Source organism: Carassius auratus, chromosome 19, assembly GCF_003368295.1.
Source record: "Carassius auratus strain Wakin chromosome 19, ASM336829v1, whole genome shotgun sequence".
Classification (NCBI taxonomy): Eukaryota; Metazoa; Chordata; class Actinopteri; order Cypriniformes; family Cyprinidae; genus Carassius; species Carassius auratus.
In genome coordinates, this window is record NC_039261.1 from 3,794,670 (window position 1) to 3,866,758 (window position 72,089).

The window sequence follows — 72,089 nt, forward strand, 5'->3', positions numbered from 1 at the left end:
CTGATGTTTGTGAAGATTCTTGAGGAGCTTTTTCACATGATGGTGATGGTCAGCCAGGTTCCGGGAGTATGTGTATATCATTGATGTAGACGATTACAAAGTCATCGTGGAATTCCCAGAACACCTTGTTCATAAATCCCTAGAAGACAGAAAGGCGATTGAAAAGGCCATATGGCATAACAAAGTATTTGTAGTGGCCAAATGGGGTAATGAAGGCTGTCTTCCATTCATTGCCTTCCCGGATTCGAACAAAGTTAAGGTTCGAACGTGCTCCGTAGGTCCAGGTTGGAGAAGATGCATGCCCCATGGAGTTCCTCAAGAGTAGCTATCACCAGGGGAAGTGGATAAGGATGCTTCACAGTCTGGGAGTTTAGCACACGGTGTATAATACATGGCCTTAAGCCCCCATCCTTTTTACCCATGTAGAAGCAACTGGGAGCGGTAGGTGATGTGGAAGGACAAATGAAACCCTGAGAAAGAGCCTCCTGGATGTATTACTCCATAGTCTTGTGTTCTGGGATGGACAGGGGGTCCACTCGACCCTTGGGGAGTTTAGCTCCAGGCAGCAGGGCGATATCGCAGTCCCATGGCCAATGAGGGGGTAGGTGAGTGGCAGCTTGGTTACTGAAAACCTCCCGGAACACCACATAATCAGAAGGAACGATGGGTGTTTCCAGTGGCTCGGGACTTTCGGTGCGAGTGGAGGCTCTTTGAGCCATGCAAGGAGTTTGGGAAGGCTTGGGAAGGGCTGAGATACACTGCTGGAGTGTGTTACCTCACACAAGTCCCATCTGATTTCTGGAGAATGAGCCAGGGGCATCCCAGGATGATATCCATCGAGGGTCCCTCCAGTACCAGAAAAGCGATTCCACCTCATGAAAGTTGCTCTAGCCTCAGTGGTGGAGCTTTGAATTTAACCCGACCATGCCCTAGTGGTTATTTCTGGATGATTTTAACTTTGAGGTCCTGGGCTTGGCGTGTACAGGGCAAGTGAAGACATTTGGAGATTTCAGGTTCAAACTGAAGAGTACTCAACGCTGGACGTGGGGGTCGCACAGGGCAGGCTCCGATATAATCCGACATAGCAAATGTCTTCTGGCCCAGATCCAGGCCACGCAATCACTTTTCCCTCAGCCCAAGTACCGCAAAGTAAGTTAATCACCCTTAGCTGGCCCTGAACTGGGCCAAAACAGGTTTATTATTGGTGCCAATGCTCAGCCTTAAGTAAACCAGAATCCCTGAGCCACACATGAGCCTTATAGCCCAGACACAACCCAGACAGCAAGCAGTTTCAGCCAGATCTGGGCCGGCACTGGTTGTTGTCTGGGATAAAGTACATTAAACTGAATAGGAAATCAGACTTAAAACCCAACATTTTGTAACGTGCAAAAAAAAAAAAAAAAACATACCGCATTGGTTTCTCTATTTATTTGTATAAATAACAAATCAACCAATAAAGAGTGAGTGTATAAAGTATACAGTCAATAAGAGAAACGTAACAGATAGACACGTGTAACCTAATCATAATAATTTATTGCAGATGTTTCAAAGAGCTGAACCACAGTAATCCAAATGCTGATATATTGCAGTTGCAGTCCGCTCTGGCAGAATATAATAGAATCGTGAGGAGCAGGGAATATTTAAATTGTTAAATGCAGAAAATACTATCCTGATCCACTCCGTCAAGGCATGCGTTTCTCATTCAAGAGACGCATCACCGGAAACACGGCATGTCGCAATCTCTGACAAAACCAATGAGCGTTTGATATCGCTGCCGTAAAACTTGTTGTGAAACTTCTTAACGGCACATTTTTAAATAGTTACTATAGCTACAGAGGAAGGAGAAACATATCGCCGATGAATGCGGTTTGAATTTGGATCTGTTCCTCACACCAAGCATCACATGGATACAGAGGATTTAAATAAAAATTAAATACTTTCATGATCATTTTATTTAATGCTTGTGCATGACAGCATACAAATAAAAATGCTAATACTATGCCCCATAGTAAACCAAATAAATATTACATGATAACGGTTCAATGATCCCTCTATCTCTCTCTTTTAATGTAAGGATTGTAAGATTATTTGTACCAAGAATAATAATATAACATTTAATAAAATGATAATTAAGTGCAGTTTAATGCACTTGACTGATTTGCCTAATTTTGAAATTATAATGTTTCATTCTGTTTTGACTTGCCATTCCAAAGACTACATTTTAACAATACTACAGTTCATTAAAATGTATGTGATCATTTAACCATCTTTAATCTTGTTTATCATGGGTCACATAATATGCTGCCAGATCTTAGCCTGATTTGGGCCACATATCACTGGACTGTTCTGGGCCACACTCCTCCCATCAACAATCGGCCCTCATGTTGTTTGACGGATCACCGTCGTGCCGTCATTTCCACACATGGCCCAGCTCTGGCCGAAAGGGGACATGCCATTGCCGATAGGAAGCCAGCAGTGCCAGCTTGAGTCCACATTTTAAGTCCGTTTGCTATGTGGGATGGTCTGTGGCCATGCAGTAGAGGCAGAGTCCTGCTACGAGGCGAAGAGCACGATCAAAGGGAAAGAGCCATGAGGAGTCCACCTGCATGGGCTCTGGTACTGGGGGACTGGCTGCGGGTTCAGGAGTGTGGCAGGCTGACAAGCATTGAGCAATACGAAGTTATCCAATCCAACATTGTCATTATAAATTGCCATCTGAGTGCGGATTCAGGGATCCAATCCCTGCCGATAAGCGCTGAGAAGAGCTGCCACATGCCATCCACTGGACGCAGTGTTTAATCGTGGATGGGAGTGGTGATAAGGATCTGAAGACTGGAGAAGTTATGCTGAAAATTCAAAGGAATAAACTACATTTTAACATCAAATAGAAAATGGTTATTTTAAATTGTAATAATATTTCACATTATTACTATTTTTACTGTATTTTTCATCAAATAAAACCAGACTTATCGACTCCAGACTTTTGAACAGTAGTGTGTCATTTGTGTTTTATTTTATTTTATCTTAGTTTATTTTATTTTATTTTTTGCTGTTGGTTTTAATTGCATGTCCACACCAACACCGAGAAAAAAAAAGTCCAAATGTAAAATTAGCTTAATTTTAGTTTTAGAAGATCATATAAAGCTTTTAAAGTCTGAGTACCTCTTTAAAATGAATAATTCAGGGAAATCTGTGCACATTATCTGGAATCACCATCATTAAGAGTAGATGTCTTCAGTGTCAAATACAGTGTCAATTTTCTATTGTCAAACTGAACAAGCATGTAATCTGATGCTATGATGATCCTCCAGAGCGGTTCCTCTAGGATCTGTCTGTTGTCTGTCTGTGTGTGTGTTTCTTCAGCTCTCACCTCACTGTGTCCTACAGGATGAAGTTCATCACAGGCTTCTGAAGCAAAGCCATCTTCTCTCCCTCACTCATTAGCATCCAAAAGGCCTGGAGGGGGTCGAGAGCGAGGGAGAGGGGAACAATTACTCTCCCTCCAGCCTTATTTTATCCTTTTCAAAGGCCAGGGTGATTAGGAGAGGAAAGTTTAGATTTCCTGAACTTGAAGTGGAAACGCAGCAGTGACAGACGCATCTCAGGACTCAATCCACATCTGTCTGAGAGCGGGGGAGCGAGCCTGACACACACACACACACACACACACACACACTGCTGAAAACACACTTACAATACAGTCACTACTGTGCTACTGAAACCAAACCTAGCTAGTTTATAACTGACTGGAATACACTTGTAAAATAAATAAACCAACCAGATAATTGTATCTTGAAATGTATTTTAATTGCTTTTTATTTTATAATTTATAATTATTATTATTATTATTTGTTTATTATTTTTTTATTTATCATATTTTATTTATTTATAAACTTAAATTAAAGCTAAAACCATAAAAAGCAATTTTCATAAACTAAATCAATAAAAAAGAAAGAAATATATAAAATTAACAAAAACTACTAAAAATGACAATAGCAAATGTAACTAATCGTAACAGAAATGACCAGTTAGTAGTTATTAGTTAATAGTTATTTTGGAGCAGACAAAATTATATAATAACATGACAGACAGATACACAATATTAATAATAATAATAATAATACAAATAAAATAATAGTAACACAAAAAGGAAACAAAGTAAAAAGTAGTCTTTATTATATTAACTATAAAATTGCATGTATGCTTTACACTATAAAATAAATTAATACTTTTATTAAGCAAAGATATAGTAAACTGAATCAAAAGGTGACAGTAAAGGGATTTGTAATGTTTTTGAATAATTATAAAGATTTGTATTTCAGATAAATAAATACATTTTTAAACTATCAGTTTATCAAAGAATAAAAAAATAGCATTATTCATCACATTAAAAATATAACAGCCAATTTTGGACTTTGACTGTCTCCACAGATGTTAAGAAAACAGCTGAATACTTATTTTGGTTACAGTGTGTGTTTGTGTGTGTGTCTTGTCTCTTTTATTTTCCAGGCCCTGACTCATCTGCCTGCTCTGTTTACTGATTTAGGTCGGAGAGGAGAAGTGTGGAAAATATGCATCTTCTCTTATAAGTGTCCTTTTGTGGAGCACCAGGCCTCTGTAATATTTCTCACTGAGGTGAGAGGATCCTAATGCCAGAGAGAGACAGCATCGCCTCTTAACCCCTCCAGCACCGAACACACACACACACACACACACCACAGTCAGCACACATACAAACACAGAGAAAAAACACTGGACACTGCAAATAATGTGCATTTCAGCTAAATAAAAAGATCTGGATGAACTATTCAAGTGTATCAATGGAAGGAGATTGTACAGTTCAACAAGTACACACAAAATTTTTAACTTGATACAAATTTGTGAAACCTGACACTCAAACAGCAGAAGCACACTCCGAATCTTCAAAAGTTCATATGTAATATCTTAGTTAATCTTTCTAAGCCCAAACATATTAGTAACAAGTTGTGAATATCAAAGGCTGAGTGAGCTGATCGTTTTCTCACGTATATCGGAGAAGTATAGTGTGTGCGAGTGTGTGTGTGTGTGTGTGTGTGTGTGTGAGAGAGAGAGAAACAGAAGCTCAGGAGTGTGAGTTGATGTGTCTGATGACAGGCTGTTTGTTGCTCTGTAAATCCACTCAATCTGAGCTGAAAGGTGTGAGGGCCCTTCACATTTACGGCCCCTGAGAAGTGCAGACTACATCCACATCCTCTATCATCATCTCCAAGTGCAGTGCTGTTTAAAACACTTGATCTTAAACGACCATCACAGTTCTCCCTAAAAATTATATAATTATATAATTTTCAACATTTTAGATGTCTTTTTTTATTGCAGTTCACTGTAATGGTCATGTGGCATTCCATATTATTTATTTTTTTAAGTACCTCAATTAATATACTGTCTAGTTATAAGCATAACTCTTATCCCATATCATTTATTTTAATAAATACATATGGATGTTTTATAATAGGTTTAAGTTTAAGTATAATATATCACTGCAGGTGACACTTCCTTCTATCATTGTCTTATAAACTTCTAATTTCAAGTAACCTAATATAAACAAAATTATATTTATTGACCGTGAAATTCAGCACTTTAAATTAGAATCAGTAAGAATAAATATATATATTTTAAAAATTGATAAATATTTAACATTTCTACAATTGCTTGCAAAAAAAAAAAAAAAAAAAAAGGTAATTATTATTATTTATTTTTTTATAATTGAGTCGTAAACAGCTATAGGCTGTGTTTATTAATTCAGACATGGCTGCTGCTGGCTGGAGTCCTGCTGGATTAAGAAAGGTCACACATATCAGCTCCGGGCCATCATCCACACTTCAGTCGATGGCCGCGTCCTAATGGGCGTCCCAGTAAACACCAGCTTTCTCACATCAGTATCTGGGACAACAAAAGATTAGCATTATTCGCAAATATACAACTGAGTTCAAAGGCAGACGCTGTCTCTCTTCCTTCTTTTGTTTCAAAGACGGGTTCCCCAACAGAAAACAAGTCTGGATGAGGCTGCTCTCCTGCCACGTGTCCATGTGAAATCATGCTAATAATATCACATTAGCCTATATTAAAAATAATGATAAGAAGAAGAAATGGGCTATATTTAAACAATTTAATATTACGCCCAATTAAATCAGAACAAATACAAGTGCAAAATGTGTAAAAGTTGCTAAATGATATTAATAATACAATACATTAAGAAGTTGCTATATTCAAAAACAGTAGCTTAAATGAATGAATTGTTTCAGGTCAGTTATCTGAAGTTGTGCTTATATTTTGCTCCTCATGTCATTTTATATTATTTTTTGGTAACACTTTATTTTAAGGTGTCTTTGTTACTCATGTTACATGTGTGTGCTTTTATAATAACAATGTATTATCCATAATTAACCCTAAACTAAACCCTGATTCTAAACCTAACCATATAGGCCTAGTGAGTAGGCTACATGTAGTTAATTATTATTAATATCAAATAATATGTCACCTTAAATAAAGTGTAACTTATTTTACATAAAAGGCCTGTATCTTAAACTCTTTTCATTGAGTGTGCTCTGTCAACACTTCAGCGCTTTGTAATGGGCCTCTATTTATGTCAGGAATATACTTTCCGTTTTGTGGGGACATATTATCGGGCGCGAGGGGCGTGGTCTGGCGCAGTGGGCCACGCCCCGAAACAGCGGGCGCTCCGTATATCGGCTCTTTAAAAAGACTCCGGCGCGTTAAAAGGCAGATCGAGACGCGCTGTCAAGGCATCGCAACCCAACGGGATTTAGTGAATTCGGACTTCTATTGATTTGATCGGAAATATGTCTTCCTCGAGTCCCGACCAGCGCCTGGATCACCTCCTGAGCGCCGTGAAGAGCGAGTTTCAGGAGGGCAGCGAGAAGGGCGACGCGTCGGAGCGCGATATTAAACTCTCGCTAGAAGACGCGGAGCTCTGGAGCAAGTTCAAAGAGCTCACTAATGAAATGATTGTCACTAAAACTGGACGGTACGTTGAGATTTGACGAGATGCAAAAAAAAAAAAAAAAAGGTGTTTTTGAAGTTTTTTTTTCATGAATGTTATTAAAAAAAATAATAATACCAACTAAAAAAACGTTTATTTATTTTTATGTTATTGTATTATTTTTTTTAATCACGAACGCACTCGCTGTAATTTCGCGCCGGTCATGCTTGAGGACATTTTTGTAGCGGTCTAAATTTTTCTCGTTTAGTTGGAGATCTGTTAAAATGTTTTTGACCGGTCTTTGTCTCCTCTTCTAGGCGGATGTTTCCCGTGCTCAGGGCCAGTGTCACCGGTCTGGACCCCAACGCTATGTACTCGGTCCTGCTGGACTTCGTGGCAGCCGATAATAATCGGTGGAAATATGTGAACGGTGAATGGGTGCCGGGAGGGAAACCTGAACCGCAGAGCCCGAGCTGCGTCTACATCCACCCAGACTCACCCAACTTCGGCGCGCACTGGATGAAAGCACCCATCTCCTTCAGCAAAGTCAAACTCTCCAATAAACTCAATGGAGGAGGACAGGTAACGACACTCAGGCACAAATACAAAAATAACAATGCAACAAGTGCAATCATATAAAATCATATAGAGTTATATTACACTCAGTATGAACTTTCACAACCGTTATTTTTTTAGATTATGTTGAACTCTTTGCACAAATACGAGCCCAGGATTCACATAGTGAAGGTCGGAGGGATCCAGAAAATGATCAGCAGTCAGTCTTTTCCTGACACTCAGTTTATAGCGGTCACAGCTTATCAGAATGAAGAGGTGAGAGTTTGTTAAACAATGCTTGAGATGCGTCCTCAACCTTAAAGAACATTTTCCTCTTCATTAATGCGCTCTAATTCATTTTCAGATCACAGCTCTGAAGATCAAGCACAACCCATTTGCCAAAGCCTTCCTGGATGCCAAAGAAAGGTATGCAATTACTTGATGATGAGATTGATTTAGATTTTGTTATGTACTTATTAATGGCAATTTATTTGTTGTCACATCAACAGAAGTGACCACAAGGACGTCCCAGACCACAGCACTGACAACCAGCAATCTGGATACTCGCAACGTGAGTAAACTATTAAAAATCCCCTCAAACGGTCTCTTATTGCATATTTACCACACGTGTCTTCCTCCAACAGTCGGTGGCTGGTTCCTGCCCAGTAACGGCCCTATGGGCCCCAGCAGCAGCCCTCCTCAGTTCAACGGGGGCCCGGTTCACTCCTCCGGCTCGTACTGCGAGAGATACTCCAGCCTGAGGAACCACAGAGCTGCTCCGTACCCCAGCCATTACCCCCACCGCACCTCCACCAGCAGTAAGAGCCCATTATACACCCCTAAAATAAAGCATCGACTGTTCCACAAAGAACTTCAAACATCCGTGGAATCTTTCCATTCCACAAAAGCTTCTTTAGATTTTTAGAATGTTCAGTACACCAAGGGAAAAAGTTCCTTAGAGTTTTAGAATGTTCGTCACACTAAAAAAAGGGTTTCCTGGAAGAAACATTTGTTCTTCTGTGACATCACTGTGAAAACGCCCTTTTGGGACCTGATTTTTAAGAGTGTTGTTTCTTCGATCAGAAAGGTTTTTATTGTATGTTTCGGTCCATGTGTTAATTGCTTGTGTTGTGCTTGTAGATAACTACATGGACAGCTCTTCAGGAAGTCTGGCTTCTCACGACAGCTGGTCGGCGCTGCAGATACCCAACTCCAGTGGCATGGGTTCCCTGTCCCACAGCACCAACACCACCTCCAACACCAGGTCAGTGCTTCTGCATCTGAACACAGATCTGTTTTATAGTGGATTCGCTGGCTAACTGTGCGGTTCCTGTGTTACAGCCAGTACCCAAGCTTGTGGTCGGTGGCGGGGACGACCCTCACCCCCTCTGGCTCAGCATCGGGGTCCATCTCGGGCGGCCTGACGTCTCAGTTCCTGCGCGGCTCCTCGGTGTCGTACTCGGGGCTGAGCTCCTCTCTGCCCGTGTCCTCTCCCTCCTCTATGTATGACCCGGGCCTGAGCGAGGTGGGTGTGGGAGACGCTCAGTTCGAGAGCTCCATCGCCAGACTCACCGCGTCCTGGACGCCCGTGGCACAGAGCTACTGAGAGCCATCAGACTGCGACTCTCTGGACTCCATCCTACAGACGCTGGGCAGAAGAGCGTCTCGTCGGTTCGACTATCAGAAGGCCTGTGCGAAAGGAAACGGGTTGATTTTCTCTACTGATATCTGTATGGTATTGTGGCATAAAGTAATGACGAGAGACAATCACTTAATCATAGAGGATCTATATTTGCAAAAACCTTTTGGGGCCAACTATGGTGTTTTTTGTTCTTAATAATATTATCTAAAAGATTAATAAGACCAAATCATGCTGTTAATGACTGATTAAAATGTATATGTGTGTAAATAAATAGAAATGGAGGGCCATTTTCATGGTTTTATGGGATGTAACAGTAAGGTGTTTTCTGTAGAGCGGGAGAAAGACAGACTTTACTGTTTAGATTGAAAAGGTGAAAACGGTTCGAGCTTCGTCTGCAATCCATCCATCCTATAAAGAAATCATTTGTACATATCTATCTATTTGTATTTGTTGAATTCTTTGTGAGTTTTATTTATGTCCACTTAATAATAAATTAAACATTTCTTTCTGTCAAACATTTGTCAGTAGTCTACTTTCCTTGTATGTTTCTTAATGCACGTGTTTACTTTCGGTTTGTTACATAAAACCAGATATAATTATTGTACATCAATTAATAATTTTTTACAACTTTAAAAATGTACTTTTTTGCACTGACCTTTAACCTCTCTAAACGGTTTAGAGTTCAAAGCTTGAGGTCAACGTTGTTTAGCATTTTTTTTTTAAGAAATCAATACAGATTGAGCAAGGATGAATTGATTTGATTAAAAGTGACTAAGCTTATACTGTTTTAAAATATGTCTGTTTCAAGTAAATTTTAATTTATGTTAATAATTAATTACATTCCATTTTTTATTTTTTTTTTTCCCGTCAAACACAGCCTCGTATTTTATTAAATATATTATTTACATTCGACTTGTTCTAAATTTTCCATTTGTAAATCTTGACATTGTAAAGAACTTTTTAACTAAAATGTCTTAATTATTAATTGGTTAAATGGTTGTTTGCTATGAAACGGCAGGTTTTTAATATTTGCGTGTTCAAAATACATTTTAGCATTTATTTCTAAATTACCCATCAACCATTAATAATATGAAAACAAACAAGTTATTATTTTTTTCAGGTCTTTCACTACACAAATATGTCTAGCCACTTGAAGTCTTCTTACAGTTCTGTTATTTCGTGTTTATTGTCATCTTTTTGAGATATTAATTTGAGTGGTGTATAATCCGTAGACTGGTCAGGTGGATGAATGAGTTTGTGTGTGGTGAGCAGCAGCAGGTGTGTGTTAAGTGAACACTGTAATAGAGATTCACAGCATGTGATGAGCTTCAGTCTCTCGCAGCGCTTCGTTACAATCTGCAGATCTGTGTGACACATGCTCAACGCATCGCAAAAAAAGAGAGAAAAAATCAATAACAATACGCAACTGATCCTAACTTCAGTGAGAAATTACAAATAATAAAACTTAAGAAAATAATACTAATGTCGTATTCTAAATAGAAAGTGACACATTCACAAACATAATAGAAAAGTTGCACACAATTGCATTAAACAGCTTTTTTTCATATTTGTCATACTTCTTTTATGTAGTTTATTATTATTATTATTATTATTATTATCGGTTTCAATAATACTACTAGTAACAATAAAACATTACTAATATACTGCTCTACCACTATTACTAATATTTATTATTGTATTAGTAATAATATATTACACAATATATTGTTTTATTATTTTAGTTTTATTAACAATTTTTGCTATTAATAAAATCAATATTAATAATATTTAATACTACTACTATTAATGCTTCTACTACTACTTATAATTTTAATATAGATTAATATAACAATAGAAAATAATAAACAGCTTCAAAACACTTCTAGTAATAACAAAAACAATGCTAAGGCTACTAATACTAATAAATAGTAGGATATTAAATAATGTATTGTTGCTATCATTTGTATATTTAATAATAATAATAATAATTATTATTATTGTCATTAAACAATATCATTGTAAAACACGACTATTAATGATACTACTATTAAATAATACAATAATAATTTATGTTATTATTAGTAAGTACTACTACAGCCAATTATTATTATTAAACACTATAATAATACAGTATATTAAAAACACTTCTAAATAATATAAACTATACACACACACACACACACACACACAGACACACAGACAGACACAGACATTCACACAAACACACACACATACACACACACACACACACACAGACACACACATACACACACACGCAGACACACACACACTCAGAGACAGACACACACACACACACACACACACACTCACACACACACACACACACACACACACTCACACACACACTCACACTCACACTCACACACACACACACACACACTCAGAGACACAGACACACCCACCCACACACACACACACACACTCAGAGACACAGACACACACACTCACACTCACACACACACACACACACACACTCAGAGACACAGACACACACACTCACACTCACACACACACACACACACACACACACACACACACACACACACACACACACACACACACACACACACACATACACACACTCAGAGACACACACACACACACACACACTCAGAGACACAGACTCACACACTCACACTCACACACACACACACACACACACACACTCAGAGACACAGACACACACACTCACACTCACACACACACACACACTCACACACACACACACACACACACACACACACACACACACACACACACACACACACACACACACATACACACACTCAGAGACACACACACACACACACACACTCAGAGACACAGACTCACACACTCACACTCACACACACACACACACACACACACACACACACTCAGAGACACACACACACACACACACACACACACACACACACACACACGTCTCACTGACGGTGCTGGAGATCTGTGCTCTGAGGCTGTGATTGAGCACTCAGCACCTGAGCGTAAATGAAGACTGAGGGTCACAGGGCCACAGGCAAACAATAATGAAGGAGCAATGTGACAGCCAGCTGTGTGTGTGTGTGTGTGTTTCCAGGGTAAAGAGCACAACCCATGAAAGTTAGTCTTTCTAAACAGATCTCTGTTGACCCGTGGATGATCTGAACTCTCACAGCATGAATCCTGAAAAGCTCTTTGTAAACCATATGAGACACAGACTGCTGTATGAGTACTTCTTTATAATACACAGGGTTTTATGGAGACACAATCTTGTAATAAAAGAATAACAACTTAGACAAGAACAACCTACGTGCTGGCGCTGTCAGGAGAAACAGAGCTGAAAGTGCACTGCATGCTTTCACTTGCACTGAATATACAGCGTTCATAAGTTTAGGGCATTATGCTTCTTGATTGACACTTTTATTCAACAATGATGCATTAAATCAGCCCAAAGTGACAGTAAATACATTTATAATGTTACAAAAGATTAGATAAATGCAGCCTTGGTGAGCAAACTTTTTTTTTTTTTAAACATTAAAAAAAAAGTTTTGAATGTTCAGCAGAAAACTTTTCAAATGATAATAATACAAAATAAAATCCTAAACCTGTAAAAATGAAATGATGTGTTTCCAAACAATACGGACACTTATAAATGTCTGGATGTCATTGCATTACAAAACAAAGTGTCAAACCAGTATCACCTGCTTTTAGATGCATCTATCATCTCATAACTGACTTTACAATTTCAATGCATTTTTGCAATAACTTGTAATCAACACTGTTTTTCTGGTGTTTGGTGGATGCATGAAGTCACTTCTCCTCATATACACACAGGAGTCCTAGATCAACCGCAGGTGTAGAGCATCACACAAAATATCAGCATCATCCACTGCTGTATGAAAAAGTGTGTTTTACTGCCACCTGCCCTGATCACTGATGAGTCTGAGAGCATGAATGAGCTCTTTGTGTGCGAGATGTGGATCTGCAAACTCTTAATAGCACACACACGCACACACACACACACACACACGTTTGTTTCAGTGAATTGTGGGAACTTTCCATAGACTTCTATTGTTTTTTGAACATGTGGCAGTCTGTCTGTGTGGATGCCTGTTCATAATAGCTTCATTGGGTCTTTACCTCTGTCTTCCTGGCAAGTGTGTCTTCTAAATACGCTCTAGAAAGTGTGTTTGGCACACAGGTGAGGAGAGGAAGGCCTGCAGGACCCTCGCTGTGAGGACAGTTCTCTGAAGTGTGCTGTTTGGTCATATAGAGCTCAACCGTCCACAGTCTGCGGGTTAACACTGCTAACATCGCATGTGACTGAGAAGATGCTGTGTGTTTATGATACATTAGTCCTTCTCTGACTGAGACTGATTATGTGCTCTGTATTCATGCAGTTATTATTTCTATGTAGTTGTTTCAATCAGTTTGTAACATTGCCGTGTTATAGTACATTTTAGCATGTTTTTACAGAAATAATATACTTCAAATAACTGAATATGTATCTAATTTTTTTTTAGTTAGCATTTCTTGCACTTAAATGTATTGAAATATTAAGTGCACTGACAAGCCTTTATGTTAAAATAACATACTTTAATGTCGTTTCTAATGAGACCTTTATGCTATCTAGTTATTTGTAATTACACATTTGTAATGATGAAGTTGCAGTTCAATAAACAGTAGACAACATTTGAAGTGGATCAAAGAAGAACGCATTTTGGTTTTAGGTTTAAGGACAACTTTTGATGAAAGGTATTGATCCACTTCAAATGTTGTGTACTATATTTAAAATATATCATCTTTAAGACACACTACAGTTACATTTTTGATCAGGTACATTATATGTGCTTTAATTTATTCAATACATCGAAATAAACACAAAAAAATTAATAATGCATAATGATTTATGTACACTTTAAGCATCCAAAATAAACGTTTTTGATTACATAATATATGTGTGTGGGTACTTTTTATTATTATTTATAAATAAATACACACACATGCATGTATATATTTCAGAAAAAATTATGTCTCTATATTAAATATAATACTATATAATATAAATGATATGAATATAAATATATACATGTAAATATTTTCAAAATATATACTGTATGTGTGTGTACTTATATAGAAATAATAAATATACACAGTACACACACATATATTATGTAAACAAAAACTTTTATTTTGGATGCGATTAATCGTGTTTAATCATTTGACAGAACTAGTACTTTTATTTAATTAACTTTATATTATCTACATGTATACAGTTTATGAAACATATATTTTTAAGATTCGAAGTTCACTACAAGTGCACATTCGATACAATTAAGTGCACTTCTTTTTCAGAAGGTCAGAATTAGATATTTATATCCTAACATGAACCTAATTTGATAGCATTTTTTTTAAGCTTCAGATCGATGTTGTGATTTTGCTCTGTTGGGTCGATGGTGATTTAACAGTTCTCCTGTCACTTTAAAAGACTAAACTTGAACTAATACTTTAAATTTGGCAAAACAGTGCCAATGCTCCTTAACGTTATGAAGTGAAGAGTTTATTATTTTTTTATTTTTTTTGGAGAATGGACTTATTAATGATGGATCTGTTTCTTACAAACATAGATTTTCACTTCTCAAGATGTTAAATGATAGACTGGAGTGGTGTGGATGATTGTGATGTTTTTATCAGCTGTTTGGACTCTCATTCCGACGGCACCCATTCTGATCAATTACTGAGCAAGTGACGTAATATTATATTTCTCCAGATCTGTTCAGATGAAGAAACAAACTCATCTACATCTTGGATGGGTGAGGTGAACTATTTCTTTAAAACATACTCCTTCAGCGGTCAGTGTCAGCCCATGTTTTATGATTTTCCCGAGGCGCAGAATAGCAGCACATGACAGTGAATGTTCTAGATGCCTCGTTTCCATCAACAATTCCAAAGCGTCTTCATTTCCCGGTATCGGTGCAGTCAGTGCAGATGAGTGCATGACTGGGTAAACACTTGGGTTATAATGGCAAGTCTGAATGCGAGGGCCTGTGGATGAGTTATGGGTCCCTGCTGCCAAAAACAAGTCGTCAAGTCTGGAGCGGCCCGTCCTGGAGCTGTGTTTGCCCATCATCTCTCTTGCCTTTCACCCCCACACAAACCCACCTCACCCTCTGATGTCTGTGTGCCTTCGTTAATGAAGAAATTCTCGTACCTGGGTGAGACATAGCTGTCAGCTGAGCTACTCCAGCTCTCTATCCCTGGCTGAGCAACATACACCCACCCACAGCAGTCTCGAAAAAAACACATTACAGATGACCAGCTTTACCACGTCTCTCAGAATAACTGATGAAACATCACAAAGCAGATCTCTTTAATATCTCTATAGCTTCTAGACAGCATTGAGATTAAATCGAGAGCAAATGGAGACCTCTGAAAGTCTCTAACTCTTTTTGCTTGATGCTATGTCCTGTGGTGTGCCACAAGGCTCTGTTCTACGCCCTCTGTTCTTTAGTCTGTATATGCTTTATCTTGGCAAGATTATTAACGGTTTTAATATAATATCTTATCATTGCTATGCCGATGACATTCAGTTCATATATATATTTTATTCATATATATTTTGAGTAGTCCTGATAGTCTGGATAAACTGTCTGAGCTACATGTTTTAACAGTCATGTCTGAAGTCTGTAGTTCGTTCATGTTTTTTTCCCATCTCAGGAACATTGCTCAGAGTAGATCCCTGGTCTCAAAAAAAGAGATGGAAATGCTTGTTCATGCCTTTATCTCATCACGATTGGATTAAGGCAATGTTCTGTATACATGTTTGAACAAATCTTCTATGGAGCGGCTACAAGTTAGACAGAATGCAGCTACAAGACAAGGTCCCACATTACTCCTGTATCTAAATACCTTCATTGGCTTCCTTATGCTTTTAGAGTGCAGTTTAAATTGTAGTTATTAATTATAGAGCCTTGCATGGTCAGGCACCCTCCTATATTCAGGATTTATTACTTGCACACTCTCCCGGTCAGTCCTCAAGCTCTTCTGACCTGGTCCTTTAACTATTCCTAGAACACATGCTTTCTGTGCTGTGGCTCCGAGGCTCTGGGACTCTCTACTCTAACACTGACCACTTTGGGGGTCTTAAAGATACAACTCTTTGGACAAGCTTTTAATTAACAGTTAGGTTGCTATTAAATATCTGGGATATTTGTTATCTACTTTGTTTTGATTTTATGTTTTATTATATATTTGACTGCATGTGTGTTTGACTTGTTTTACTGATATCACTGTAAAGCACTTTGTGACTCTTTTCTATGAATGGTGCTGTATAAATACATGTAACTTATTTACTTACTTGAGAAACTTCCATCACACTTTCGTTTGAGGACCAGTTCTCACTATTAACTATGACTCTTGCCTCAGTAAAATCATAATTTGCTGCTTATTAATAGTTGTTAAGGTAGATGTTAAGTTTAGATGTGTTGTAGGATTAAGGGATCTAAAATATGGTCACACAGAACAAGGCATTAATATGTGACTTTATAAATACTAATAAACAGACAATATGCTATAAAATGCTGTAAGCAACTTAATAGTGAGAACTGGTCTCTAAACTAAAGTGATACAACAAATTCATATAGAGACAGATTTGCCAATGTCTGCAATAAAAAGATCTCAACCGAAACTCAAACACTTCTTGCCAAATTATACAAATAGACATTGTTATCAATAAGCACACTTTTAAAAAGAGTATTTATTAATGAAATAATATACTTTAAAATACATACAATCTGAAAGTATTGCTTTCAGACACTTAAATGCATGATAATATTTTAGGTATTAAATGTATATTAAATACATTATCTCAACATTGCAATGCTTTTTCGACCAACTTAAAATTTCATATATTTATTTATTTATTACTTTTGTACTGCTGAATGTACTGATTAGCATTTATGGGTATCTAAAATATACGTTAATGTAATTTCTATTGAAACTTGAATGTCAAGTATTTGTGAACCTGGACCATAAAAAGGGTATACTGCATAAATAAGCTTCTCGTTGATAGATGTATGGTTTATAAGGATCAGACAATATTTGGTGAGAGATACAACTATTTGAAAATCTGGAACCTAAGAGTGCAAAAAGAAAATTGCCTTTAAAGTTGTTTAAATGGAGTTCTTAGCATAAAAGTAAAATGGATCATTTTGACCCAACCCATACAATGTATTGTTGGCTATTGCTACAAATATACCTGAGCTACTGACATCTGCTTTTCTGCTCCGGGGTCACATTTTAATATATCTGAAGAGTTCAGATGCAAAAGCCTTTAAATTACATCTGAAATTTTCTTCTAAATTGAAAAAAAATGTTCCATGCAGGCTCTTAAGTTCATGTTCAGCTATTTTACTTTAATGGAAATTATTTATACATTTAAATATTAACAGTAAAGTGAAAAGACCAAACCGAAACATCTGACTCTAATAAAAATGCTAATTTTAAAAGAACATTTCAAAGGACACTTGGAGGCTTCTGCATCTGAACTCTTCATATGTAATTACAAATTTGTTTTGATGAAGTTACAATTTAGTGCATATAAAATATATTGACTTTAAATGTGTCATTAATAACACACTAGTTAAAATTATAATGAAGTACTTTATACTTTAGTATGTTAGTCAACACATTAAAATAAACACACTTCCTTAAACACAATAACATAATATTAATAGCCAAGTTGTATTAACATAAGTTAATGTATTAACAACAAACACAATTTAACAATGCAATTTATAATTTTAACTTATTTAATTCTTTACAAATGTTGCTCATGTCAGCGTTAGTGAAGATATTTTATGAACGGTCCTTTCGATGAAAACATTAATAACAGCTCACTTCAATTCAACACACTTAATTAATCAGGCTTTTCTAAAGAACAATTAATATGAATATCCTAATTATTCTATGAATAACGTTAGAAAAATCTTATGAAAACTTCTGTACAAGGTCACAAATGTGAGTGAATTGGTGAAAAATTTAATTTTTCATGTCAAATAAAGCATTAATATCTGACTGGGTTTGAATCCATAAAGTCCAAAAGAGTCTCTTAGGTCTTAAAAAAGGTTTCATGTAGGCTGTTTTTCTCCTGTGTAATTCTATCATCACTACAGTAAAACTGTGCTAATTTAGTGTTAGTCGCCAATCTCAAACTGTGTATTTTAAATGTAATTATTCATTTGCTTTATTTGATAACAGAGACAACATCTCGTTTATTTTACTGTAGTAACTATTGTAAGTAACAACCGTAGCGAGCATACTATTTTGTCAAATCATTGTGTAAGGTGTTCAAGGGCGCCACCTGATGGCTGGGAGAGGAACAACAGTTTCCGGTTTTCACAGAAACAGCATTTAAAAGCACTGTCTCAATAATCATTTGCCAACACTGCCCTCTTGGGGTGCTTGAGACAGCCATTTGACATACTGTTGACATTATATAGATTTAAACTGGTCAAGTTCAACTAGTATTAAAGCACCTGCTAAATACATAAATGTTAAAGCAATAAGAGCTTTCATCATAATAATGCCATCAAGCTTTGAGTAGTGTTCAGTCAAATCTATAATACACCTACCAGAGTAAGTAATTACACAGTCTTACCCCAAAGTGTGTCACTCTAGCCAGCGACTGCCAACACACCACTGACACAAACAGGGAGGGTTTGAAATGATTTATTTTAAAAAAATCAACACCAAGACATGCTGTATTATAACACTTCCATCACAACAATGGTGAAACTGTTAGACAAACAGTCGTAGAACCGAAAACAAACTCCTGTAAGTGAGGTAAGACGAGACTCGGGTCACATGTCACGTGACGCGGCTCTCAGCTGAACTTGGCTTTGGAGAAGTCCATCTCTGGATGCTGAGCCATGAACCTGCAGACACAGCAAACACAAGAACAACATCAGAGCAGACCTCGAACTAAAACACACAGGTCTGCACAGACCCAGGGCATTTCTACACAATACCACTGGAAAGTTAGTGGTCATTATGATTGTTTGATGTTTGTGAAAGACGTCTGCTGTACGGTGCCCAGGAGGGGACATGCTCGGTTCACTTAGTTTTGTCGCGACGTCTCAAGATCTTATGTTGAGAGAATTACATATTTTTTTTCACGTAGGCAGGAGTCTAAAGCGTAAACACACATGTGTGACCAAAACATGGCATTATCAGAGAACATTTTTATCCATGCCACAATTTTTTAATCCTCTTTTTATTCAATATTTGTATATTATTATTATATAACTGTAACGTAATAATAATAATATATGAACTGGCTAGGGCTATATTTTTGTATTTGTTGTTATAGTTGCTTATTTTCTCTTTCGTGTATCGCGATACCTCATTAAGGTTCTGTATAATTACACTATTATTATTATTAAGCTTTATTGGCATGTTGAGCATTTACAGTAAGATATTTATTACAGAAGCATTCAGAACGTTAAGTAAAGAGATAAAAAAAATCAAATACATTATGGATATAAAAATAACCAATAATAATAAAATACAAATATTATAAAATAAATAAAGAAAAGGACGATGAACTTGCAAGACTGTGGGATGGATAAAAAAAAAAGTTTTCTTGTAGGAATATTTTATTTTTTGCACTTTATGTAACATTTATTCGTGATAAACTTAAATCACATGCAATACAGTCTGGTAGCCTAGGCCTATGGTTAATATAATAACTTAATAATGAAATTATTTTTATAATTTCTTTATTCAGAATAAATTATTAAATCAGTCTCTGATAAGAAAGACCTTGAGAAACTGATGTGATCTGGTGGCCACGACATATGAACACGTCTCTTCCTGGTCACCATACTGCTGCACTTACTGATTTATGTGAATATCAGTCATATTGTGAAATAATATTACAATTTAAAATAACTTTTCTATGTGAATATACAGTAAAATGTAAATTAGTCACATGATCCTTCAGAAATCATCCTAATAAGCTGATTTGCTGCTCAAAAAACACTTCTGATTATCATTAATGTTGAGATCAGTTGTGCTGATTAATATTTTTCTGGAAACAATTATACTTTTTTATTTTTATTAAAAAATTAATTCATTTGCTATATAAATCTTTTGCAGCATTATGAATGTTTTATTAGTTTAATGTTTGCTCACTGAATAAACGCTATCTAGTACTGAAGAGACAGTGATGAGGGTCTGCTGGGGTTCTCTCTATGACATCACTTCCTGTTTTGGTCTGTGTGTTCTTACTTCTTCATGATGTCCTGTTTCTTCTGCTCTTCGGAGGTGGGCAGCCCCATGGACTTCTGCCTCTGATCGTACATCATCTTCTCCACCATGCTGCGTGTCTCCCCGTCCAGATCCGACAGCTGAGCGCGGTCAGTTTAAAACACGCCCCCAGATGCAAGAGTGCGATTAATCACCTCGTCTTATAATAATCAAGTATGAATCAGTCTGCACTAAACTCCTGAAGTTTCATCAAGCTGTTTGGAGTTTGCTCTTACCTTGGAGTTCTCCGGGCAGATCTTCTTGGTGTTGAGTTCGGGGTCTGTGGTCACTAACCTGCTCCACCACTCCATCTTGTTTATCTGGAATAAACATGTGCATCATAAGTCTGTCGGGCAAATCACAGACTCCAATGAACTCCATCTATGCATGTTCTCTAAGGCTATCAAAAAAAAAAAAAAAAATTATATATATATATATAATTTTGAATATTCGTTGGAATTTAAAATAAAATCCACATTCAAATGCAAAAACATTGCATTCAAATTTTATATGCATCATGCTTCTTCATCAGTGGTCGCACGAGATGTGACGATGTGTCGTTGAATCTGAATGTTTTTCTTAGTCTATCGCGTTGAAGCCACTAGATGCAGCGCTGCGGTGCTGTTCATTCGACAGACTGAGGTAAAAAGAGAACATTAAATGTGGAGAAAATCTTGTTTACGTCTAAACTGAAGGCAAGCCGCTCACGCAGAACACACATTAATCACATTTTCTAGAGGGACATTATGACTTTTAAAATCATGTCTCAAGACTTTATGGTGTTCTTCCCGCATTCCAAAGAAAAATTACTCTTTGTGATTGGTTTTCGGTCCTTTGAATTAAACTATACATACATGATGCTGCTTTGGTTTTTTTTATTGTTTAACCAACTTAATTATTTAAGTTTTTTTTTTTTTTTTTTTTTAAGATAGTTGTGCATTATTAAAATTTTGCTCAATGCGCCCTCTGGTGGCCTAAAGGGCAGAAGCTAAAAGCTTTTTTCCCTTATAATGAAATTATGCCTTTTAAATCTGAAAATGTATATTATTAAAATTACAAAATTTGAATTTAGAATTGAGTTTTTCTGTCATTTTGACAGCCCTGATGTTGTTTCTCCTTCATACCTTCTCAAAATGAATGGTGAGCACTTTGCCGTCCTCTATGAGCCAGGAGCTCTCGTCCACCTTCACCTCGTGGCTCAGCTGTCCGTCGATCACAGGCGGATAACCCTTCAGTCCCACCTTCAGCGAACGCCGCTGGATGTCCACCACCACGTCCTTCCCCTTCAGACGGAAACTCACGTCGAACGGCACGACCAGCTGCGAGAGGAGACACATCGCACACTCCTGGTTTGATACTGGGACACGGACTTCATGACAAGCTTTCCTTCATGTCTTTATGCAAAAAACTTGATTGTGGGTAAAGTATTACCATTGCTATTTATTTATGATGTTTAGGAAATTGTATTCACACTCGTGCTCCTAAATACATTTCCACAGTTTGCACTAGTAGTCGACCGATATGTGTTTTTTGACAGCTGATGCCGATATCTGAGGCCGACAGACGACATAATGTTTTAAATAATAATTACTATTAATATTTAAGAAATTTACACACTTCACAAGATCTCACAGCAAAATTCGACTAAGTTTGCAAGGTCTGTGAAATTAAATGTTCATTAGACATTCGGTCATAATTTAAACAAATCTTTGAAAGGGAGAAAGTATTTTCATGTTTGCCTTTCTTTAACTAATAGGCCTGATATAAAAGAAATCGTTATAATACTTTCTATTAGACAAAACAGTTAACGATGACCAAGAGAGAGAGTGAGAGCAGTGTCCTGCTTCGAACACATCGCCCAAGCAGAAAAACTTATTGCCGATGCCAATATTTGAAAAATGTCAAATATCGTCCGATATATCGGTTTTGTCGATATATCGGTTGACCACTAGTTCGCACACTTCTATTTTAAGTAACAAATTTGAATGAAACGCTCACACTTTAAAATAAAATAAAGGAATAAGACTCACGTCCACTTCAGACAGGGTCTGCGTCCAGCGGTAGTTGGAAAGGTCCGCTCCGTTCCCAGAATTGGGCTTTATCTTGTCTTTGTCCTTTTCATCTTCCTCTCCTTCGGAGTCCGTCTGAGACACACACACACACACACACACACACACACACACACATCAGAGAACAGACACTCATCTAGAGCCGCTCAAAAACACATCCTCAGCTCACTTTACACTCGTATATTTGACAATAATGAAATAAACCTCACGTACCCCTTTTCTGTCTTTTTCGGATGTATCGCCGTCTGTTTTCTCAGGTACTTCTACAGTTTTCTTTTCTTGTTTTGTCTGAGAAATAGTAAAAGACGTGCTTACGTGATTTTAAAGGGACAGTATACAAAGAACTGAAAATTGTGTCACCGTTGACTAAAGCTAGTATCGTTCAAACCAATTAGACTCAGGTTCCCTTAAAAATATCTTAATTTGTGTTTCGAAGCCCTTTGGGTTTGAGTTAATGTTTAATTTTTGGGTGAACTACGCTTTTGAGGTGTAATAGCATTTGGTTTGTGCAGATTTGGTTTCACAGGCTAATACATCAACAGGGAAGAAATCAGTTTGATGAATGTTAATGGTTTAAGTGTCTCTCACTTGATTTAGTTGTGCCTGGAGTCTGTCGGCCTCCTCGTCTGTGATCTCTTTGATTCTGGGCTCCTCGGTGTCCTGCTTCCTCTTCTTCTCCTCCTCCTTCAGTTTTGCAGCTCTGTCACTCTTCTCCTTCTTCTCCTTCTCTTGTCTGGACTCTTTCTCTTTCCTGACTTTGAGGGCGAGTTGATTGTGATGAGCAAACACCTCTTTAACCAGCTACAGGACATAGAAAGGGAAGGCAGATCAATCATTGATTGGTGCTCAATATGTGCTGAATTTAAATTAAGAAAAAAATAAATCGAATGCAGAAAAATCTGAGTTGTATGGACTAGCGTTATGCAGCATCTTTGACTTTTATGGACCTTTATAGCCTAAATCAATTGTAATTTTATGGAAAATAGCCTTTTTTGCAATTGAATGATTGACTGATTGATTTATATACACTAGGAGTCAAACAGTGTATGGTTGGCAAAAAAATAAATTAAGGAGTCACATAAGGCCCTGATATCCTTCAAACGAAATCGAAGAATGAACTGATATGACGTAATTTCGAACAAAATCAGGCCAAAACGCAGGTCGTTTTGAGTTTGTTTCGGCGGTTCGAATCAACCGACCAAAGCGAACTTTCTGGAGGAGTTCGTTTATATCTACAATATATTTTAAAATGTAATTTATTCCTGTGATGCGCAGTTGAATTTTCAACATCATTACTCTAGTCTCCAGTGTCACATGATCCTTGAGAAATCAGCATAATATAATGATTTCTGCTCGAGAAACATTTCTGATTATCATCAATTTGGTCAAAAAGTTCTGCAACTTTACATTTTTATGCGATTACTTTTTTCCGGTATTCTTTGATTAAATAAATAAATATACATGAACACACATACATAAATAATTCTCAAATATTTCTGAAAAGTACAGAAAGCTAGCATCAAATTCCAGACCTTCTCTGGGGCTCCAGACTCTCCTCCCGTGAAGAAATCTGTTTTCCTTCTTAGAAAACTGAAGAATGTGTTCACCAGCTGTTCATAATAATAATAAGAATGAGAATGAATGAAGAATGAATGAGATGCCAAGAGTGATAGAAGATATATCACAACAAACATATAACTTCTCACTCGCGTATTATCATAGGTTGGCTTTTAATCATCACACACACACACACACACACACACACACACACACACACACACACACACACACACACACACACACACATATATATATAACGTTACATACATATCTATGAAAATAACACTAACTAATACAGTTCCTGCATACATAAACAATAGATGTTAACAGCGTGTTAATGTGCTGTCCTAACAAACAGTCAAGTCCTCTTTTATTAATAATATGATGTTTTTCTCTTATATCCAGTCATCGTGCATCAGTTAGCTCGTCTGCTAGCAGCATGTGTTGACATGTTACCTCCTGAACTCCTCCTTCATGCTGCTGCGCCATGGCCAGCAGCATCCCGTCGTATTTCTCTTCTTCATCACCCATTTTCACTATTTACTTCAGATAACAGACGATAAAAACTATAATTTGGTGTGTGAGGCTAACGGTCACGTTATCACCCGGTGTGACTACTTCCTAGACACAAAGACCGCCCACGGCTTCTTTACAACCAATCAGAGCGCACACATTTGAAGGACATAAGCACAAACCAATCAGCCGGCAGCTTCGGGTATATATATATATTTATATATATATACTTTTTATTTATTTAATTAATATTATCGTTATATTACGTTTAAGTAAAGCTCTTGTCAAAAAACAAATTCACAATAACTCAAGAACTAGACTACAAAAAGGGCAGCATCAGTATCCTATCCCATGGGCAACAGTAGCCAACAAGATAACATGCAATAAAAAAAATAAAAAATAAATAAAACGAAATTAATAAAGTAGTGCTGTCGAAGAATTAATCGTGATTAATCGCATGATGTGGCATCTCAAAATAATAGTTTTTGTTTACATAATCTATATGTTCGAACTCTGTTTACTGTAATTTTTATATACAGTATACATACACATGCATGCATGTTAAAAAAGTTAATTATATATAAATATTTGTGTGTGTTTGTGTGTGCAGACCAAAAGTTTGGACACACCTTCTCATTCAGTGTGACTCTACAATTTTCATAGTCATGAAAATAAAGAAAACTCTTTGAATGAGAAGGTGTGTCCATACTTTTGGTCTGTACTGTATACTGTACATATGCATGCTAATACGTATATGAAAAAGATGTGTGTGTATTTTTAGTGCTGTTAAATGATTAATCTAAAAATTAATTAAAATTTTTGTTTTGTTTACATAATATGTGTGTGTACTGTGTATATTATTTATTTATATATAAATATAAACAAATACATATATGTATCATTAATAAAAATGTTTTTTATACATATTAAATATATTTGTATATAATGTAAAATATAAGAATATGACTATATAAATGCATTAACATATATACTGTAATGTGTGTGTATTTATACATAACAAATATACACAGTACACACATTATGTCAACAAAAGGTTCTATTTTAGATGTGACTATTCAGGATTAATCACTTGACAGCACAAAAATAAAATAATAAAATGAATTACAATTCCTGAGCAAATGATATTTCAGTTTTCTTCCCATTATTCCCTTATTAGCTTGTCAGCTACATTTAATTTGTATATGGATTAAACAGTGTATATAAGATTTAATTATCAGCATGGTCACGAAAGTGCATAATGATGTGACAATATTGATAAGAATAGTAATTTGTGTGTGTGTGTGTGTGTGTGAAGAGTTAATTTGCAAAAACAAATTTTAAAAATCATGTTTTTTTTCATTGTTCGTTCGAATTAATCTCATTCAATCTGCAGTTGGGTTATTTTGATTAGGTTAAAAAATAACAAAATGCAGCTAACTAACACAATAAAACACCACACACACACACACACACACACACACATGTCCAATTGATATTGTGTCTTTTTTTCTGTTTATTCTGACATTATTTGCTTGAATATAGATTTGATGTCCCCTTATTCATCTCGTCTGCTTCTGAACACAAATGTTGATTAATATGATAATAATTTGAGGTGAATGACCGAGAGCTCAACCTGTGAGCAAGATAACAAATCACTGGGTCTGTTATCTCAGACTCTCAGAAGGCTTTAGCGACTCGTATAATACACGCTGAAATACAAATGAAGGATACCGACATCACTCTTCAAACAGTAGAATATAGCCACTGCAGCCGCTACTAATGAATAACAAACAGTGATATAAACCTCCAAGAAAAAGACACACAGAACACTTTTATCTGTTTAGATTACTGTATATTATCATACTTAACTTTTGGCCCAAACTCAAGCCCGAAGCCAAGATAAAACGACTCTATTAGTCCTTGGGGACTCGGTACAGACTGAGTTAATGACAGCCGAGCGTGATAAATGTCATTAACCCTTGCTTTCCCCATGCTGACCATGATTCAGCTCGTGAACCTTACCGTCTCCACGTGGAGGAAACCTTTTCCTTCAAAGGTAACGGTCTGGTCCGGCTCAGAGAGGTCAAGGCTGAAGATTAGTCACATATTACATGAGCTGCTATACTTAAGCCTGGGAGGACTGTCCCAATGACAACAGCTTCACACCAGCGGAAGATGAGACATCCTCGAGGGCTTCTCTTCAGCATCCTGAACCGTGAATGTGACGGTTACCCAGACACACGCGGCTGTCACTGTCAGCGTCTGGTGTGCTTGAGAAACCCAGAGACCACCTGCCGCGTGGCCTTCGGGGTCCTGATGAGAACCATTCACTTCATGAAGAGCTTACCCTCCTTCCGAAAGCTGGCGCTCAGGGACCGGCTCGTGCTTGTTGAGAAGCGCTGGGTGGCTCTCTTCCTCCTGGGTCTCGCTCAGGAGCACGTCACTTTCGAGGTGAGGGTGGTCCCTGCGGCCAGCATCCTTAGAAACATACTGATGAGCGGCCGGCAGAAACCAGACGAGCGCCGGCCCACCCTGGGAGGAGTGCACAGGCTCAAGACGTTCCTCAACACCGTCTGGAGTCTGGATCTGAGTCTCGGAGAGTATGCTGGACTCAAAAGTGCAGTGCTGTTCAGTCCAGGTGAGTTTGAGAAGAAAATGAATGCATGAACATGGCATAAAGTGTGCTTAATTGTATTGAATGTGCACATGTTGTGTGCTTCAAATCTTAAAAAAAAAAATTAAGTAATAAAGTAAATGTCCAGTTAAGTGCACTAAAAGAGAGTTCACTTTCATGGCTAATGGTACCTAATACACTTAAATACACTTAAAAAAAAGTGCACTTCATAATAATGTTGAATGGAAAGTTTTACCTTCAAATACATTTAAAATCACATTAATAATAATTTTGTTGCATTCATTTTAAATAAGTACACTTATGACTAACATACAAAAGCACAGGAGTTACTTCATTATAATTTTAACGGTATGTTATTCAATATGGTGTCATTTTATGTAATGTATATTTATATATGTTATACTGTATTTTATATATATATATATATATATATATATATATATATATATATATATATATATATATATATATATATGCATGCATGCATTTGTAAACATAATTCATCAAATAGATAACTGATAATAACAAAGAGAGCCATCAGCATTTAGCTATTCATCTTTTATAATGTTAGTTAATGAAAATACAGTTGTTCAATGCACATTCATAGTAGTCCGTGTCATGTCACTTAGGGAATGTCATGTTTTAATCCTACCCGTCTGCAGACATAATGTTTATTTTTAAACTTGCAGGTGAAAGTTCAGATGATAAATACTGTGCTTTCTCGTTTAGCTGCACTGGTGTGTAACTGTGGCCCTCTAGAGGTTAAAAATACACTGGATCAATCTCGCGGAAGAACACTGTTTTGGTCGTGCACTCGTGCTTCGGGTCTGCTGCGGATGAACACGGTTCGAGGAACCGATGAACAAACACGCGGATAAATCTTACCACAGCGGATGGGCAAATTATTTATGATTTTCGTTTGTTTCTACAACCGTGATTCCCTGGAGGTTTACTGTTGTGTTTCATCCATGGATGGCCTTTTTTTCAGTTTCAGCTTAAACGCTGCCCACAGCTTGAACTACTTCTCTGTTTATGAAGTGACGATGGCAATCCGTTTTGCACCTCACACTAATAATATCCTATTTGCTCTTATATATAAAAACAGTTAGTATAGCTTTAATATGCACTGACCTGATCGTATTCACATATCATAAAACATATAAACACAGTTATATTAAAATATTTTTCTACTTTTTTGTCATGTAAATACATTTATACTCAGAGACTTAGTTATATATTTTCACTGTATATCAGTTTCATCCCTTGCATATAATTTAAGTTGATAGCACACATTTCAAGCAAAACGTTTCACAAAAGAAGTTAATTACATTTGAAATGATACAACAATAGATCCAACACTCAGTTTACAGTGCCCATGTTCATAATGTGAGGAACTACACCTTTGGTTACTCTGCTGTATATATATAATCTGTTATATAAACCAGTCGCGTGCATGTGGTTCCTGTATTCTGTTTTCTTCTGGTTGTGTGATGTTTGAGATGTGGAAGAGATGGTGATGACAGGCTGTTGTGTTGTGTCAGATGCTGCTGGACCGAGGAGCTCAGAAGAGATGGCAGGACTGTTACAGACGTGTCCCACAGATCAGCGCTCACTCACCCACCTGCTCTTCACGGCCAGCGCTCTACAGACGGAGGCCCAAAGCCTGGTGACAGAGCTGTTCTTCAGACCCATCGCTGGCCAGATGGATCTCCACAAACTCCTGCATGAGATGATTGTCAAACAGTGAACAGTTTGCATTTTTTAACTTTCGTTTCCATCATTTCAGAGTCAATATGTTTCTTAAAAGCCAGCCGTTTTTTTGTTTGTTTTTTGTAGATTTTAAATAAAGTTGTGAAGACTCCGTGATGGTGATGTTGAAGTCATGTGACCACGGTGTAGTTCCTTTTGTAGCCTACATTTAACTTTTTTCTGTTTTCTTTGCACACAAAAGTATTCTCGCAGCTTGATAAAATTACGGTTGAACCACTGATGTCTCATGAGCTATTTTAATGATCTCTTGCTACGCTCCTAAACCTTGATCGTGGTAGTTCCCTTGCAGTCTACGGAGGGTCAAAGCTCTCGGATTTCATCAGAAATATCCTAATTTGTGTTTTGAGGGTAAAATGAAGTTCTTACAGGTTTGGAAGGACATGAGGATGAGTAATTAATGACGGAACTATCCCTTTAATGCAGTTGTATGCAGGATTTCTGTGTTCATTTCTGAATATTATCTCATATTATCACAAAATCTGTATTGGTCTCAGAGCTTATTTTCTGCAGTAGTCCGAAAGGCAATGGAAAAATCGAAGCGGTTACATATTTAAAACATGTTTAAAACAATTCACTAGATGTTAACTGATGTACTGGAGTGGTGTGGATTATTGTGATGTTTTTATCAGCTGTTTAGACTCTTATCATGACGGCACCCATCCACTGCAGAGGATCCACTGGTGAACAAGTGATGCAATGCTACTTTTCTTTCTCCAAATCTGATGAGCAATAATTTTTGATGCCCTTAGGGCGAGGACAGTTTCGGCTAAACTGTCCATTTTTGTGTGAACTGTTCCTTTAAAAGACCTCTGAGCTCCTCTCTGTTGAGCGCTGATATGAAGGCAGTGTTGTTATTCCCTGTTCTGTGACAAGAGCTCGTCAAACCTGTTGTGTTTGTTTGCTGTTGCTGTCAGAGATCTGTTTTTATATGAGCAGACATAAAATCATGACTCCAGGCTTATAGTACTGCACAAACACACCTTAATTCAACTAATAAAACGTCCTTATACCTCTTATATTATTGATAGTACACAACTGTCCCCAGCTACATCTACAAATACACCCAGAAAGCATCATATGTCTCAGTATCTCCCCTCAGGTACGACAAGCTTGGGTTTCGATGCTACCTAAACCACGTGGAGTAGATGAATCATACACCTGATGATTCATAGAGACATCCTGGACGTAGAAAGGTTTGACAAACACACAAATTACCCTGCAAAACCCCCAGAGGAGGCTTCAATAAAGAAGGGTGGATTGTTGTTAAACTGATACAGCAGCGACAGTAAGCCAATGCTTAATCACATCTAGTCTTATTTGATACTGAACAAATGACATGACGGAATCAGACTGATTCATAAATGATTGACTGACACAGAACACGATTGCATTACAAACACACAACCGTGGTCTACTGTGGTCTACAGAGACAGATCTGTAAGCCACTGACTGCACAGGTTGTGTGAGGTCGTGTTGCTGTGGTTTATGGGCCGGTGTATGTAGGTTAAGAGTCAAGAAGTGAATGGGTTGTGGTTAAAAGCGCTGTAAATACTGCTCTGCTCTGTGTAGGATAGACTTAATGATTAGTGCACATATCAAAAGACAGTGTGGCTATATACATGCCAAAAACATGAGGTACACGCTTAAAATATAAAGGCTCCAAAGGGGGTTTTCACAGCGATGCAATAGAAGAAGCTTTTGGTTCTAAAAAGAATCATTACTTTTATTGTGTAGAACATTTGAAGAATCCTAATATCTTTTTTCGACTCTAAACGCAATGGAGATGCATGTTCCTTGGGAAGCAACCATCAGTGCCAATACAGGAGCTTTATTTTTAAGAGTGTTGTCTGAAACTAGTCATAACTGCATATATCATAATGCCTTTGCAAATAATGCACCAGCTGTCTGTGGATTTCTTTATAAATTCATAGATAAAGACTTCGTAAATCACAAAGGTGGACGATGTGTTAAAACAGCTCTTCTGACATCCTGAGCGATAGTTTAAATACCAATAAATCATTATTAAACCTAGTGCAAATAACTCCTCCAAAACCATTTTTCCCATAAAACCCTGCAGGACTACTAATCCATTTGATCGCAGGCATTGTGTTTCATAAGTGTTGTCCAAACATTACACTTTCAGTGAATTTAACCTTAAGACAGAAACTTAAAGTCTATGAATCCTAAAGTGTCGAAGGCGATAGAAAGGATCAGTTTCAAGTGTTTGCTGAACCACATATTCCTCTGTCCTTTCTCCTTAAGCAAATATCACTTTCTGCTCAACGATTTCCTGGTAGTCTCTGGAGGTTTTATGGTTTCGATATATATACGAAGCCCGCTGTATTTACACACTGAGTGTGACATTGTGTGCTATGAATCATCATTTAAACAGTTGTGTTCTGGCACCGCGTCCTGCCTCACCTGTGCCGCAGGATGCATGATGGGAAAAATGTCTTTATGTGCATGCTTCAGATGCAACTGATTGAACACTGTGCATTTACTCTGCTGCCGTCTTCACTGAAAGCACATGCACAACTTCAGTTTTTATCAGGTTTCTGAGAAAAACCATGCACACTGTGTAACATCTACGTGCAGCAAAGATTTTATTATTAAGCAAACAAAGCAGTCTTACATAAGATATTTTTTTTAACTCTTGCACCATTAAAATACATGAAAATAAAGCATTAATTAGATGCTATCCTAGATTTTGCATATGGCAAGTGCATGAGTTGTTTCTATGGACGTTTAAATAAGCATCCAGGCCCATTTAAAACTCTTTAACATTCATTCTGGCTCAACAAACTTCACTCGAGTGCCAACATTTGACCAATACATTCTTCATCTTAGCAGTAAAGGAACAGTTCACTATTCAAAAGTCAAAAATGTACAAAGGAAAAACTTTCTTCCATTTTCTGAACAATATTCTTGCCAATCTTTGAGGATAAAATCATTAAAAAGTAGTCTATATGACTCATTTGCTACATTACAAGTCTTCAAAAGCCACTGTGTTTTTAATAAAATGACAGAAGTTTCGTTTTTTGGATGAAAAATCTCTTGAAAAGGCAGAAATGCATGAAAAAGTTAAATCATTATGAAAGCATCAGGCCTATTATGGCCATACAGACTGCTTCTCATTCTTCATTCTCTGCGAGTCACTCGTGTCTTCTGGACAGCGACGCTGAGGTACTTCACACATCCCTCTCAGGAAAATATGAAATAGATACATAAACACACCTATCATTTGAGATATGCTAAAACATCTACCCATCAAATCACAATTTTTAGGGGTACACTTCAAAATCGGCCGCTGACTCCAAGCCAGGGGACATCTTCTTCAGGAGCACTCATCTGTGTGGAAATGAAGACGGGACTCGCTCACGCTCGTACGCTGCTGGGGAGCAGAGGAGCATCCGATGTGATCCGCACACCGGTCTCCTGGAAGCTCGGAGAGAACGCTGCAGGGAGAGCAAACGGAGATGAAAGACTCGAGTTAATGAAGGAGTTCAATCGTGAGAAACCCGAACCGAGCTCATTCTGAAGTCCTAGACTTCTGAGCTCACAGATCAAATTACATTTGTACAAAACTGAAGTCCAGTTATGGAAACATAATGTAGAGAGAAAACTGCTCCTGTTCCTGCTGCTCTGCGTATGGTTTATTTATGAATCATAAATCCTTCACAATGTAATGCGGTTCTGTTAGAGGTAGTTCTGAACTACACTTCCCTTGTGAACGGAAACAAGAAGTGCAAGTAATTGTTCTCGATGTGCACCTGTAGTGCACGTAAAATCATAAAAAAATATATTTTCAAAACGCTGGACTTGCAGGTAATACACAATCTGAACAGAAATAAAAGCCCAGTTAACGGACTTAGACACTTCCATGACTTTGTTGACACAAGTATGCTTTTAAAATGTGCACTTTGTAAATTAAACGCCAAAAGTTCTACTTTTATTGTGCTTTAAAGTACCTCTATTTTGATGCATTGACTAACATACTAAAGCACATGAGAAGTACTTGATTATTTTAACTGTATCGTGTTATTCAATATTACAATATTAATATTATTAAGTGCAACTGCATCATTACAATAAAGGCTTGTCAGTGTATTCAACAGTACATTTTAACCATGTTTCAAAGACAACTGAATTATGGAAATACATATAAAGATAAGTCAAAGGTCGAATGATTGACCTTGAATTGCACTGAATATACATTAGTATTTTTTATTATTTGTAAGTAACAGTTAAGTGTCAGAAAATATTATATTGGTTCACTCGAGTTTAATCTGGTACAGTACATTATTTCTGTTTTTAAAGTGTATTTGTTTTTCACATGGGTTGAGCTGAACAGAAAACGCACAGCCTTCGAATAAGCTCTCAACTCACTGCATTTGAATCTCATTTCACAGGTGAAGAGGATATTTACATCTCATTCTCAGAAACACAGCAGGAAAAAACAGCCAGCTTGTTTTTAGAGGAGACTGTGAATGTGTGATTATGTGTCTGACCAAAAACAGAGAGAGAGAGAGAGAGAGAGACAGAAAGACACTTAAATATTTTAACATGATAAAACGGTACATGAACCTACAGAAAGCAAGTAACAAATCTGTGCTCTCAGAACGCCGTGCTGAACGTTGTCATACTCTTAACTTCACGTTCCCACAAATGCTTCTATAATGGCACAAAATCCAGCGGTTGCTTGCCAACACTGCAGAGCATGAAAACAACATCAAGCAAACAGAGGGGAGGGGTAAAGCAGCGCTGATGAGGAAAAGAGAGACATTCAAATTCAGAGGAGTGTAAGCGATCAGATGGCTGCCAGACAGGGGAGCATTGTTTGTGGCAAACCCACACACCCCTCGCATTCTTCCAGAGCCACTCAACAGCCTTTAATACACGCAGGGAGCCGCTAACTACACTAGCTAGAGGACTACGCTTCGTTTAGGAAAAACAGACCGCGGGGGAATCTCATGAAAGTCCCGGTCATATTTCACCCCAAAATCAAACAAACAGAAAAATAAAAAGATATTTTGAAGGTAAAAAAAGAAAAGAAAAAAGCAACAGTTTTAGAATCATTGTGATTCTTTTTTTTTTTGCACTGCAATATTACTTTTATTTTATAAGGATCATTAATTCTTATTCCCATTACTGTAATGTGAAATTATATTGTAATGTACACTAAAGTTGGGGCTCTGTACGATTTATTAATGCTTTTGAAACAAGACCCTTTTCCATTTATCCGATCAAGAATACAGTAAACCGTAACGGTGCTAAATTTAATATTAAAATAACATAACATTTAAATGTAAAGTCATTTATTTCTGTGATGTGCAGCTGTATTTTCAGCATCACTCCTCCTCGTCTTCAGAAATCACTCTAATCTCAGATTATTTCAAGATTATTTGATGAATAGAAAGTTCAGAACATTGTAAAAAATCTAGACCTTTTATGACATTATAAATGTGCAACCTTTGTGTATGAACTGATGTGTATTATTGAAAAACAAATATTCAAACTGCATTCATACATCATGGGAATTTTAATATAGTCATGAAAATAGCTTTTGGGTGAAATGCATCCTATGCATGTTTTCGTATTGCCATAATCAATCACAGTTTTGTTGTTTTAAGTAAAACCAATGTTTGAAAAGATCTCATAAAAGCAAATACTGTACTTACACTGGCTACTGTTGTTGCGTAACTTCCTGGCTTCAATGTCATCTGACCTCTCCATTGAAATCTGCAACTCTAGAGACAGAACAAAACGGTTTATTTACTCATCCAGATGTCACTGTATGCAACACATGGCAAGCAGTGATTTCCAGGGGCACTCCGGATACTAATAAAGCCAAAGTTACTGACTCAATCTTACTTTCTAAATATATCTGCCAACAAGAACACGACAGCATCTGAAACCATTCACTTTTAAAAGATATATATAAAAAAGCCTTTTGTGTTCCACTAAAGTTGGGAAAGAAACGTGTCTGAATGATGCCGACAGTTTAATATTTGCAAAAGGCCAAAAGTTTCTGTTTCACTCTAGCTTCGAGTTTTCTTTTGGCCTTTTATGCCTTTCTCATGTTGATAGGATGAATTTGTACGAGTGAGGTTGTACAAATATATACGAATTAGCAAGGAATCAGTAAGTTTCATAAAACAAACGTGCAAAACATTTATCAAACACTTCATCTGGATCATTTTTATCATGAAGATCAATGATTTTTACATGCATATGCTTACAAATGAGATCCCTTGTTTCTACGGCTTCCTCGTCTGTGCTTCTGATCGACTGATTCTAGACTCATTCAGTAAGTTGTGCTCAAGAATTAATTATCATTTGTATAGCAGTAAGTCTCAAGCGTTATGTCAGCAGATGAAATGTATTTTATGTATATTACTTTTTTTGTACTAGGGCTGCAATGATAAGTCGATACAGAATCGATTCGGAGCTTATTTTTTAACATCAGACGTCACTCTGATCTAGTTTCTAAACCACACAGATGTTGAAGAGCGCTTCTGTGTTTGTCCGAGTCAGGTAATTTCCCAGTGAGCGTGATTTCACCAAGTGCGACGTGTTCCTGGATCAACATTCCAATCAACCAATCAGAATTGAGGGATACTTTTACAGGAAATGTCAATTTTAGCCTTACAACCAGTTACGTGCTTCTACATCATTGTTATTCAACTGTCATTTCCCTCTGATTTCAGGGATAAGTTACGGGTAGGGTTAGGTTTAGGGGTAAGGAAAGCGTTGGGTCTCTATTTTTAAGAATAATGTTGATCCAGGGACACATGTTGATCCTCACTTGGCCAAATCCCATTGACCTGATTTCACCTCAGCTCAGAGTGCTTTTACGAGGCAAGGTTCATGTAAACACAGCCCACTGTGAACACCCTTCACTTCAACCTTTGCAAACTCTATAAATGACTATTTTAGGTTGAGGTGTGTGTAAGGATTTGGAAACGAGCGGAGTACGGCGGCTGCTTCTGAAGGATCTGCTGTTCAAAACTAAACTGAGAAATGACTCAAGAAAGAATCGCAATGCATTCATCAAATCTCAGTCATTTTTTCGATTCGCGATGCATCGATTTATCTTCCCAGCTCTATATTTTTTTTACTAGTGTAGATAGACACAGAACGTGTTTTCCACTCACTTCCATCGCCGGTGGAGTTGAAGCTGCTCTTCTGGCTGTTCCTCTTGCTGTTCCAGGTGTCATTGCCGCTGTCCCGCTGCAGCTCCTGGGGCCGGACCGCCGGCTTCTTCTTACTCTTGCGTGTGCTGATGCGAATGATCTCTCGCACCAGCCGGCACTCGGCCTCCTGCTCCTGCATGTTGTGCTCCTCCACGATGTCCGAGATCAGCTGACTGATCTCCCGGGAACGCCGCAGGAACATGGAGTCCGTGGTGCACTTGGCCAGCTCGTTGATCTCGAACTCGGAGAAGACCTCCATGAGCTTCCGGGTGATGAGTTTGTCCACGTCTTCCATCCCGCTGCCGTAGATCAACTCATCCTCCGGTAAGCTACTGAAGTAACTCGGACTGTCCATCTCGAATTTGGAAGTGGAGAACGACACGTGATCGTCATCTTCTTCAAAGACGGACGGGTCCACTTTGACGCCACCAATGCGGATGTCGGAATAGAAGCCGTTCTCCGTCTGTGGAGGACTGGACTGGGTCTCCACCGGCGCTTTGGGAGCGGAGCTTTCGCTCGAAACGAGACAAGGCAAGCGCCGGCACACGCGGTACAGTCCACAAGTCAAAACACTGCAGAAGAGCCTCCTGCAGCTCCTCACAGAAGCACACGGTCCGCACACACACGTCCCCGAGACGGGCTCCTCTTTGACCGGGAGAAAGCTTACGGTCTCTGGTCCGGTCGTATTTCCATTGGCATCCTTGTTGACTTTGTGTCTCACTCCGAAGTGCTGGATCTCAGTCTCGACGGGGTCGACAGAGCGCTCTCGGTATGGCCCTTCCCCATTTGGACCACTGGTCCAGGACGGGGTGCTCTCCATAGGGACAACACTCGGCCCAGACCCTCCTCTGGTGGCTGTTTCTACTGTTCCCTGACGCTGGACTCAGGCCTCAGGGTCTGTTAAAGAGAAACAGACATAATAGGAGAAAACTGGGAGGAGACGAAGGTTTTTCCTTTCACTTGCAAACAGCCTCGTAACAAAACTGCAGCGAGTTGTCCCAAATTTCCCTAGGAGATGCAAACCAACCAGTTTAAGAGCTGTTTTGTGTTTGCTTTCTTGCCTCATTGTTAATATGATAGTGAAAGTAAAACTTTCACCTCAATAAAAGTGTGTGTCGACTAAAGCCTTATGGAAATTAAATTACTTATGTACAGTAAAGGACTATACATTTTAAAATACAATACATTTAGGCCTAGTTAACCTTTTATCCAAAGTGACTTACAAATGAGGACGACGGAAGCAATCAAGTCAACAAAAGAGAGCTATACAAGCGTCATGACAAGACTCAGTTAGCCTAATGCAATACACATACCAAGGTTTTGTTTAATTGTACAATAATAATAAAAATAAAAAAACTGATAGAATAGATAAAGAATAGAACAAGATAGGTGTTAGGCCTTTTTAGGCTAATTGTATAATTTAAAAAAATCATAATAAATAGAATACAAAAAGAAATGAGTAGAATACAATAAAGAAAACACGCAGTTAGTAAATGAATAGAGTGTGAGTCCAGTCAAAATGCCATCCTGTTACACTTAACATAATCACTGCATTATATACATATAAAGTATGTCCTGGCACTACTGCTGCCGGTGTTTACTATAAATATAATTTGTATATAAAGTGTACCATTTTACTATTTTAAGGAGACTTGTTTCTAATTTAATGGTGACTTTTAGAGGACAATATAATTCTGGGAATCTCCACACAACACTCTGAACAGTAAAAATATGTCACAAAAACATTTATATTAATATTTTCATAATCTAACTATATGTAAATAACAGCTTGCATTAATAGATTGTATATCAGAGACACGTTTTTATTATTATTATTATTATTATTTACACTTACGCAATTTGAGAAAAAAAAACATCGTCAAGGAAATAGTTTTGCATTTCGAAATACGGAGTATGTTTTTCAACACTTCTAGAGCCATTTTAAAAGCAGATTAAACTAGGTTTGATGACGTCCAATAAACATTTTAGACATATGTATTTTAAACCCGCTTCTGACTATTTACAAACTCGGGAAAGTTAACATACAGAAAACATACAGCAGTTTGCCGCAAAAAAATAAATAAATAAAAAAATCCTGGGAAATCACAGACATGCGGCTTTTAGAAACAGACCAACTATTGAACTAGTTTACCACAGCGGAAAACATTTTACATAGGCCAGACAATGATAAAGAACAACGTTAATAAAGAAAAAACGAAGTTTGTTATTGCTGGACTTTACTCACACCATATGGGGGAAATGTCGCAGTCTGACGAGTTTCTGCCGGAAGTCCGGAGAGCACAAAAAGGTCGATCGACCTGGATTTGACTATTAGTCCACAAATATTCGGCCGGTGCTCAATAAACTACATTTAAATTGAACTACAAAGAGCAAACAGTGACGGGAATTGATCAGACCTGCACGCTCGTATGAACGCACACAGGTAAGTACACCTACCTGACTCAACAGGTACATCCGATCAGGGCATGGACACTGGTGACGTCACGCGCAGACAGCGATCCAACCACATTTCACTGACGGTCAGTCGCTTCATATGACGTTTGCAGCCGAGGCCATACGTAAATGAAAAATAAATGAATGAAAAATTAACTTTTCCCGGGTAATCTAGTTCATCTACATTTTAATATGATGCATGGACAGTGAACGTAGTGGCGAGATGTTCATCCAACAGATGGCGTCATTGTTCCTCAGATACCAGGAAGGTTTCTAACAGTGAATTCATTTCATCCATGTGTCACACAATGCAGATTAAAAGAGGCACACATGTTGAGTTACGCATGCAACTAGGTCAGCTTGGTATCCAAAGTCTGTCTGACTGGATTTAAAGATGCTGGTTAATATGGTCGAGCATGTGGACAATCATATTTCTTGATCAAAATCCCAGTCTTGGTGAGGCATCAGTGTAAACACAGTCGGTTTGCATCCATCTGAATCTTAATGTTTAATGGAAGAAATAAACTTGCATGTTACGTTCACACACAAAACACTGCTGCTGTTTATTACACAGTAGTGATTAAACATCAATAAACATCAATACTGGTGTTAATATTTCTGTGGTACTGAAACTGGTATAGAGAATTTGGTTTCAAATGCCACTAACTGAAATAGTGACAGCTCCAACTTGAAGTCATGTGACAGTGCAGCACTCAACTAAAACACTTGAAATGTTCATTGCATTATAAAAAAATGTTAAATGGTGGTTAGCATACATCACATGCTGCACAGTATAAATTAAACTGGAATCCCATTCTGAACATAGCCATAAAAATCCTGAATTACGCTTGAGGCAGCCCACTACTTAAAGCAAAGACAGATTTCTGGGATGCTGTAAATGCTGAAATAACCACCCCATTTTGGACTTTGCAGCATTGCTTGCAGAGGGCAGATCATTTCCTGCTTAAGACCAAATATAGATGTTCTCTGTGTAGACTGTAAGTGGAGCAATTGTACTCACTTTATAGCAGACGTAGAGAACTGCTTCTTGATGGAGAGGTTCACTTGCTTGAATCTGACTGGGCCCTGTTGACCAAAACCTGCAGGGCTATTCTGGGTCACCTCACACTTACAGGACAAGAAATCCAAGCTGCTAAACTGAGGCTGGTTTTGCTCAGCTATAGAAAAAGAAACATTTCAAACATGCAAAGTGATAATGAAGTGTTTACCTTGTCTGTAGCTGCTGTTAAGTGTAGGAGAAATCCTTCGGATGGCACTTTGGCCAAACTCACTTGGAAGGGCAGTAAAACACCTGGTGCTATCTTGGCCTTAGACTCCTTGGGAACAAAGAGATGAAGAACTAACAGGCTTTTGTACATTTTTACCTGTAACATTAACTTTGCCCACAGTAACTTTGAGGTAAGGGGTTTGGAAAGCACTAGTGGCGACCGATATATCGCCAAGGCCGATATATCGGCCGATATTTGGCATTTTTTTTTTAAATATCTGCAATTTTTTTTCTTCTGCTGGGCCGATGTGTTCGAGGTGGGACTTTTATTTTGCCTACGCTGAGAACGGCAGCGCATGAGCTCACAGATAGAACGGTTAAACAAAGGAATTAATCTATACAAACAGTATTATAACAATCGCTTATATTATTAGTAATAGAAAGGAAAACATTACAATACTTTCTCGTTTTTCCGTCAGCATTAAGCAAATACACATTTATTTCATTTAAACAAATCTTTGAATGACTAATGAACATTTAATTTGACAAACCTTTCAAACAGTCGAATCCAGCTGTGAGATCTTGTGAAGTGTGTATCCAGCATGATCACATGTTCTCTGTGTGACGCTCGGTCCGTGTGAATTGAATGCTTTAAACTTTAAACTCAAGGTTTTCAAATCATGCTGTGGTTTATGCATTTCCCCACTGTCATATTCATGTCATTTTCACTTTGTGCTGTGTGTAAAATGAGGGTTACCCTGGCTTTATTTGAAAAAATATGATTCCCAATGCACACAAACTTCCCAGAATACTAAGAGCCCTGTTGATTACATTGGTTACATCCTTTTTAATTATATTTTTATTAAATATTTATTTATTTGTGAAATTCATTAAACATTAAATAGGCCTATGTAAGTGATTTGCACGTAAAGAGACCTTCCCGAAAACTCTCCTCCTGTTTCACAAATACATCGTAAACATCAGATGTGATAGTGAAATGTGTGTGTGTGTTAATGAATTCCAATCAGTCGTAAATGGGACGCGCGTGCACGCTCATTCTCAATAATCATAAATCCCAACTTTTAAATCCGACTATATAACTATATATGGGTATTATATTATGACACCAAACGAAGGACCTCAAAATGTCTTCTCAAAGTGAATGAAAAAAAAATTCTCAGATGCAGAAATTGAAGTTTTATCATCAGAAGTTCATTCAAAACGGCACAATTTATTTTTAAGCGTACATAGTGGCGTATCAGGTCCTAAAAAAAGGAAGCTTGGCAGCGTATTACATGCTGGTAATGGAGTTTCATCTGTTAATCGAACAGAAGTGAAAAGAAAATGGTTCGACATGAAGCTTAACTGCAAAAAAAATGAATTAGTTCACTTCGAGAAAAAAAAGTTTCCCCAGCCCTATTGAAAATAATTAATAATTTGATTAAAGTGTTCCATTTGCAGATGCCATTACTGGCTCTCATAATAAAAGTAAAAAGAAAAAACGTATGTAATTACTGTATATAATATTTATTTTCAAAATGCTGTGTAAATATGTACCCGATTAAGGTGAATTAAAATGCAGCCTTACATTAATCAGCAAAACGTTCAGACGTTAAACGCACTATTTACGCGTGGCTGGGAGCAGGTGTAGTTTTCTTTCGTACCAACTAACATTTGGAAAATACGAACGTTTTAATGAATCCGAAAATTTACACCAGAACCACTTTACACACAATTAACTCAAAAAAAAAAAAAATGTTCTGCTCGTGTTTCATGAACGAGACCCATTTGGCTTTCCAAGATATCCCATCGGCTGTCAAAAAAACCCAGTATCGGTCGAATACTGGGAAGCACCACTGCTAATGTCGCCAGAAGCCCACTGGTTGTGAAAACTACCAAAGCTGCTTGTGGGCGATTTATTAAGCCTTACGTGGACCGTATTGATCTCATTCGATCTAACAGTAGTGGGGTTAGTTGCACTGAATCCTATTTTACTTGTATAAGGCCTTGAGGGCACTGAACGTGGTTTATACGTGGTTCCCTTCACAGAAGAGAAGGCCTGATACTCAGACTGGTATTGATGAGCAGTCTAACCAGGGGCAAATGTAAGTCTACGTTCTGGAAATCCAGGATGAACTATGGGCTTGTTGGATTCTGCTCTTTTTGAACACTTGCAGGAGCCTGGCAATGGTAGAAATGGCAATTGAGGACTTTTCTCCAGTACCTCACATTAAGCTCCACTTTGAGAGGGCTTATATACGGTCTTAAAGATTTGTTTAGGTTGACCGTGGATATTGCAGGTCTGCTGGAATTTGGGGTGGGTAGCGTCATCGTGATAGTGGTATCTTGTTTATTTGAGCACTTTCTGGGGTCTTGAGAAGAATCCCACCAGAGCTGGCAATTGAAGATCTAGCATTATTGTCCCTCCAGTCATTTTTGGAGGGCCTTCTTGGCTCGGAACTAAAACTGTATTGAGTTCCACTGGTGGAGTAGTGAAGAGGTTCATTCCATGATTAGCTCTGACTGCTTCCAGTTAATTTAGAGTTCTGACTGGGGTCAACGTGACTGACCTCCAAGTGGTTTTACTGAATCTGGATGTCCACTATAGCCTCAAAGACCTTGAGCATTTCCTCCACCTTGAACTACAAAGATTGGCCCTGAGCTAACAACCAGTTAGTCTTGGCCTCAGTCTATGTAAATCCACTATGAGAGTTTTTTAGTTTGTTTTGTTTTTTAATTGGATTCATACTTGAATAGACAGGGTTTCCCTTCATGAATGGTCCATTACTGCTACCGGTAAGGTTTGTGCTGAAACTCTCTGCAAATTAGCGGTTGGCATGCTACCTGTTAGAAACAAACAGAGGACACAAACAGCATTATAGCAGAAAAATAGCAGTAGTGGGTTAGATTTACCTTTCATAATTCCCCAAAGAGGTTACATAAGCAAGAAACAAGGCAAAAAGAATCCTGAAAACAAGCAACAAGTCAAACATTTGGTAATGTATATGTTCAGCTTAAATTTTGTGTTCGCTTTAAACAGTATAAGGCACCCACAGACACAGAGTAACCAGCAATTTCTGTTATAGTCCCCTCACTTTATAACTTCTTTCCATGAAGAAGCCATGTATTTAACCTTATTTCTAGACTGTGATGAATTTATATTTCTAATCTACTGCACAACCTCATCTGGCCACAACTAGATTCTCTTCACTATGACCTCGCATCAGTGAAATACAGTACTCACCTTTTCCATGGACTGAACATGGTAAAGACAGCAAAGCACATAGTGGATATCTTTTATCATATTTATATGGGAAACTACAAGCATTTTGTGTTAAAGTTAAGAGAATTGCTAAATTTTACGTATAACATGAATGGTCTGTCTCCACATCCAGTATGTACTCCGAAGCGAGTGCTTTCGAGGAAGAAGCTTCATAATGCATCAAGCTCAAGTACAGACATGTGTTCACAGTACGGGGTTTCATGCCTTAAGGAGATATGAAAGCCATTAATGCCGTCTAATAGCCTTCCCTCATTCTCGCACGCATACACGATCCGCTCTGACAATTTTCCATTCCCACCTGTGCACATTTGATAGATAGGGATCATTAGTGTCATCTCCTGCAGTCAGCAGGAAGGAGAAGCATCCGTCTGTCTCTTGATACCAGGTACTTTAAGCGCTGAGGAGATCTGTCACACCAGCCTACTTTTTCTTGGCATGTCATTTCATCCTATACATTGTCCCTCATTTATTCCTCCAAGTCGGGAAGTTGTAAGGCAGTAATTTCCTTATATATTAACAGGATCCTTCCAACGCTCTTCGCCTGCCATTATGGAAAGTGATGTGACTGTGTGACCTTTACATGGAGCTGTGATTAACAGTCAGATTGACTTTCAATTGTATGATGGTGACTAGGTGGCTGTTAGTATGTGGCACCTGCAGATGTTTTCAACTTTCTGTAGAAAATGAATGAGAGATTAATTTCAAAGCCGTTGTGGAGGAACAGAAAAAGGACATATAAAGTTGAGTAAAAAGCAAGGTTTTTTTCCTGCTAACATCGTCAGAAATAATCACAGTGGCGCAAATAAACTGACTCAGTATGGAAACAATAACATTTTTTATTTTTTTTTCAAGCTGCAATGAGTCTCATTAATCAGAAAATATGTATCCGGGAAAACACAATCCATCAGTTCTGTACAACCCTTTGTTTTAGTCTGCATTTCTGAGACAGTTTTCAGGAATAAGCTTCAGTAATGGCCAGCCATACTTGCCATATTCCCTCGTCAGCAGATTCTCCTCAGTAAGCATGGCATACAGGAGAGAATGTCCCATTGTGAGGTGTACTGTGGATCTATTCATCATCGGACATTCAAGGATTCTTATTATAAGACTTGGACTAGATATTGTACTTCTGCATCAGTCTTACATCCTGCACAAACACCAGCATCTGCCTATGAGTGAATCTTACTAAAGCATGTTTAGGTCAAGTCACCCTAAAAATAAATCACATTTAATTATTTTTTCATTCTAATTATCAAAATACATCAAAGTTTTTATGTATTTATTTTTTATACATAAATATTACCTACTATATAAATACATGAGTAAATAAAATATATTTACTGTATGTCATTGACTTTAATATTTTCAATATTAAACTTTCATGAAACCTGAAAAATATCTGGTATTTCTAGGTTTCCATGACTGAAGAAGCCATGTATTTAACCTTATTTCTAGACTGTGATGAATTTATATTTCTAATCTACTGTACAACCTCATCTGGCCACAATTAGATTCTCTTCACTATGACCTTGCACCAGTGAAATACAGTAGGCTACTCACCTTTTCCATGGACTAAACATGGTAAAGAAAGCACATAGTTGATATCTTTTATCATATTTATATGGGAAACTAAAAGCATTTTGTGTTAAAGTTAAGACAATTGCAAAATATTATGTATAACATGAATGGTCTGTCTCCACATATTTAATCCACATCTTCACCACATAATTACCAAAAATACATCCAATTTTTTTTTTTTTTTCAAATTATTAACTTTAGTGATTCTCAGATTCTTGCATTATACTACTGTAATGGACTGTAAACTATACCAACCTACTGTACCGGTATTGGGCCCCAGAAAACAATTTAAATCAATACTTAAATAACTAAATTAAAGTGTAACAGAATAAATGCACAAGAAATTTAGTGCTTTAGTTCAAAATCTTTATATTTTTATTTTTTATATACGCAAAGTACAATTGCCCAACAAAAATCATTACATCACTTGTACACCTTTACACCTTGTCACAGAGAGGAAAAAATATCGGGAGATGCCGGTCCACTCTATTCACAGATTCAATCGCAGATTCACGAATCCAGTTTTTTTAATGGATATTACACCAAAGGAAAGAATAAATAAATAAATATAAATTCAAACAAGGATGATATGGTAAACTGTTCAACATATAATAGATTAAAAAAAAAGGCTACGAAGGAAGGTACCTGGGCAACACACACGGTTTTTATCCCCTTCCCTCGCTAGCTTCCCTCCATCTCATTAACTTAGATGTACATAATTGATTTTGTTGCAGGAGTGCCCACTACTGGTGGAGTCCTTTCATTGGGCGGAACTGAACATCCTAAAACCCTTGACTGGAATCTGTTTTGGAGTGGATTTGTTATTGAAGTTATTTTCCCTTACAAATTAGTTTGATGCAGCATTCTATATGTATGTATGTATGTATGTATGTATATATATGTTTATAAGTATGTTAAGACTTTTAAATATTTAAAAAACTGTGTTTTCAAATCTCACAACAGACCCGGAAGAGAAGACAATGCTGAATAAAGTTGTAGTTTTTGCTATTTTTGGACCGAATTGTATTTTCGATGCTTCAAAGAATTCTAACTGACCCTCTGATGTCACATGGACTACTTTGATGATGTTTCTCTTACCTTTCTGGACATGGACAGTATATCGTGCACACAATGGAGGGACTGAGAACTCTCGGACTAAATCTAAAATATCTTAAACTGTGTTCCGAAGATAAAAGGAGGTCTCACAGGTTTGGAACGACATGAGGGTGAGTTATTAATGAAATATTTTAGATTTTGGGGTGAACTAACCATTTAATAACTGCCTAAATTAGGCTTGGCAGGGAGGTGATCAGTTTGTGGCACTGAGGTGGTCTGGAAGCCCAGGTTTCTTTGACAGTGGCCTTCAGCTCATCTGTATTTTTTGGTCTCTTGTTTCTCATCTTCCTCTTGACAATAGCCCATAGATTCTCTCTGGGGTTCAGGTCAGGTGAGTTTGCTGGCCAGTCAAGCACACCAACACCTTGGTCATTTAACCAACTTTTGGTGCTTTTGGCAGTGTGGGCATGTGCCAAATCCTTCTGGAAAATGAAATCAGCATCTTGATGACATTGCACCCCAAATCATCATAGACTGTGGAAACATAACACTGGACTTCATGCAACTTGGGCTATGAGCTTCTCCACCCGCCCTCTAGACTCTAAGATCTTGGTTTCCAAATGAAATACAAAACTTGCTCTCATCTGAAAAGAGGACTTTGGACCACTTGGCAACAGTCCAGTTCTTCTTCTCTTTAGCCCAGGTAAGACACCTCTGATGTTGTCTGTGGTTCAGCAGGACAGGACAGGCGGTGAGTTCATGGATGGCCTCTGTGGCCATGACAGGACAGAACGAGAGTTCGTGGATGGCCTCCGTAACCTTGACAGGACAAGCAGCGAGTTCCTGAGTGGCCTCCATTGCCGTAAGAGGACAGGCCATGAGTTCATAGATGGCCTCCATCTATGACAGGACACAATGAGAGTTCATGGATGGATACTACTGACACCTCCGAAGGTTCTGCAGCAGTTGCCGCCATCTCTGGAGGTTCCACAGCAGTAACAGTCTCCTTGACAGCAATACAACAGGCTGAAAGAACATTGCTGGGTGCAACAGACAGGATGTGACGAGGCTCTGGAAGGTCAGCTGAGACGTGACGAGGCTCTGGAAGATCTGTGGTGATTTGACTTTGTTCACGAAAATTCTGTGGTGACTTGACTTTGCTCACGAAGATCAACGACGACTTGACATTACTCACAAAGATCAACGGTGACTTTAATTTATTCACGAAGATCAACTGTGGCTTGACTTGACTCTGGATGGTCAGCGGTGACTTGACCTGATTTTGGACTGTCACCGGTGACTTGACCTGACTCTGGATGGTCAGCGGTGACTTGACCTGATTTTGGACTGTCACCGGTGACTTGACCTGACTCTGGATGGTCAGCGGTGACTTGACTGGACCTTGATTCTGGAAAATCGTTGGTGACTTGGCATGACTTGGACCTGACATGACTTTGGAAGATAATCAGGGACCTGACTTGACTCTGGAAGATCAATGGGAACCTGACTTGACCCTGGACGATCAACGGGGACCTGACTTGACCCTGGACGATCAACGGGGACCTGACTTGACCCTGGACGATCAACAGGGACCTGACTTGACCCTGGACGATCAACGGGGACCTGACTTGACTCTGGAATAGGGCTGGGATAAACAATTATTTTTTTAAACAATTAATCTAGCGATTCTTTTTTTGATGCATCGATTAATCTAACGATTAATTTTTTCAGACCAATTCGATTTCTATTATCTCCCCATTAATTGAATGAAAAAAACATGAATTCCTTAACATTGCAATATATGTTTATTGCTCTTAAAATTACAATATAAAAGACTGACTAAGAATGCATTACTTTGCACTTGTATAGAGATAGCATTCAATAACGCGCCCTGTCAGGCACAGCGATCAAATAAGGCTTTGACAGCCGCCAAAAAAAAGATCAATGCAGAAAAACCCCTGGATTGGTTATATAACGTTGGACAGAATGTTGATCCGGTCATCGCGTAAATTCAACGCACATAAGGTTAACGTTTTGCAAACATTTTTTAGAGAAATAAAAACAGGTGACCTCATCGATGACCTCGACGCGTTGTCCCAGCGCTACTCTGGAAGATCAACGTGAACCTGACTTGACTCTGGAAGATCAACGTGAACCTGACTTGACTCTGGAAGATCAACGTGAACCTGACTTGACTCTGGAAGATCAACGTGAACCTGACTTGACTCTGGAAGATCAACGTGAACCTGACTTGACTCTGGAAGATCAACGTGAACCTGACTTGACTCTGGAAGATCAACGTGAACCTGACTTGACACTGGATGATCAACTGGGACCTGACTTGACTCTGGAAGATCAGCTGTGGTTGCCATCTTGTGCAGTGGCTCTGGGCTGGCAGGCCCTCTTGTGCAGTGGCCTCTGTGGTTCAAGCTCCATTGCCATCTGCGCTTGACAATGTTGCCCCACCCCCAAAAAAATTATTTGGGGTTTCAACACTGTCCTCTGCCTCACCCACAGTGAAAGAAGAGCCACACAACAAAAGAGCATATTCCATGATCTCCCTCAACCTGCCATTATATTCCCCTACAGGTAAACATGATTTAATTGGTTCATTGAGTCCAAAACGGAACAGTCCTTAAAGTCCTTAGTCCTTAAGTCCTTAAACAAAACTTCATCATGAAACGGTACTTGATATGACAACTCACAGAACCGGTGAACATACTCCTCAATAGATAAGCCTCCTTGACGAAAATGCAATAGCTGGTCTACTGGGTTGAGCTGGATCGGTGAAATGCTGACATGGAAGTGGGAACAGATATCTCGGTAACGATAGGATATCAGGTTGCTGGATCCTGGTATGGTGAAGTCTTCTGTAACATGGAGTCAGAGAAGTTTGTATCCATATGCAGTAGTTTATAAAAAAAAATGGTTAGACAGGCAGTAATCAGAGCACAGCCTCAAGTATGTCAGGGATATCCAGAATCAGTTACAGAAACAAGCAGAGGTCGGGACAGGCGGCAGAGAATCAGTTTATATTGGGGAGCGGTAATGGGGAACACCTGGTGGTAATTAGCCCTAAGCACGGGATTATGGGAAATGGAGTAGGGAACAGGGTTGGGTATCGTTTGGGTTTTATTCGATACCGGTGCTATTATGATACTTTTATAACGGTACCAATGTACCATTTTAAATAAGATTTAAAATAAATCTAGCATTCACACGCTCCTTGGATGTTTTCATTTCCCAAGCTTCTCATACTCTAAGACTAATAAATGTATTTCACGATCTGGGTCATTATTTACTACAAAACCACGCATAATGTTTCTACTGTATCTCTGTCAATCACTCTGATATTCTGACAACAGACTGCCTAAGACTAAGACTTTTGCACAGTAGTGTATATATAAAGTACGTATAATTAAAGTATGTGTTCATGTGTGTTAAGGGCTAGATTGTTGCTGGAGGAAACAGCAGCGGTGTGATGAGCAGTGAACGAGTGAAAACTTTACAGTAGATGGGAAACCGATTGTTCCATCGTTTTGTAAACTGTACTTATGAAAAAGAACTGGACAGATACATATATTCTTACAATCTATTGATTAAGGGGACTGACTCTGAAGTGATCGCGAAAATATGAACAGTTTATGGAGCTAAATGCTATAGCCCCGCTAAAAAAGCCTAGCGATGCCCATGCTTCTTGTCTTTATTCCGGAGAACAAGGACAAATATTTCAATCAATCGCTCAGGCATTTAAGGCGCACTGAAATGAAGCACCGAAATCTTCGTTCTGATTCAGTTCGATGCATACAGGTTCCATAGGTACCGGTGCTATATTGGTAGGGAATGGAAATGGATTGCCCTCTACTGAAGTTCATGGGCACTCCAGCTGATGATCATCATGACAATTGGCATGTCACCATATTCTATTTTGTTGAGATAGTGAATTGGTGGTTTTTTGTTAAATGTGGCCCAAAATCATAACAATTAAAAGAACCAAATACTTAAATAAGTTCAGTATGTGTGATTTTTTTTTTTTTTTTTGTATTTATGATTGTGATGACCATTTATTTGCATCATCACAGTCTTGTGAAAAGGGTCCATACAGACAAAGGAGCTACCTAAAGTCTATACAAACCAATCTTAATACTGTCATTAGGAAAACAGAGGAAAAAATATTATAGAATAAAATAATTGAAAACGGAAAACAATCACCCCAATTATGACCATTGTGACCTGACTCAGGAATGTCAGCGTTGACTTGACTGGACCTTGATTCTTGATTTTGATGCTTAGTGAACAGTACCTAGTAGTATCTAGTAATAGAGTGAATTTAGAAAGCTATTCAGTATTATTATCACTACGGAGAAGGCAAAAGCGACTTTGTCCATTGGCTTCTTATGCTCACCTTTATAAGGTGTGTGATGTTGAAGTGGTGTGTGACTAAATATTGCTCTTAGCCAATCTGTCATGTTTCTCATTGACAGGAAGGAACACTATAAGATCAAAATGAGAGTGTGTCATGAGTCAGCAGTGGTCCAGATGGCGTCTTCCCTTTGGAAGTATCTGCCCTCTGACCTCTAGAACCTTCTCCACATCCCAGCCAATTGTGCACAGCTATCCCTGGCTTGGCACTTAGAACCCCCTCCTGCTCAGGCATCTGGTCATCTTGAATAAAGTACGTAATAACAATAACTTGAGTCATAATGGGCTTAATGCACAGCAGGAACAAAAGGTCGGATTACCTCTAGAGAAAGACACGCCCACATCTCATCATGCTCTTCCGTCAAAAAAACAAACAAACAACAACAAGAAAAACGTAATAATAATTGTATTCCATTTGACTAGCACTCCCTGTACAGCGGGACTAATATTGTTACAGAAGATGTTCAATAACGTGGTCTTGGAGGATTGTTCCTGCATTCTCTTAAGTGGTCAAGTGAGACCCAATTAAACTAGGTTAGTTATATTGATTCTCTGTGTTTGAGTCATTCTTTTGATTCGGTTTTGCGGGCTAGCTTTGACCCCTGCTAGTAGATGCCACATCTACACTATTGAATAGTAAAAAAGCAATGCAAAAATACAAAAACATATTTTGCAAATGACATTATGAGTCACACAAATCTAATTGTGTTTTAGTAGATGTGACATATTCTGTGACATACTTGGTTGTGCTTCCTATTTGAAATGCTTGAGTAGAAAGCTGGTGAGTAGGGGGAATTCTTACTTACTGTGGACCATTCTAGATGTTTTTTTAACTTTCTTTTTTTGCTGATGTCCTTATATAAGAATTTGTTTGTTGCATTGTGTCAATAAATGGTCAAAGAATGCAAATGAATGGGAAAGCACATGAATCCTATCCTTCTTCTTTACCTCTCAGTGGCTATAGGCTGTGGCTATAATTCATTTGGAGCCCAAGTCTGAGCAGAAGCGATTCATTTGGAACCAGAGACACAGCAGTGATTCACTTGGACCCTGAGTCTGAGCAGTAGTGATTTTTTTGGAGCCCGAGTCTGAATAGTAGCGATCAATTTGGAGCCCAATTCTGAGCAGTAGCAGTTCATTTGGTTCCCGAGTCTGAGCAGCAGTGATTCATTAGGAGCCTAAATCTGTGCAGTAGTGATTCATTTGAAACCAGAGTCACACTAGTGATCCATTTGGAGCCCGAGTCTAAGCAGCAGCGATTCATTAGGATCCAGAGTCTGAGCAGCATATAACATACAGTACTGTACGTAGGGCTGTGCAATTAATTGCATTCGATTATCATGTGCATCTCTTCAGTAAAGCCGGTCCGATTAATTATTAGTAAGTCACCATCACCTGCTTTCAGACTGAGTGGCTTTCCCTGCACAGAGCCATAGCACGATGTATGAATGATAATCGAATGTGATTAATTTCACAGCCCTAACTAATATAAATTAATCTAGCCTATTTGTTTGCAATTTAAATTTTAAAAGGAATTTTTGGAGTTACATCTCAAAATTCAGTTTCTCTTTCGGCTTCTTTTTGGCTGGGTTATGTTATGAAGCTTTCTAAACCGGGGTGATATTCAAATGATGATTGACCATACAATCATTCGTAGGATGGGATTGGTGGCATATGAATGTTTCATGAATCACACGTGAACTCATAAGTCAATTTTTGACCCTGTAGCACAAAAACCAGTCTTAAGCCGCTGGGGTACATTTTTAGCAGTAGCCAAAAAAACTAACTAAATAAATAAAATGTATGGGTCAAAATTATGCCAAAAATCATTAGTATATTAAGTAAAGATCACGTTACATGAAGCTATTTTGTTAATTTCCTACCATAAATATATAAAAACCTAATTTTTGATTAATAATATGCATTGCTAAGAACTTCATCTCTACAAATGTAAATGTGATATTTCTCCGTATTTCAATTTTTTTGCACCCTCAGATTCCAGATTTTCAAATAACTATATCTCAACCAAATATTGTCTGATGCTAACAGACCGTACATAAATGGAAAGAAAAGAAATTGACCCTTATGACTATGTTTTGTGGTCCAGGGTCATATTTGTGTGCACGGATATGTGAAAATATTATGAAGTCTGTAAACAAAGACGTTAACAGAGGCCAGAGACGGGACACGATAAAGACAGACGCATCAGCAGAGAAAGTACAGGAGAGCAAAGCTTACTGTTTACAATGCACAAAATATTAGATGAAAATCCTTAATATTGAATTGGGAGTGAGGGTTGAAGGAAATGCAATTCACATCAAAGGCATTGGTTAATAAAACTGGATTACTTTTTCTCATCAGTGTTCTAGACGCTATTGTAAGCTGCTTTGTGAAAAGATGTTTCGAGACTCAAACCTGAAAGTAAATATAATGGTAGACCCTAAACACTGATAGTGTGAACCTTCAGGGGTGCACACTTAGGATAGTTCTGCAAAGATCAGTGCTAAAGACTTTGCAGCAGTATTTTAAAATGAATGTGGTTTTGACTCAACCGTCGAAAGATACCACGGTGTGATACTGTAGACAAAGATAGACTGTGTCAGATCCTGACATGGAGATGAAAGTATTTATCATCAACTGTAACTCGCATATATGCTGTATTCATACCCACGCAATTTGTCATAACCCCACCAATGGCATTTTTTCTCCCCGAGACGATGACTAGAGCTAAACAACGAAAAGTTGTTCCAAGATCTTCTGGTCGGACAGGGAGGCAACACAAGAAACAAACCCACATAACAGCACCCACAGCTGGGCAGAGGGCAGGGAAAACCCAGAGGGATGATATAATTTCTGACTGTACTGCATTAAGGGAACGCAGCATGGATGCAGCCGGAGATCAAAGCGCTTTGATGGCTCTTTTGTTGTTGGGGATGTCAGAGACATTATCCTATTGTTGGACGCGGGGTCACTGGGTTCCTCATGCATTTGTTTTTAATTTGAAACCCAGTCCTTCATTCTGCCTCTTTGTTTGTATGAGAGGCCATGAAGAAGTCAGGCTTTGTGGCAGAGAGGGTTTTGCAAACCTGTCACGATTCCTTATTTATGCTTGCATGCAATAATCATGATTTATTGACTCATTGTCTTTCGGTTACATTAACGCTTTAAATCACGATAAAAAGAAATTATATTTAGCGTAACTTAAGCAAGGGTACTCGTAAATGTCGACCAAATTCACTTTATACGCATTTAATGTATAGTTTTCTTCTTCTGGGAAAACATAACTATCGCTGACTCATCCTGCACAACACAGTGTGGTAAACACATTTTTGTTTAATCAAATGCTCCAGAGTAAGAATGACCCTCCTGCTAACACCACCTGCAACTGATTAGCGAGGAGCAAACCATATGTTCATGTGACATAATCATGGCCTTTTGGCTATTGTTTATTATTTTTTGAAAGAAGCTTTAGTAAAGGAATTGTTCACCTAAAAAAAAAAAGAAATTTCCTGAGAATGTAGTCATCCTTAGGCTTAAGATGTAGATGAGTTTGTTTCTTCATTAGAACAGATTTAGAGAAATGTAGCATTACATCCCTTACCAAAAAGAAGTATACTTCAAGCTTATTTTATTAAGTATACTTAATAAGTAAAGTACAAGTACATTTGTAAGTATACTTTATGTAGTAAGTATACAAATATCAGTGTTCTAGTAGTATACTTGTAAGTGTACTGTTTCAATACTCCTTGGAACTAAATTGGCCCACTTTCTAGTTTATAAAAGTATATTTTAGGTATACTTTAAGTATAAAAGTAGCAAACTTTGAGTACACAACTAGTTTACCTCTATGTTTTTAGTTTGTACTGCACCTATACTAAAATTCAACTTATAGGTCTGATAGTTTACTAATTAATTAATTGTAGCATTTTAGTACACTTTGAAGTATAGTCTCAGTAAACTACAAGTTTAGTAGTTTTATACTGCAAGTATACTTGTAAGTTTTCTTTAAGTGAACTTTACAGCATACTTTAAGTATACTACTATGTCCGTATTTAGGTATTCATTTGTATATGTTTTGTTGTATGAATATCTAAACATACAAAACATAAAAAAACAGGGCATCTGCTTATAAACAAAAAATGTGTTATTCTAGCTTAATGCATTCTTTTTTTATAAACACTTGAATGTAAGTTCCATAAAAAAAGAAGAAATAAAGAAACAAACCTTTGAACAAAAAGCTGAAAAAGAATTGGATTGGGAATTGTTTCAAAATGTAGATGGAGTCGATCAACACCACAGAGCTTGACAGTCATTCTGTACAGGAGGTGTGTAATAGCGCCCCCTACTATATAACAATGAAAAGATGGATTCCCAGAGCACAAGTAGCTATAGCGCAAATATATTTAGACTTTTTCTAAGTAAAAGTCATGTATACTTAAATGTCATTTTAATTATATTTCTGAGAAGTAGACTGGTTAATTTTTTATTTGTTGGGGTAAATTTGTTGTGGTCTGTGCTACTTGCGTGATTCTTTTCTTGATATGTTTGTGTTGTGAGAATTTGCAGCGTGTTTTGTATTTGGTTGTGTTGCGAGTATTTGCAACGTGCTGTCGAGCTGATGAAGTTGCAGTGCATTGAGCTCTCTCGGCCACCGTTTATTGTAAAATCAAGCAGTGTGTAACCTACTATCACCAATCCATCATGCAATGTGAGATAGTGACTGTTCGGATGACTTTGAAAACTGTGCAGTGTGAACTCGGCATTAGTCCCGTCTAAATGTCCCCAAAAATAAAAGAAAAACTTTCTTAAAGTGATTTCATGGGGTTTTAGATTTTTTGCATGTTGAAATTTTTTTTTAAAAAGAACGATTAGCACAAATCCCGGTAAATTCTCATTACTGTCATGTGAAACAATGATGTATCATTAAAAGTACTGCCATATTATGGTACTGCTTTAAATTTGTGCAAGAAATTATTGTAGCGTGCACAATTTTCAATCATTGCTGTATTACAGAAACAAGAATTATCATTGACAACACAGGGAGCTACAAAAATTACATATTCAATGATGCCAAATATTATTATTTTCTTTGAGTCAGGGGTGAAATATGACCCAAACATTTCTTCATGAGGCTCAGGTAATGGGGTTTCACTTGTCTCTCTGTGTCATAAAGAGTTTTGAAAGTCTGTCATGGCTCCCACTTCATGCTAGTGAGCAATAATCATGATATATTGACTTTTATTAAACTCTCTGTCTTTCAGCAAAGCACATTACACAATACAGAGTGCTGCAATAATGTCTTCGACTTAATTTGCTCAGATTACATGATTATACATGGAAAGGCCACATGAGGGAAAGCTCATTTTGTATGTAGCATATCCATCACTGTGTTTGTGCATGACTGGGAGTGCGTGATTGTGTAAGCAGGTGCATATGTGTGTGTGTGAGTTGATTGTTACCCCTAATTGAAAAAGTGATAAATGGAGCCAACATAGCATTGACTGTACCTCCAGCTATAACAACCCCTTTTTACTAAAGCTTTCAAAATACAATGGTCCGCCAAAGCTCAGCCAACGGTTGGACAATGTCACAGTGTCTGGGTTGTTGTTCCCCGGGGTTCCACTAGATGTCCTCCTTCTCACGGTGTCTGTCCCAGATCACTTCCTGTTCCCTTATATGGTCACCTTCCTCCTTGTTACGTGATTGATTGTTCACCCCACCTGTCTCCTGTTTCCCAATTATCCTTCTGTGTATAAATACCCAGTCTGTCTTAGTCTATGTTACGGAGTCCTTGTTTGATGTCATTGCGTTTCAGGTCCATCAGTCTTGCTTTGCCTTACCCTATGTGTCTCATTCTCTCGTTCCACCAGACTTCCTCTACCTTCCCGTTCTTCCGAGTTCCCCGTTTCATCCGGTTCCCTTTTTGTTTGATTTGTCTCTCATGACTGTTTATTTTGTATTTACCCCTCTGTTTAAATAAAACCCTTACCTGCATTTGGATCTACCCTCTCTTTGTGTTTTCCCAATACCAATCGTGACAGAAGGACTCCGTCATGCCTAGATCCAGCGGTGTGGGATTTCGAATCGGTTCCCCAGCCACCATGGAGGAACGGAGGGGGAGATTCCGGAACTTAATCACCCTTCATCAAGAGGGAAGTGAGGTGGGTGGCCTGGCGCAATTGTTTTGGACTATGGCAGTCGGGCTAGGTTACAATGATGCAGCACTAAAGGATTTATTTAATAATTGCCTGGATGATCCTTTACCTCAATGGGAGATGAAGGGGTTAGAGATACTGGACTTTTGGGGGTTTACCAATTACCTGCACCATCGTGCCCAGTGGGATGCAACAACCACACCAGAGTGTCCAGACAAGGCTGCCAGCTCAGCCCCACAGCACAAGATGGCCGCCACCCCAACCCCACAGCACAGGATGGCCGCCAACCCAGCCCCACAACCCAAGATGGCCACCAGCCCAGCCCCACAGCCCAAGATGGCCGCCAACCTAGCGTCACAGCCCAAGATGGCCGCCAGCCCAGCACCACAGCACAAGATGGCCGACTCAACGCCACCGACTCCCCATCGTAGAGGGCGGAGGAGGAGACAGGCAGCTACTGTTCCTCAGGACCCTGAGAACGTTCCCGAGCGGGCCGCTGCCGTCCATGAGGCCATGGCCGAGGCCGTTCCCGATGCGGTGCCCGCTAATGTTCCGGAGGCCGAGGCGGTGCCCGATGCAGTCTCCGAGGCGGTGCCCGATGCTGTTCCCGAGGCGGAGCCCGAGGCAGTTCCCGAGGCGGTGCCCGATGCTGTTTCCGAGGCGGAGCCCGACGCAGTTCCCGAGGCGGAGCCCGACGCAGCTCCCGAGGCGGAGCCCGATGCAGTTCCCGAGGCGGAGCCCGATGCAGTTCCCGAGGCGGAGCCCGAGGCGGTGCCCGATGCAGTTCCCGAGGCGGTGCCCGATGCTGTCTCCGAGGCGGTGCCCGATGCAGTTCCCGAGGCGGTGCCCGATGCAGTTCCCGATGCAGTTCCCGAGGCGGTGCTCGATGCAGTTCCCGAGGCGGTGCCCGATGCAGTTCCCGATGCGGTTCCCGAGGCGGTGCCCGATGCTGTTCCCGAGGCGGTGCCCGATGCTGTTCCCGAGGCGGTGCCCGATGCTGTTCCCGAGGCGGTGCCCGATGCAGTTCCCGAGGCGGTTCCCGATGCAGTTCCCGAGGCGGTGCCCGAGGCGGTTCCCGAGGCGGTGCCCGAGGCGGTGCCCGATGCGGTTCCCGAGGCGGAGCCCGATGCAGTTCCCGAGGCAGAGCCCGACGCAGCTCCCGAGGCGGAGCCCGACGCAGCTCCCGAGGCGGAGCCCGACGCAGCTCCCGAGGCGGAGCCCGACGCAGTTCCCGAGGCGGAGCCCGATGCAGTTCCCGATGCAGTTCCCGAGGCGGTGCCCGATGCTGTTTCCGAGGCGGTGCCCGATGCAGTTCCCGAGGCGGTGCCCGATGCAGTTCCCGAGGCGGTTCCCGAGGCACTTCCCGAGGCGGTGCCCGATGCAGTTCCCGAGGCGGTGCCCGATGCAGTTCCCGAGGCGGTGCCCGATGCAGTTCCCGAGGCGGTGCCCGATGCAGTTCCCGAGGCGGTGCCCGATGCAGTTCCCGAGGCGGTGCCCGATGCAGTTCCCGAGGCGGTGCCCGATGCAGTTCCCGAGGCGGTGCCCGATGCAGTTCCCGAGGCTGTTCCCGAGGCGGTGCCCGATGCTGTTCCCGAGGCGGTGCCCGATGCTGTTCCCGAGGCGGTGCCCGATGCAGTTCCCGAGGCGGAGCCCGATGCAATTCCCGAGGCGGAGCCCGATGCAGTTCCCGAGGCGGAGCCCGAGGCGGTGCCCGATGCAGTTCCCGAGGCGGTGCCCGATGCTGTCTCCGAGGCGGTGCCCGATGCTGTCTCCGAGGCGGTGCCCGATGCAGTTCCCGAGGCGGAGCCCGATGCAGTTCCCGAGGCGGAGCCCGAGGCGGTGCCCGATGCAGTTCCCGAGGCGGTGCCCGATGCTGTCTCCGAGGCGGTGCCCGATGCTGTCTCCGAGGCGGTGCCCGATGCAGTTCCCGAGGCGGTGCCCGATGCAGTTCCCGAGGCGGTGCCCGATGCAGTTCCCGAGGCGGTGCTCGATGCAGTTCCCGAGGCGGTGCCCGAGGCGGTGCCCGATGCTGTTCCCGAGGCGGTGCCCGATGCAGTTCCCGAGGCGGTGCCCGATGCGGTTCCCGAGGCGGTGCCCGATGCTGTTCCCGAGGCGGAGCCCGATGCAGTTCCCGAGGCGGAGCCCGATGCAGTTCCCGAGGCGGTGCCCGATGCTGTTCCCGAGGCGGTGCCCGATGCTGTTCCCGAGGCGGTGCCCGAGGTTGTTCCCGAGGCGGCTCCCGAGGCAGTTCCCGAGGCGGGGCCCGATGCAGTTCCCGAGGCAGTTCCCGATGCAGTTCCCGAGGCGGTGCCCGATGCAGTTCCCGAGGCGGTTCCCGAGGCGGTGCCCTATGCTGTTCCCGAGGCGGTGCCCGAGGTTGTTCCCGAGGCGGTGCCCGAGGTTGTTCCCGAGGCTGTTCCCGAGGCGGTGCCCGATGCTGTTCCCGAGGCGGTGCCCGATGCGGTTCCCGAGGCGGTGTCCGTTACAGTTCCCGAGGCGGTGACCACAAGGCCGTGGTGGTCTTCGGCTCCGCCCTGGGAGACTCTGGCGGTGACCACGAGGACGTGGTGGTCATCCGCTCCGCCCTGGGGGACTCTGGCGGTGACCACGAGGACGTGGTGGTCGTCCGCTCCACCCTGGGGGACTCTGGTGATGACCATGAGGACGTGGTGGTCTTCTGCTCCGCCCTGGTGGACTCCGGCCTCGACCACAGAGACGTGGTGGTCTTCCGCTCCGCCCTGGAGGGCTTTGACTTTGACCACAAGGCCATGGTGGTCTTCCGCTCCGCCCTGGAGGGCTCTGGCCTTGACCACACGGCTGTGGTGGTCATCTGCTCCGTCCTAGTGGACGCCTCAACATGTCCTTCATGGACTTATGTTTTGTGTTTTTTGAGTTCTGTTTCTGTCTGTTCCTTTTAGTTTAGTCTGGCCCTCCGTCCCTCCCCCTGTACCTCCTCCGGTCCTCCTCCCTCCTGGTCTCCCGGTTTTATGTATCATTTCTGGTGTTTGTTCCCCTTGTGTTCCTTTTCTGGCCCTCCGTCCCTCCCCCTGAGCCTCCACCTGTCCGCCTCCCTCCTGGTCTCTGTGTCATGTTTTGTCTTTAAGCGTCTGGTAGCCGCTCCGTAGAGGGGGGGTACTGTCACAGTGTCTGGGTTGTTGTTCCCCGGGGTTCCACTAGATGTCCTCCTTCTCACGGTGTCTGTCCCAGATCACTTCCTGTTCCCTTATATGGTCACCTTCCTCCTTGTTACGTGATTGATTGTTCACCCCACCTGTCTCCTGTTTCCCAATTATCCTTCTGTGTATAAATACCCAGTCTGTCTTAGTCTATGTTACGGAGTCCTTGTTTGATGTCATTGCGTTTCAGGTCCATCAGTCTTGCTTTGCCTTACCCTATGTGTCTCATTCTCTCGTTCCACCAGACTTCCTCTACCTTCCCGTTCTTCCGAGTTCCCCGTTTCATCCGGTTCCCTTTTTGTTTGATTTGTCTCTCATGACTGTTTATTTTGTATTTACCCCTCTGTTTAAATAAAACCCTTACCTGCATTTGGATCTACCCTCTCTTTGTGTTTTCCCAATACCAATCGTGACAGACAATGGACCGCTGCCGCTGGGAGTAGGACTTTCAGAGCTGCCTATTGTCATTGGGCTGGTTGGACAACTGGACTACACACATAGATAAACCTGAATAAACAGCTCAAGTTTATAATCAGAGCTTCGGGAGAAAATTAGATGCTTTATGTGTGTCTTTGTTTGTATGTGTGAGGCAAATCTATTATCTGTTCAACTAACTTAGCATGTACATCTAAAAAAAAAGAAAAGAACATCATGCAGTCTTGCTGAAACCACAACGAAGTCACTTGATTTACAACATAATAGCTTGCAATGACTCACAGATGACAAAATGATCCAGATTTTGACTTATTTTTGAGAAACATGAAGTGTTTCGCTGAGCAAAGCTTGCTAACACCACAGAGTTGGTTGCCAGTGTATAGCTATGTGGCTGCTAACGTGTTGTTTAGCATATGAAGTTCAAAGTTGCTGTGAGTTGTTGCTATTTAATTGCACAGGTGAAAAGATATACAGTATTGTTCAAAATAATAGCAGTACAATGTGACTAACCAGAATAATCAAGGTTTTTAGTATATTTTTTATTGCTACGTGGCAAACAAGTTACCAGTAGGTTCAGTAGATTGTCAGAAAACAAACAAGACCCAGCATTCATGATATGCACGCTCTTAAGGCTGTGCAATTGGGCAATTAGTTGAAAGGGGTGTGTTCAAAAAAATAGCAGTGTCTACCTTTGACTGTACAAACTCAAAACTATTTTGTACAAACATTTTTTTTTTCTGGGATTTGGCAATCCTGTGAATCACTAAACTAATATTTAGTTGTATGACCACAGTTTTTTAAAACTGCTTGACATCTGTGTGGCATGGAGTCAACCAACTTGTGGCACCTCTCAGCTGTTATTCCACTCCATGATTCTTTAACAACATTCCACAATTCATTCACATTTCTTGGTTTTGCTTCAGAAACAGCATTTTTGATATCACCCCACAAGTTCTCAATTGGATTAAGGTCTGGAGATTGGGCTGGCCACTCCATAACATTAATTTTGTTGGTTTGGAACCAAGACTTTGCCCGTTTACTAGTGTGTTTTGGGTCATTGTCTTGTTGAAACAACCATTTCAAGGGCATGTCCTCTTCAGCATAGGGCAACATGACCTCTTCAAGTATTTTAACATATGCAAACTGATCCATGATCCCTGGTATGCGATAAATAGGCCCAACACCATAGTAGGAGAAACATGCCCATATCATGATGCTTGCACCTCCATGCTTCACTGTCTTCACTGTGTACTGTGGCTTGAATTCAGAGTTTGGGGGTCGTCTCACAAACTGCCTGTGGCCCTTGGACCCAAAAAGAACAATTTTACTCTCATCAGTCCACAAAATGTTCCTCCATTTCTCTTTAGGCCAGTTGATGTGTTCTTTGGCAAATTGTAACCTCTTCTGCACATGCCTTTTTTTTAACAGAGGGACTTTGCGGGGGATTCTTGAAAATAGATTAGCTTCACACAGACGTCTTCTAACTGTCACAGTACTTACAGGTAACTCCAGACTGTCTTTGATCATCCTGGAGGTGATCATTGGCTGAGCCTTTGCCATTCTGGTTATTCTTCTATCCATTTTGATGGTTGTCTTCCGTTTTCTTCCACGTCTCTCTGGTTTTGCTCTCCATTTTAAGGCATTGGAGATCATTTTAGCTGAACAGCCTATCATTTTTTGCACCTCTTTATAGGTTTTCCCCTCTCTAATCAACTTTTTAATCAAAGTACGCTGTTCTTCTGAACAATGTCTTGAACGACCCATTTTCCTCAGCTTTCAAATGCATGTTCAACAAGTGTTGGCTTCATCCTTAAATAGGGGCCACCTGATTCACACCTGTTTCTTCACAAAATTGATGACCTCAGTGATTGAATGCCACACTGCTATTTTTTTGAACACACCCCTTTCAACTAATTCAACTAATTGCCCAATTGCACAGCCTTAAGAGCGTGCATATCATGAATGCTGGGTCTCATTTGTTTTCTGAGAATCTACTGAACCTACTGGTAACTTGTTTGCCACGTAGCAATAAAAAAATATACGAAAAACCTTGATTATTCTGGTTAGTCACATTGTACTGCTATTATTTTGAACAATACTGTATGCTTTTGAAATGTTTTGAATGTGCATTTGTAGTGTACTTCAAATATTAAAATGTCTATTAAAAAAACTGTACTTGCAGAAAGTATAATATCATATTAATGAAATAAACATCCACTTAAGTGTCCTTAAGGAAAGTTCACGTATTTCATTACTGTTTCTTAACACACTTAAGTACAGTTTAATAATATAATATAAAATTCTTTCCTAACATTGTGTTCAGGATGAAGACAATGCAAAGACAACAACTTGGCACTGCACAGCGTCTTGATGTTTTCAGATAAATCTTTATCATTTGGTTTCTGCATCAACTTTCATGTTCGCCTCTCTCATAAACACTATGGGCCCTATCATACACCCGGCGTAAGGTGCAGCGCAAGTGTGTTTGCTAGTTTCATTCCGGCACTGTTCGCATTTTCCCATCCAGTGCCACGTCTTTAAATAGCAAATGCATTTGCGTGTCTAAAAAAGAGGTGTGTTCAGGCGCATTGCTGGTGCATTGCTATTTTAAGGAGCTGAAAATAGACTGCGCCATAGACCAACTCAAGCCTGGTCTAAAGTCTGGCGCAATGTTTTTTCTTTGTTATTCAAAGAGCTTGTTAGTATAGGCAGGTCCACAACATGCGAACACGCTGCTTATTAAACACAGGGATGCAGAGCAGCACACAAACATGGCAAATATAAAAAATTAAAGGATTGCAATGCATAAGAATTTTTTGTAGACTAATTAAATATATATATATATATATATATATATAAATGCCTACACGTCATAATGGATAGTCATCACATGTATCAGAATTAGGCAGCTCTGTTTCATCCCGGAGACGCGTTCTGTCTTTGTGCTTGCCAAATTCTGCCGTGTAAATAGCAAATCTGTCATGGCACGAGCGCACCTGGCTCTTAAAGGGAGTGGAAGATGAGACCCTGATTGTTTTATTGCACGTTATGCCCAACCCATTACTCATTAAGAGATAGGGACAACCCATTTAGACCATGTGCCCGTGCGCGTCAACCGTTTTTCCGTCGTTAAAATAGCAAAAGTGAATTTGGACACGCCCAGAGTGCACCTGTGCAGTGATAAACAGGTAGTGATGTAGAATTGGTGGGCAGGGCTAAAAAGGCAATGATGTAGAATTGGTGGGCGGGGCTAAACAGTTAGTGATGTAGAATCGGCAGGCGGGGCTAAATAGGCAGTGATTTAGAATCGTTGGGCGGGGCTAAACAGGCAGTGACATAGAATCGGTGGGCGGGGCTAAACAGGTAGTGATAGATACAGACGGTTGGTCTGGGAACGCCCCCGGGAACGAAATAAACGGGACAATCACGCCGAAGAGTTGCTGTGTCGTTTTCTGTACCTCCAATAAACTAACAAATTATGAATTGAAGTTCTACATCCTTCCTAATAAACATACAGAGCCGGAAAGGATTACAAAATGGCTACAAGCAATAAGTTGTGAGGATGATCAAGGGAAGTTGTGGAATCCCAAGACTAAGCATGTGTGTGTGTGCAGTCGGCATATCATCACAGGCAGGCTATATTAACATCGTGTTCATTATTAACGCTATCAAAACTGTGTAAGGTTGTTTCAGAAAGTGGATGCATATATAATTAGCCTTATCATTCTACCTTAAGCAAACTATGTAACGTTAGCCTAGTGTCGAACATAAACCCACTTAAAAAAGCATGTGGACACGTAACAACTTAGTTTTGTGTCAGAACTTTTACACTTTCATTCATAAATTCACCCCGTCTGTGTTTGCGAAAAGATTAAATCGTGGAATCCAGTCAAAAATAGAGCTTGCTGTATAAAGCAGAACGTCACGGGATTTGGCTATTTTTGAATGAATACATCTATATTAGGGCTGTAAAATGAATCAAATATCGATATGGACTAGTGTATATGAATATTAAAGTTAAAAGAGACTACAATTGTTCTACGTGTCTCTGGGAACAAGCGTCGGTTCAATATGTGCATTTTGCCATTCAGTTACACCAGATGACTGCAATGTTTTCCCCCACGCCGACTCCGCCCTCGCCACACCCCCAGCTATGACTAGATGCCGACTGTATCGATGTAGAATAGGTGGGTGGGGCAAAACAGGTAGTGATGTAGAATCGGTGGGCGGGGCAAAACAGGTAGTGATGTAGAATCGGTGGGCGGGGCAAAACAGGTAGTGATGTAGAATCGGTGGGCGGGGCTAAACAGGTAGTGATGTAGAATCGGTGGGTGGGGCAAAACAGGTAGTGATGTAGAATCGGTGGGCGGGGCAAAACAGGTAGTGATGTAGAATCGGTGGGCGGGGCTAAACAGGCCGTGGCATAGAATTTGTGGGCGGGGCTGAACAGGCAGTGATGTAGAAGGAGGCAATGAGAAAGTTTTGAGTTCTGAAACTTACAGGATGTTTTTATAATACAATGAACTCTAATATGTCACAAGATCATAATGAGCATTGTTTAAGTTCAGTAGACAGCGCACGCATGCCGAATGTAAACAACGCTGATCACACTGATTATATTCTCTCCAAAATAACGGAAGACTTGAGGACAAGAATTGCTGGATAAATTTAGTTATTATTGTTTCTTTGCACACAAAAAAGTATTCTCGTAGTTTTGTAAAATTACGGTTGAACCCCGGATGTCAAATGGACTAATTTGTGGTATCGTTGATCGTGGTAACATCATTGCGATCTATGGAGGGTCAGAGAGCTCTCAGATTCCATCAAAAATATTCTAATTCGTGTTCAGAAGATGAACAAAGGACTTAGGGTTTGGAACGACATGAGGGTGAGTAATTAATGACAGTATTTTCTTTTTTGGAAGAACTATGTCTTTAAAAACTAAGCTCAGGATCCATTCCAGAGAGAATTATGATGCATTCGGAAAATCTCTGAATTAATCCACGAATTGCGATGCAGCCCTAGTTGCAGCGTGCTTTCAGAAACACTCCACCTTCCCCAGCTCCACCTGTATAGATCTGCTATGGGTGGATCATGTATGCTATGGGGGTCATTCATGTTATATGTGTAGCAAAGGTATTTCTTATATGTTCACAGCAGCATGTCTGTGGATATATTGGCAGATCTACTATGCTAAAACCAAATACATTAACATTTCCATAACCATGCTTAACTTTCTGAGAGTTCTTGTGACAGAAATGTATGTATGTATTTCTGCTTTGCATATACGACTCAATAGTTGTCTTCAGTAAAATCTATTTCTTTCTTTGTTTTCCATCCATCAGGCCAAAATCTTTCTGCAGGATGAGTTATGAAGTGATGTTTAATAGGTTTAGGGTTTTCTTCAATCCCTCACTGTAAGCATGAGCAGTAAAATAGTGGTGCTTGTTTTAGCCAACACCACTAAACATATATCTCAGCGTGATAAAACAAGCCATATATATCTTAATAAAGATATAAGACATGGAAAGAGTCAAGAAGTGTAACAAAGAGATGTTTGCTAAAGAATTGAAAACGAAAGGACAAGCTGGAGGCTTCTGGAGGCTCTAGGAAAGAAAGAAAGAAAGAGTTGAGGGGAAAAATGCCTCTCCAGAAAGTCAGCTGCCACTAAATCGCTGTTGTCATGTTGATGACTGTTGTGGGTTTGCCTTTAATGTATTCAATCCCTCATAGATGTGAGATTCATTTCATGAACCCATATATCAATCCATTAAACGTCCCTTAATGGTGCCAGGATGTTTCTAAACCAAAGCGCATTAGAGTCTGCAAACACATGACTAATTGCAAAAGAGCAGCTTTTCTCTGTAACATCCCAAGGGCGCTTTTCTGTTTAACAGCAAAACCACAGTGTAGGGCCATCGAGAACTAATAAAACTATGAAAATAAAACAAGTGGGTCTCATGGACAGCACAGCGGTCACATGAACTTGAATGTCTTTGTTCTTCTTCTTAAATGGCTGGCTTGCTTGAAAGTCAGAGGCAAACCAGATGAAATTCAGAGCTGTGTGATATTTAGTCTTTCCTGCAGGCTTTCCATGAGGCCAAGAGAAGGTGACATTAATCTTCAGTACTGTTCTCTGGCACAGCGGTGTCCGGACAGATGATGCCAGGTAAATATCCATTTTTGCGGGGCTGAGCCCGAGGGCGGCCATAAATTCATAACTAATTGGCTAAATTTCTTCTTTGTTTTTAACAAGCCCACCATGGTCTTCTGCACAGGGAGCTGTTGGAGGAAAGAGGTACTTTGTAAAGCCTTCAGTTCTGCTCTCATGCTGCATTGACTATCAGCAACATGAACATCATGTCATAAACCGGCACAAAGCCATTAAGAAACAGCAATAAAAACGCTTCGATATATAGGGGCTGTCACACATAGAGGTTAAATGGCTGTATGCTTTTTGCTTGACTGGCATTAGATCACATGAGCGTTTTCTTCACTCATTGGTTGATGCTTAGTGTTCGCACAAACTTGAACTTAACTAACTCGCTGCCAATGTGAATAACCCTTTTTCAGTGTCTACTTCATTGTAGAAGGCCGACTTAATCAAAAACCTTCATTCAAATATTTGTAAATGTTTTAAATTAGACACAGAGGCTTGCTCTGAACCACAGATGATTTTCAGTGAGGCATTGCATTCAACTTTATGCTGTAGCCGATTATCATACATGTGCTGAACTCATGTGTTTGATTTGCAGCTTGTAGCCTGCTCATAGTTATTATCAGTTATGAAACACCTCTGATGCGCTTCAAGCTCTTTCTAAAGACCTTTTGTTAGAAGGTCGATTATAATATCACAGCATCGGCATTCACATGATGATAGATTTTCACTGAGTCTGTGCTCTAATGTGTAATTTTAATCTGAACCGATCTAAAGGATAATACAATAACTCGAAACGAGTGGGGAAACTTTTATCAGGTACTGCAAAGATAAGAAAGGATGAGGAGGGTTTGTGGTGAGTAATTTCTACTCTAAACTAAAGGAGAACGATCCGTGAGCTGTTCTGTTAACTAACTGAAGGAATCCTCCTACAAGAACCACAAATATCTTTCCGACCAGCGAGGAACAAAGAGACTAATTTCAATTTCAAATTTAAAAACCTTTATTTTTAAGCATGCAAAATAAACTCTGCCCTGAAGAAAGACCATTTATTTGTCCATGCGGTGCATGACACATCCACAAAAGTTTTGTTTTGCACTGGATACCTGATAAATTCATGAGTAAACATTTTGCTTTCGGCAACCCACTGAAAAGGTTTTCCCTACCTCTTTAGAGAAAGGTTCATTTGAATATAATGAATAATACATGAGTATAAAGCTATAAAAGCACAATGGAAGACGGTCCAAATATCTGCGAAGTTTCATGTACTAAACAGCATAATTTGAATAGTTTATCAGGCACAAAGATGCTTTCATTACGAGCAAAGATATGATGCTTTTTCACAGATAATGCTTCTCAGTCCAAAACATTGTTGACAAATTAGTGAATCTCACAAAGAAATATATTTGTTTTTTTTTTCCCCACATATACATTCCGCATTAAATTTAGCCTTTTGGTTTATGCTAAATATTTCTTTTTTTCTTTTTGATCAGGTGAAATATAAATTCCTGACTGTCTTTGTGAGATTCACTCAAAGACTAAATAGTCTGTATCTTTTGACAAACATATGCTGCGTAAAATCATGTTATCCAGACAGTGAAGTGAAGTCCAGCACATCGGCACAACACATCAAGCATATTTCTTTTCAGTCTTGCACATTTGGAAACAGTATTCGGAAACTGAGCAGGGGACCGTTCAGCACGACGGCCCCGGCTTCATCTGTATCTTATCACCGTAAAGTCCCTTAAACAGAAAAAGCTGGGGAACATATGAGGAACTGAGCCAGACTGAGTCTTCAAAGAGCGAACAGGCTTGACGGAGGAGGGGTCTCGCTCAGCGGCCCTCGTGAGGCCTGGTTCTCATCATTCTGACAATAAAAAGGAGTGGAATAAAAACAAAGCAAAACGTCTCTTTTGAGCAAAAAAAAAAAAAAAAAAAAGGAGCCAGAGATTTCTGCAAACTGGGTCTCTTTCTTCAAAAGATCCTCCTTCTAGAGCTTAGAGGAGGTTATCCTCCTGCTGGAAAGCTTTCGGAGAGAAAATCCGGCACATTCTTCGCAGACTCCCTGTGGATAGAGGGACAGAAAGGACCATAGAATGCTGCTAATACGGTTGCTCGCGAAAAACTGCATTCACTTCCATAAAAACAGGGTTGCAGGAGCATGCAATAAAACAGTTCTCAAAACTTCACAACCACATGTTACACATATATAAGATTTGTCTCGTTTTGAAGCAGGCCAGCCTCTTAAATCTAATGAACAAGGCACTTGAGCACCAGAGAGTTGGGCAATAATCCAGTACAGGACAATGGAGACTAGTGGGGGGTTTGTTGGTGGTGGTCAGAGTTACTTTATGGCTTCTGCCCTTTTATTGGGCTAATCCTCAAACATCCCATGATGACTGAGAAGCAAATGCATCTCGGGGCCAATTCTGTGCAGACTTGAGGGGGAGGTGTGCTTGTTATAAAGGCTTCAATGAGACAGGCAGTACGTGCTTTTCACAAGAAATGTGCCTACCTAAATATATCTAAATGTTCACCACCAGTTGGGGAAAGTTACTTTTAAAAGTAATGCATTAGAGTATCGCATTGCTCCATAAAAAGTAACTTATTGCATTACTTAGTTACTTTTTATGGAAAGTAATGCATTTTGCTACTTTTGTCTCATCTGGGCTGGGCATGCTTGTTTGTTTTTCAATAACAAAAAACCCAAAAATTAAATTTTGGCAACTATAAGGACCCCTTTCACACCAAAAGTGACTTTAATAAGCCTCATGCTTAAAAAAGTGCAAAGACTCCCGATTTCTCTCAACATGGGGACCGGAGAGATGTTAGTGAATACATGGGATCACAAAGTAACTTGCATTACTTGTTTGAAAAAGTAACTCAGATATTTCATTGTAAATGTAAAAGTAATGCATTACTTTACTAGTTACTTGAAAAAAGTAATCTGATTACGTAACTCGCGTTACCCACAACACTGTTCGCCGCACAAGTGGATGCTAAATGCAATAGAAAAACTAGTTCATATAAAAAGCTCAGTTCGGGAAGAGCTCACACGTCAGCTGTTGTAGAGACTTGCGACAGTCTGGGATCGGAGTCGATCTCGTATCGGTAGTGGTACCCTTCCCAGACTTCCCGGCATGCGTCGCGCATATCGTAGATGCGCTTCTTAATACCTTTGCGGTTCAGGTAGAGCACAAAGAGAAACATGAGCCCGACAAATCCCAGCACGAGACCCAGGAACACGTAAGACGTCTGCAGTGCGAGATTGTCACTTTCTCCCGCCTTATGGCAACCCAACTCCAGTTGACCTAACGCCAGTAGCGACGTGTTCTGCAAGGCGACTGGGAACACGCAAGTCAGGCGCTCGACGTCCACCACTCGCGCTCGTGAGCTGTTCAGCCAGGCGGCGAAAGGCTCGATGTCGCATGTGCAGGTGTAAGGATTCTCCCCCAGGTGGAGCCTCACTGAACGCATCTGCTCCAGCTCTTTTAGAGCCTCTTCACGCAGGGTCCTGAGGGCGTTGTGGGTGAGGTCGAGTTCCTGGAGGTGATCCAGTCCTGTGAACGTCCCGTTATGGATGGACACTATCGAGTTGTTGCCAAGCTGAAGGCGCCGCAGGCCGACAAGATGGCAAAAGATGCCCGGGGGCAAGTAGACAAGGCCGTTACTGGACAGATCCAGTCCCAGCAGGTCTTCCAGGCTGCTCCAGCGAAGAGAGGTGGCTAAAAAAATGATGGACGAGTGGTTGTAAAGAGCCCGACTGAGGTTGAGCTCCCTCAGCATACGGCTCTGGACGGTGAACGCCTCAGGATGGATGACGGCCAGCTGGTTGTTGCTGAGGTCCAGCGATCTGAGGCTCCGCAGGCTAGAAAATGTGCGAGACTTCACCTCAGAGATCCTGGAGAGGAGAAAAGGAACATTTGACACTACAATTGTAAAAAATAAAGGTGGGTTTTGCCATTGAAGAACCTTTCAGTGAAGAACCATTTTCTTGTGTCAAGAACCTGTATCCAAATTAATCCTTTATCCACAATAAAAGACTCCTTACACAAGTCTTTGCATTAAGGTTATTACTCAGAACTACAACAGATATTGAGGGGTGTGGGTTTATTTGGTTGTTTTATACCATGTCAGCATCTTAGACCAGTTTCATGGCAAGAAAGGGGTAAAATTAGATAAATGTTTTCCTGCCGAGGGAACATTTTGAATAAAACGGTTTACATTTGGAAGGAAAACATTCAACCAATATTATGACTGATTCGATTTTCAAATCTAGGGTGGTGTTTATATGGTTCTGCTTTCTTTTAATTGAGCTACATGCTATATACATGAGGATGTGAGAATAAACCTGTAGACTTTTAACATCTTAAAGCTTTAGTACTGTAAAGTCATTCAAATGATGGAAGGATTCTTACACTGGTTGAAGAAGATCCCATATTGATTCACCATAACTTTATCTTAAGATATCCTTGTTACAGTCAGTGTTGGGGAGTAACTAGTTACATGTAACTAAATTACCTAACTGAATTACAAAATAAATGTATCAATTACAGTTACTTATGAAGTATTAACGATCACAAACTGGGTTACATATTATTTAGTTTTTTTTCACCCACACACACACGTTTAATTGTTTTAATTCATAAATTGCAATGACTGCTCTAAAATATGAGACACAATGTTTCAAGAGTTTAGACACTTGCTTATTCAATAACAGTTTTATTTTCTATATTTGGTTTTATGTATATATTTTATTACATATATACACACACACACATATATATATATATTTATTTACACACTTTTTTTCAAGCCATTGTTAGATGCCAGTGTTTCCGGTGATAATTATGCAAGATTTGATTTCAAAAACAGTATCATATATATGAAACTGTTTCTTGTTTTGGTTTTAAATCTGTATTTATGCTCAGAATGATCTTAAAGTCAGTCAGATTTTGTAGTGGCTGTGCTTTAAAATTGAATTGTTATGTTACATTACTTTAATAAAGTAACTGAAATACACTACTACATTTAGTAACTAGAAATCTGTAACCTATTACAATTCCAAAGTAACCTTCCTTCCACTGGTTACAGTGTAATTAAACATTTAAGTAATTACTAATATTAATTAACTGCATGCAGGCTACTTACTATATGATCAGGGTTAGGATTAAGGTTACTTGCATGCAATTATGCATAATTTATTGTTATAAATGTAAGGTGTAACAAGGAAAGCTTAAAAATAAAGTGTTACCCAACTTTACTCTAACAGTTGTTTTACATAGTAACATAGTATGTAACAGTTGTTAACAGTATTTTAAGGGTCAAATGAACTACTAGCTTCTTCGAAGATGTATCGTTGCGTTACCTGTTGTTAGACAGAGACAGATTGGTCACGTTCTCCAGTCCCTGGAAAGACTCGGGTCCGATCTGGCTGATGTGGTTTCCGGTGATGAAGAGGTTTCTGGTGTAGCTCGGGATGCCGCTCGGTATGTCCCGCAGATCTTTGGAGACGCATTTGACCGTGAGCGCGGCTTCCGAGCACTCGCAGCCGGCGGGACACAGCGACGCGCCCGCGGACAGCGCCGCGCGCAGCAGCCCCAGCACGAGCGCGCACCGAGCAGACGCGAGCATGCTCAGCTACCAGCAAAACCGCATCAATCTGACTCAACAGATGCCCTCGTTCAGCGGCTGTGCGCCCGCTTCTCCAGAGTGTCTCTCCAAGTGCTCCTCGCTCTTAACCTCTCTCAGAGATGCCGAGTCTCCCCGCGTGCTCGACTTCTTTGCATTCCAGAAACTCATGTGTGAATGAGAGCCAGACACTTTATTTCCATGAGAAAAGGAGGTTCTCTGTGTGGGGCGTTTGATCCGCTCTCTCAAACAATGCGACTGAATCCCTCTCCCCAATCAGCAGGGAGG

General features: G+C 39.7%; 5 protein-coding genes across 6 annotated transcripts; 2 read left to right on the forward strand and 3 right to left on the reverse strand.

The window, feature by feature from the left end:
- The first annotated feature begins 6,760 nt into the window (after positions 1 to 6,760).
- On the forward strand, positions 6,761 to 9,691 carry tbxta (T-box transcription factor Ta). Its single transcript, XM_026288402.1, has 8 exons — positions 6,761 to 7,024; positions 7,297 to 7,561; positions 7,676 to 7,810; positions 7,899 to 7,960; positions 8,044 to 8,105; positions 8,179 to 8,352; positions 8,675 to 8,798; positions 8,876 to 9,691. The coding sequence occupies exons 1-8, from the start codon at positions 6,840 to 6,842 to the stop codon at positions 9,138 to 9,140; spliced, it is 1,272 nt and encodes a 423-aa protein (XP_026144187.1). The 5' UTR covers positions 6,761 to 6,839; the 3' UTR covers positions 9,141 to 9,691.
- Positions 9,692 to 18,892: 9,201 nt separating this feature from the next.
- On the reverse strand, positions 18,893 to 24,767 carry LOC113119158 (nuclear migration protein nudC-like). The gene is made up of 9 exons (XM_026288403.1): positions 24,572 to 24,767; positions 24,088 to 24,165; positions 23,144 to 23,356; positions 22,769 to 22,843; positions 22,517 to 22,630; positions 21,611 to 21,805; positions 20,723 to 20,806; positions 20,469 to 20,587; positions 18,893 to 19,114 (listed from the first exon to the last, which is right to left on the reverse strand). Exons 1-9 carry the CDS (start codon positions 24,644 to 24,646, stop codon positions 19,063 to 19,065), a joined length of 1,005 nt encoding a protein of 334 aa, XP_026144188.1. The 5' UTR covers positions 24,647 to 24,767; the 3' UTR covers positions 18,893 to 19,062.
- A 2,036-nt stretch (positions 24,768 to 26,803) lies between these two features.
- Positions 26,804 to 29,116, forward strand: nr0b2b (nuclear receptor subfamily 0, group B, member 2b). The gene is made up of 2 exons (XM_026290168.1): positions 26,804 to 27,266; positions 28,805 to 29,116. The coding sequence occupies exons 1-2, from the start codon at positions 26,804 to 26,806 to the stop codon at positions 29,008 to 29,010; spliced, it is 669 nt and encodes a 222-aa protein (XP_026145953.1). The 3' UTR covers positions 29,011 to 29,116.
- Positions 29,117 to 31,612: 2,496 nt separating this feature from the next.
- LOC113119159 (keratinocyte differentiation factor 1-like) lies at positions 31,613 to 38,784 on the reverse strand. 2 transcript variants are annotated; one of them, XM_026288405.1, is made up of 4 exons: positions 38,684 to 38,784; positions 36,188 to 37,123; positions 34,712 to 34,780; positions 31,613 to 32,488 (listed from the first exon to the last, which is right to left on the reverse strand). In XM_026288405.1, exons 2-4 carry the CDS (start codon positions 37,044 to 37,046, stop codon positions 32,409 to 32,411), a joined length of 1,008 nt encoding a protein of 335 aa, XP_026144190.1. In that variant the 5' UTR covers positions 37,047 to 37,123; positions 38,684 to 38,784; the 3' UTR covers positions 31,613 to 32,408. The 2 variants fall into 2 exon arrangements, with proteins under 2 accessions (XP_026144190.1, XP_026144189.1); XM_026288404.1 differs by lacking the exon at positions 38,684 to 38,784 and adding an exon at positions 38,472 to 38,676.
- Positions 38,785 to 67,155: 28,371 nt separating this feature from the next.
- Positions 67,156 to 72,086, reverse strand: LOC113119160 (trophoblast glycoprotein). The gene is made up of 2 exons (XM_026288406.1): positions 71,539 to 72,086; positions 67,156 to 70,071 (listed from the first exon to the last, which is right to left on the reverse strand). The coding sequence occupies exons 1-2, from the start codon at positions 71,802 to 71,804 to the stop codon at positions 69,222 to 69,224; spliced, it is 1,116 nt and encodes a 371-aa protein (XP_026144191.1). The 5' UTR covers positions 71,805 to 72,086; the 3' UTR covers positions 67,156 to 69,221.
- Positions 72,087 to 72,089: the final 3 nt, after the last annotated feature.

Excerpts from the sequence above, each read along its gene's own strand:
- nr0b2b (XM_026290168.1), top strand. The coding sequence starts at position 26,804 with ATGAGACATCCTCGAGGGCTTCTCTTCAGCATCCTGAACCGTGAATGT. Across the intron at positions 27,267-28,804 it reads TGCAGTGCTGTTCAGTCCAG|ATGCTGCTGGACCGAGGAGC; the intron begins GTGAGTTTGAGA and ends GTGTTGTGTCAG.
- tbxta (XM_026288402.1), top strand. The coding sequence starts at position 6,840 with ATGTCTTCCTCGAGTCCCGACCAGCGCCTGGATCACCTCCTGAGCGCC. Across the intron at positions 7,961-8,043 it reads TTCCTGGATGCCAAAGAAAG|AAGTGACCACAAGGACGTCC; the intron begins GTATGCAATTAC and ends TCACATCAACAG. Across the intron at positions 8,353-8,674 it reads CCACCGCACCTCCACCAGCA|ATAACTACATGGACAGCTCT; the intron begins GTAAGAGCCCAT and ends TTGTGCTTGTAG.
- LOC113119158 (XM_026288403.1), bottom strand. The coding sequence starts at position 24,646 with ATGGGTGATGAAGAAGAGAAATACGACGGGATGCTGCTGGCCATGGCG. Across the intron at positions 20,588-20,722 it reads TCTGCCCGGAGAACTCCAAG|CTGTCGGATCTGGACGGGGA; the intron begins GTAAGAGCAAAC and ends GACCGCGCTCAG. Across the intron at positions 19,115-20,468 it reads AAACAGGACATCATGAAGAA|GTTCATGGCTCAGCATCCAG; the intron begins GTAAGAACACAC and ends CTGTGTCTGCAG.
- LOC113119160 (XM_026288406.1), bottom strand. The coding sequence starts at position 71,804 with ATGCTCGCGTCTGCTCGGTGCGCGCTCGTGCTGGGGCTGCTGCGCGCG. Across the intron at positions 70,072-71,538 it reads CTGTCTCTGTCTAACAACAG|GATCTCTGAGGTGAAGTCTC; the intron begins GTAACGCAACGA and ends TCTCCTCTCCAG.
- LOC113119159 (XM_026288405.1), bottom strand. The coding sequence starts at position 37,046 with ATGGAGAGCACCCCGTCCTGGACCAGTGGTCCAAATGGGGAAGGGCCA. Across the intron at positions 34,781-36,187 it reads CAACTCCACCGGCGATGGAA|AGTTGCAGATTTCAATGGAG; the intron begins GTGAGTGGAAAA and ends TTCTGTCTCTAG. Across the intron at positions 32,489-34,711 it reads ACGCAACAACAGTAGCCAGT|CGTTCTCTCCGAGCTTCCAG; the intron begins GTAAGTACAGTA and ends CTCTCCCTGCAG.